Source organism: Herpailurus yagouaroundi, unplaced genomic scaffold, assembly GCF_014898765.1.
Source record: "Herpailurus yagouaroundi ecotype Mexico unplaced genomic scaffold, PumYag 255, whole genome shotgun sequence".
Classification (NCBI taxonomy): domain Eukaryota; kingdom Metazoa; phylum Chordata; class Mammalia; order Carnivora; family Felidae; genus Herpailurus; species Herpailurus yagouaroundi.
Window position 1 is genome coordinate 1,482,365 of NW_024412472.1, and position 72,089 is coordinate 1,554,453.

The 72,089-nt window shown below is 41.3% G+C and overlaps 4 protein-coding genes and 2 pseudogenes across 4 annotated transcripts; 1 reads left to right on the plus strand and 5 right to left on the minus strand.

The window, feature by feature from the left end:
* Nucleotides 1-4,498: 4,498 nt before the first annotated feature.
* LOC121021131 (olfactory receptor 51J1) lies at nt 4,499-5,452 on the minus strand. The gene has a single exon (XM_040461348.1). It carries the CDS (start codon nt 5,450-5,452, stop codon nt 4,499-4,501), a length of 954 nt encoding a protein of 317 aa, XP_040317282.1.
* A 12,906-nt stretch (nt 5,453-18,358) lies between these two features.
* LOC121021167 (olfactory receptor 51I2-like) lies at nt 18,359-19,303 on the minus strand (annotated as a pseudogene).
* A 7,111-nt stretch (nt 19,304-26,414) lies between these two features.
* Nucleotides 26,415-27,296, minus strand: LOC121021196 (olfactory receptor 51G1-like). Its single transcript, XM_040461427.1, has one exon. It carries the CDS (start codon nt 27,294-27,296, stop codon nt 26,415-26,417), a length of 882 nt encoding a protein of 293 aa, XP_040317361.1.
* Nucleotides 27,297-38,340: 11,044 nt separating this feature from the next.
* LOC121021168 (olfactory receptor 51M1-like) lies at nt 38,341-39,306 on the minus strand. The gene has a single exon (XM_040461395.1). The coding sequence runs from the start codon at nt 39,298-39,300 to the stop codon at nt 38,341-38,343; it is 960 nt and encodes a 319-aa protein (XP_040317329.1). The 5' UTR covers nt 39,301-39,306.
* Nucleotides 39,307-60,574: 21,268 nt separating this feature from the next.
* LOC121021153 (olfactory receptor 51Q1-like) lies at nt 60,575-61,522 on the plus strand. The gene has a single exon (XM_040461376.1). It carries the CDS (start codon nt 60,575-60,577, stop codon nt 61,520-61,522), a length of 948 nt encoding a protein of 315 aa, XP_040317310.1.
* A 5,623-nt stretch (nt 61,523-67,145) lies between these two features.
* LOC121021169 (olfactory receptor 51B6-like) lies at nt 67,146-68,119 on the minus strand (annotated as a pseudogene).
* Between the last annotated feature and the right edge of the window lie 3,970 nt (nt 68,120-72,089).

The following is a 72,089-nucleotide window of genomic DNA, read 5'->3' on the forward strand; positions in this document are numbered from 1 at the left end:
AGCCAGGAAAGTCCTGGAAAAATTGGGTTGGTTGGTCACCTTAATTCTTATAGAATAGTAAAATTAAGTGTGAGTTGACTTTAAAAACCTATGTTAGGCTAGTATATTTCTTTTTTAAAAAAAATGTTTATTTATTTTGAGAGAAAGAGAAAGTATGTGTGAACAGGGGAGAAAGCAGAGAAAGAGAAATTAGAGAGAGAGAGAGAGAGAGAGAGAGAGAAGAGAATCTTAAGCAAGCTCCATGATCAGCGTGGACCATAATGTGGGGCTTGATCCCATGACCTGAGCCCAAACCAAGAGTTGGATGCTTAATGAACTGAGCCACCGAGGCTCCCTAGGCTAGGCTATTTCTAATTTTCCCTTACTCCAAGGTATAACATTTTGGAATCAAAGTAAATCCTCAGGTATTTACCAGTCCCTTTCATCCATGGGAATCCTTGTGTTCCAATTTTTGTCCCTCTGCATTCCACCCCTTCGTGATTGCTATAAGCTCATCTGGTTTTATCAGCTATCACTTTTGAATTGGCAAATTTCTTAAGGGAGAGAATGGCATCAAATCAGGCTCACTTCTCTATGCTCCTTTTGTCTTTGGAATCTTGGCTTTTACATATCGTTGCATTGGATACTCTCTGAAGCCACTTACAAAATATTTATCTAACTTTTCTAACTGTTCTTGGCAGAAGGATTAATCTGAAACAAATTAACATGTACTTGATGAATGTGGAAATGCCCATAACATGTCATGCAATTTTCTCAAGGGTTCCGATTCATAATTTAGCTTCATGTCTAGCTTAATATAATGACATGACATTATTTTGTCTGGTTTGCAAAATCAAGAATTAAGGTGGTTTCCTAAGGTCTAAATTTTAAGTTAGAATAGTGAATATAATGTCAGAATAAGATACACCTAAATTTGATGCTTTCCTATTAGACTCTGCTTATTTTTCAACTACATACACACCCAGAGACTTCTTCACTGTGTGATTTTCTAGGATTTTGTCTGATCCTCAGGTTGTCCCTGAGACTGGACCACAGGAAAATGAGTGAAAAAGACTGGAAAGAAAGGAGCTAGAAATGGGGCATTATATATCTAGTCCTTTGTAGGATGGAGCTTTCTGAAAAGTATCCATTAAATTAGCCTTGATCTGAAAAACTCTATCTACATTTAGAATCTTACTGTCTTTGATAGCCTTAAGTATAGGAGTGATCATATTTAAGAAGTCTGAGGGTTCACCATGCCATCCCATAAAGAGAATGAAAGTAACACCTAAGATTCTCATTTTATGTCAAGCCATCTGACAACTTGACCTCATCATTCCTTCTTGTGCCTTTCCAGCTATAGGATGTCTTTCCTCAGACACTCTAAAGATATCCCTTCTCCTCTTCTCTCTCAGGGAACTGCCACTGTCTCACTTCTTTAGTAATCTATGGGATGGCGTTTCCTGTGGGTTTCCTGCTTGGTTTCTCTTGATAGTTCTGTCACAGTTGTCTGCAGAGTTCAATCACCCATCAGTGGGCTATGAATCTAGGGCATAGTTATAAGCAACTTACGACCTTGAGGTCAGAATCTATAGAAACATAGTGTCTGGAAACCTGGAGTTAGAGTCACAGAATTAACTTTTTTTTATTTATTTTTTTTTTTATTTTTTTTTATTTTATTGTGGACATGAACTATCTTAGCCTCAACAGAATTAACTTTTGCAAAAAAATCTTTGGCTGTTTTGGTACCACTGCAATGCAGTGCAAGCAAACCATTTAAATTTATTTATTTATTTATTTATTTATTTATTTATTTATGTATTACCCAATGTAATTAACATACAGTGTTGCATTAGTTCCAGGTGTACAATATAGTGATTCATCAATTATATATATTACTCAGCACTCATCATGACAAATGCATTCCTTAATCCTCTTCACCTATTTTACCCACCCACCCTCATCTCCCTTCTGGTAACCATCAGTTTGTTCTCTATTATTAAGAGGCTGTTTGATGGTTGATCTCCTTTTTTCCCCTTTATTTGTTTGTTTCTTAAATTCCACATATGAATGAAATTATATAGTATTTGCTTTTCTCTGACTGGCTTATTTCACTTAGCGTTATACTGTCTATACTGTCTATCCATGTTTTTGTAAATGGCAAGATACCATTCTTTTTATGGCTGAACAACATGCCATTCTATGTGTGTGTGTGTGTGTGTGTGTAATATCTTCTTTATCCATTCATTTATTGATGAACACTTAGGCCTCTTTCATAACTTGGCGATTGCAAATAATGTTGCAATAAATATAAGGGTGCTTATAGCCCTTCAATTTGGTGTTTTTGTATTCTCTGGATAAATACCCAGTAGTGGAATTCCTGGATCATAGGGAAGTTCTTTTTTAATGTTTATTTATTTATTTTGAGAGAGAGAGAGAGAGAGAGCATATGCATGCATGCGTGAGCTGGGTAGGGACACAGAGAGAAGGAGAGAGAGAATACCAAGCAGACTCCATGCTCAGCGTGGAGTTGGACATGAAGTTTGATCTCACGACTGTGATATCATGACCTGAGCCAAAATCAAGTCAGATGCTTAACTAACTGAGCCATGCAGGTGCCCCATAATTTTTGACAACCTCCATACCGTCTTCCACTGTGGCTGCACCAGTTTGCATTTCCTCCAACAGTGCACAAGGGTTCCTTTTTCTCTACATCTTAGCAATAGTAACCAGACAAGAAAAAGGCATGTAAGCCATCCAGATTGGTAAAGAATCTTACACTATTTGCAGATGACACAATACTATATATAGAAAACCCTAAAGACCCCACCAAAAAACTACTAGAAGTGATAAATGAATTCAGTAAGGCCATAGGATACAAAATCAATGTACAGAAATCTACTGCATTTCTATACACAAATAATAAATCAGCATAAAGAGAAATTAAGAAAGCAATCCCACTTACAATTGCACCAAAAATAATAAAATACCTGGGAATACTTAACCATAGAGGTGAAAGACCTGTACTCTGAAAACTATAAAACACTGACGAAAGAAATTGAAAATGCCACAAAGACATGGAAAGACATTCCATGCTGATGGATTGGAAGAAAAATATTGCTAAAATATCTATACTACCAAAAGCAATCTATGTATTTAATGTGATCCCTATTGAAATACCAACAGAATTTTTCATGGAACTAGTAACAAATAATCTTAACATTTGTATGGAACCACAAAAGACCCCAAATGGCCAAAGAAACCTTGAAAAAGAAAAACAATAGTAGAGCCATCACAATTCCAGACTTCAAGTTATATTAAAAGGCTGTAGTGATCAAGACAGTATGGTACTGGCATAAAATTTTTAAAATTCATATTCAGAAGCTTTATTTGAATGTGGGAGTATTTGAGGTCTATTTTTTAATTGATTCTAAACATAGTTCCAGAAATTACAAAGAAGAGCAGAGACAGAAGTAGAAAAAAAATTATTTCTAAGCACCATGAAGAAAGGGAAATGTCTTTTTTTGTCACCACTTTATCTCTAAGGCTTAGATTTGTGTTTGATCCATTGCATGTGCTCAGTTATTGTTATTTGACTGACTACTAGGAAGGTCTGAGGAGACACAGTTCTTGCTTACTTGATGGTATGATTTATGGGCTTAATAGCTTACACTCTGGAGTTTAACCTAACTGGGTTCCACTGCTAGCTCTTGGATGCATAGGTTTGAGCAAGATGCTCACTGTAACTAAGCAGCAGTTTTTCACGTGAAAAAAAAATTACATTAATAATATCTCATAGGGTTGTTGTGGGAAATGATTAAAATAATAAAGTATACATTTGCATCTCAAAAGTCTTAGTTCCTTTTCCTAAAAATATAGGTGTGAAATTTCTACATTATTTCAAATGTCTGCAAAGAAATAATCAACCAGACAAAAAAATTAATGTACATGAAGGGGATGCTTGCCTTTTTAAAAGATTCTGCATCCTGGGTGCAGATCTTCAGAATTTTACATAATGAACAGGATTCGCAATCTTTGTCACTCTCAACTGGGAGCCTTGGTGAGGTTGATCAAATACCAGTCAGAGCCAGTACTGGAAGCCTCCTTTAAGCTAGTTAATGTAGCCTCCTGCTGTCAAGATCAAGTACGAACAACTCAAGAGAATGCAATCCATTTCATATCCTCATTCCCTAGAACAGAGATCTCAATAGATTTCCCAGGACACCTTCCATCTCCTGATTACCTTTCTCTTGTGGGGAGAGTCATGCTTTCATTAGCAATCCTTCCTGCATGGGCAAGGTAATGGAAAACCTCATGTAACACAACATTTAAAAAATAACATCAATCCTTTGTACTGTTCTGTCACACATAGTCCACCCCCACGGATACTCCAGTTTATTGCTAGATTATGTAGAACTTCCTTTAGATAACGTATTTTAAGATAACACCATTTGCATAACATGCAAGCTAGGACCACCTGGGATTATAGAAAAAAGTTCCTTCCTACTTTGTCCTTTGTCTAAACTCTGGCTCTTTTCTCTGAGAACATTCGGACAATGCCACGATGGATCTCTTTGGTCTTAATGCTGTAGACAATGGGGTTGACAACAGGTGGGAAGAAGAGATAAGCATTGGCTATCATAGCGTGCAGCAAAGGGGACACGTGGTGTCCAAAGCGGTGCACCATAGATAAGCCAATCATAGGCACATAGTAAGCGAGCACAGCACAGATATGTGAGCCACATGTGTTGAGTGCCTTCCTCCGCCCCTCCCCAGTGGTGATACTCAGTACAGTGTGGAGTATGAGCCCATAGGAGATGACAATAAGCAGTGAATCCAGCCCAAAAGTGGAGGTAACAATGAAAAGCCCATAGATATTGTTGATAGAAATGTCCCCGCAAGGTAGATGGATAAGGTTGGGGTGGAGGCAATAGGAATGGGAGAGGACGTTGTGGCCACAGAAGGGCAGGCGCCTTAACAGCATGGGCAATGGGGCCATGAGCATAATGCTTTTCAGCCCCATGACAGCTCCTGTGCCAAAGATACGGGGCAGGGTTAGAATGGCTGTATAGTGCAGTGGGCTATAGATGGCCACAAATCGGTCCACAGACATGGCCAGCAACACAGCTGACTCCATAATGGAGAACGAATGGATGAAAAACATCTGAAAAAGGCATACATCAAAACTAATCTCAGTGATGCCAAAAAGGAAGATGCCTAGCACTGTAGGCAGAGTAGATGCAGAGACGCCAACCTCAGCCAGTGCCAACATGGCAAGAAGGAGGTACATGGGCTGGTGTAGGGCAGTGTCTGTTCTGATGACATGAAGGATGGTGCCATTCCCAAGGAAGATGATAATGTACATCAGGCAGAAGGGGATGGATATCCAGAGGTGCTCTGCCTCCAGCCCTGGGATGCCAATCAGAATGAACGTTGTAGGTAAGAACTCCAAAGAGCTATTAGAGTTCTTCATGTTGAGATCTCATCCTGTGGGATCAGTGATACCTTAAAAATTAGAAAAAAGCTAGTGAGGTCACATTATAATGGAGAAAGACCCCTGGACACTGAGGGAAGGGAAGAAGAAAACAAAGCTCAAAGATTTAGGTTGCCAATGATCTCCTTCCTGAAAATTGACAGATGGCCACCATCAGAAAATTCCCAGTATTAAAGGGGTTACAGTCTCCATCAGAGAAAAACTCGAGGCTGATAGAAAATTATCCCTCTAAATTGTACTTCCTTTTGGGTCTGCTAAAGGAGAAACGACTCTCTTGTCTTGGTGTGGAGATGCCTGACCCTGGCTGCTAGGGAGACAAGCATGTGTGTGGAGGCAATCTCAGTGTAAGGTGTGGACTAATGTCAGGAAGTGGTGAACAAAGATATTTTTGATAAATATGGATATAAGGCAAAAAGCACAGTAAATAAAAACACCCAGAAATGCCTGTTGAATGAATATAGATACATGAATGATTGAGGTTCAAAGCAAGGTAAGAAGTGGCAGTGACCACAGCCTGGAGCAAATGATTGGAAAATTAACTAAAAAAGAATAGAATCTGGATCCACACTGGGTTTAGATGTTCTGTGCTTTAAAATGACTAGGAAGCAACTTAAAGGATGATGTGTAAAGGTCAGAATGAGGCAAGAACAAAGGCTGATGGATTTGTATGCAGACTTTAAAGCTCATGAAAATAGTCTGTCATGATGATATACAGATGGAAATAATTCTGTCATGATGATAGAAATAATCTCTTGACTCACAGTTCTTGAAGATGACCTACCTGATCCGTTGGGCCTTCTTTCTGGCTCAGACACACCCATGATTCCACTGCAACAACAACCCAGGGAACCTAAACAGACTTTCAAGGAAGGTTCCTCTAGGCAGGGAAGGAAGGCAGCAGAGGGAAGGAGAAAACCACTTCCCTAAACTGGGTACATTTTAAGGTCAACATCATCTGGGATGGCACAGGAATCACAGTAGAATCCTGGACTGACAGAGCAGGAAGGACCTCTGGAAGTATTTTAAATTAATTTACCCGCCACTCACCCCTATGCATATACGTGTGCACATGCACACACACACACACACACACACACAACACACACACACTTGCTCACATACTTGCATTTGCACATATTTCCACACTTGCTGAAATCTTGTTTGCATCTTTCCTGATGAGAATTCTCTACTCAGCCATTGATGAACTTAGAGGGACCTCACTCTTACATGCTGGTTATTCTTTAGTCCTTCTCTGCAGGCTGAGGTGATACCCAGTCAAGAAGCAACATGACTAAAAATTAAGATATAAATGAGTGACTTATTAAACTAATTTCATTAGCTTACAAAGGTGGTTAGCTATTACAAACACACCAGTTATACAGTATTCTGTGGGACAAGCACACACAGACATAGCCAACTTCATATAGATCCCATTAGACAACTGGATTTAGAACAAGTTTTTAAAATAAATGGCAGGGGTTCCTGGGTGGCTTAGTCTGTTAAGCATCTGACTTTGGCTGAGGTCATGAGCTCACAGTTCGTGGGTTCGAGCTCCGCATCTGGCTCTGTACTGACAGCTCAGAGGCTGGAGCCTGCTTCAGATTCTGTGTCTCCCTCTCTCTCTGCACGCCCCCCCACTTTCCTTCTCCCTCTCTCTCCCTCAAAAATTAACTAAAAACATTAAAACATTTTTAAATAAGAAATGGCAAAGCAGCTCTTCTGAATCAAAAAACAGAATAAATGGAAGAATTATGGCATTCAGCCTTTATAGGCTTGAGTCTCCACACATAATGCAACTAAGTCTTCCATTTTAAAGAGCCCTTTCTGGACGCACTCTATCGTCTCTATCTTGGTTCCAGGTTTTATCTTCATTCCCAATTGTACCAATTCCATTGTTATTAACAAAGAAAAAGCCTTCCCAATTGTTGTTAGAAACTACTATTTAGCTTACCCCTTCCACTCCTCAGCAGACTGCAGAGAGGATACACACGTATAAGCAACCAGCTCTCCTTCATGCTGAGCGCCACACAGGATCCTGGAGACACAGAGTCCTGGTACTCTGAAAATCTCTGCACCTTTAAACCACGGGTCAAAGAACTCATCCTCTCCCACATATATGCAGGCTCAGTCATCACATACCCAAAGCGCCCTCTCTAATCTAGTTACAATTATGTTAAGTGCTACGAAAAAAGAAAAAGAAAGAAAGATTGGGGGGGGGGAGGAGTTCAGGATACAGTGGGAGGGACCTAAAGGGAAAAATCTAACTTATTATAAAAATCAAGGAAAAGCTTTTCTTAGGAAGTGATGTTTCAGCTGAGACCTGAAGAATTAGAATTTTCCTGCGCTAACTGGAAGGGTTGAGGGGATGTGATGTGGGAAACCATGACTGTGGTGGCAGGTGCACAGGACTGTACTTTAACTAGGACTAAGAGAAAACACAGAGAGAAGGAAACTGTGGATGTGCCTAGGATGTTAAAATCATTGCTTGTTTTCATAAATTGTACTTTCATGAAAATATGAAAGGGAAAAATGAAACAAGAAAAGCCCATAGCCTATCTGCACACAGGATCCCTGTGCACCTGCCGTGGTCTGATGTGGGTGTCTCAGCAAGTATTAGCTTAGGAGAAACTGCAGAATTCTAAGCTGAAACTTCAGATAGGGACATTCAGAGACAAGTCATTGACCTCAAGACATGATCACACTTGGCAGAACTCCCCACGGCTAAGGGACTTGGAGGACACTTCTGTTCCCCACTATCTGTGGGGAACAGATGTTCTCCCTTCTCCTCCCAAAGCCCAACGTGTCTTTCTTACCTTCTCAAAGGACCAAAGTTGGTCTGCCTCAGGGTTGAGCAGCTGTTTATCATGCCTGTGGCCTCACTGTGCCCTTGGTCCCATGGCTCCCTATTTCTAGTTGATGCCACCCTGGTGACCTGATATAAGAAGGCACAAATCTCGAGGAACACCTGCAAACAGGTTCTTTAATCTCCTGTTATCTTCAGTCTTCTCTTTCCATTCTGTCTGTCTGTATGTCTGTCTTTATCCCTTTTGCTTCTTTGCATTCTTTTTGTCCTCGACCTCCAAAGTCTCCCCAGCCAAGCAAGGCTTGGATCTCTTTCAAAATTATCTTAAAAAGGCAATGATACCTCTCAGTTTCAGATTCATGTGACAAGAATATTTCAGGTTTGAGGAGGAAAGAGTTTTTTTTTTTTTACTCCAAATCCATTGTAATAGGACACAATAAGTCAGCAGAGAGAGGAGAATATGGTACAGTAAATACTACATCCTTGGGAGTGGACAGAAATGGAGGTGAATTCTATGCACAGGGCAACTTTACCTACTGAAGCTTCATGAAGCTCTTTTCTTTATTTTTAAAAATAGAAATGTTAATACTCACCTCAGAGTGGCTCTGAGTATTGAATGTGAGCCTTTAGCAACCAATGACTGTCGGCATGCCCATGCTTTCTGCCTCCTCTCTCAGGAATCTTCAGAAGGGATCATTGAAATTCAGATCATCCTCAAGTATCTATTAATAGTTATCTTTCCTGATGGAGAGGGACTTGGTTCCCTGAGGAGCAAGTGCCCAGGTAATTTTGTCACCCTTTCTCAGTGTCCAGGGACCCTTAAGGGAAACAAGCTGTGTCATAGAGTCAGTACCTATTTTAAATGAACATAATAATAATAATAAACATCTACTGCACGAATAAAATAATTGATATATGTAATTTGTGTACAGAAATGTCTGGCTGATAAAAAGTGCACCCTTATAAAAGGGTTAGCTATTTTTATAATAACTGTAACAATTATTTTTATAACACTTTATAGGACAATTGTATCCTGGAGAAATAATATATCAATCTACTATGATCATCAGCTATAACTTTTATAAACATGCAGATAACAAGTAAGGAGCAGGGCACAGAGTTGATGGTAGCCATAAAACATCAGCAGTGTTTAATAAAAGGAGATGACGGAATCCAGGGGGTTAAGCTCTTGTGAGAAAGGTTTCAGGTTGGGTTGGGGGCAGGGCAACAAGAGATTGATCAGAAAAGGGGGGTGAATAAGGCTTACCAGCCTGCGAGGACTGGAGAGAGCTGGCAGAGAGTGGGCATTTCCTGACCCAGTTGTAAAGAGGATTTAAAATTGCTGAAATAATGAGTTTTGGTTATTTATTTGTAGATGGCTGGTTCATTGGCTAATTTTCTGACCAACAAGGAAAAAAAAGATTTGGCTTGAAAATCCACCATGACCCATTTTTATAGGACTTTTTTTTTTAACGTTTTATTTATTTATTTATTTATTTATTTTTTATTTTTGGGACAGAGAGAGACAGAGCATGAATGGGGGAGGGGCAGAGAGAGAGGGAGACACAGAATCGGAAACAGACTCCAGGCTCCGAGCCATTCGCCCAGAGCCTGACGCCGGGCTCGAACTCCCGGACCGCGAGATCGTGACCTGGCTGAAGTCGGACACTTAACCGACTGCGCCACCCAGGCGCCCCTTATAGGACTTTTAAAAGTTGTTCGTAAAATATACTTTTTGTGTTGCTGGTTTAACAAGAGAGAAGAGTTTTGTGTAACTAGTGTGGAAATGCACTGATACGTGGGTAGATTAGATGCAGATATATATGAAGCCGGCAGTGAACTGAGAGACTTGGAGAAGATGGAGGGACTGAGTGAGACATGGCCTTACTAAAGTCAAATAAATCTAGTGTCTAACAAGAAACTGAGGGATTTGGGGAGATCAGAAAACAGGCTATTAGAGATTCAGGAGACGGCCGTGGGGTGACCAGACAAAGCAGAATTGAATTAAACACATTGGAACTGAAGAAGAGAAGTTGAGATAGAAGTTCACTGCATGACACCTGTGGACACTGAGTTGAACTTCGGATGTCGGTATATTTTCCCCCAGATGTTAATGCCTGTTTCAAACATTTAGCAAAAATTATGTATAAAGGAGACTGTCGTTTTCCATTATACATTGAGATTGAGAGTGGCGCCTGGGTGGCTCAGTCGGTTAAGTGCCTGACTCGGTTTCAGCTCAGGTCATGATCTCAGTTCACAGCTCAGCCCCTGAGTAGGGCTCTGTGCTGACGGTGTGGAGACTGCTTGGGATTCTCCCTCTCTCTCTTTCTCTCTCTCTCTCTCTCTCTGCCCTTGCTTGGTTCTCTCTCTCAAAAATGAATAAATAAACAAAAAAATTGATATTGGGTTCTAGGAGAACTTTGGTCAAACTTCCCTTTAGAAATCCAGCACCCTTAACACTCATTATACCTTTAAGGATCCCCTCTCTCTCAGCAATATATGAAAATTAGAGTTTGTATTTATTTACTATTTTTCTCAAGTAAGTTGTACTAAGGACATCTCACACCTTTCTCAGAAAGACACATTTCATATTCTTGCCACTAATGGAATAGGAAATATTTGCAACGTTTCCATGAGAAATATTTGTCCACAAATTTTTTTTTCAGTTTTTGCAGCAATTTTTATATAAAACTCTTGCTGAGGTGAGTATATTTTAGGTGAGGCATTGTGATGGAATTATGTTTTTTTTTTTAAATTAAAAATGTTTTTAATGTTTATTTATTTTTGAGAGAGAGAAAGAGAGACAGAGTGCCGGGAAGGGAGGGAGGGCAGAGAGAGAGGGAGACACAGAATTTGAAGCAGGCTTCAGGATCTGAGCTGTCAGCACAAAGCCAGACACGGGGCTCGAACCCATGAACCTTGAGATCATGACCTGAGCTGAAGTTGGACTGAGCCACCCAGGCATCCCGAAATGGAATTATGTTTTAAAAAATGGAGACTGTTTCGAGAAGAATGCTGGTGCAATTTTGATTGGGATTGCATTGAATGTGTAGATAGCTTTGGGTAGTATTGACATTTTGACAATATTTATTCCGCCAATCCATGAGCAGGGAATGTCTTTCCATTTCTTTAAATCTTCTTCAATTGCCTTCATAAGCTTTCTATAGTTTTCAGCATACAGATCCTTTACATCTTTGGTTAGATTTATTCCTAGGTATTTTATGCTTCTTGGTGCAATTGTGAATGGGATCAGTTTCTTTACTTGTCTTTCTGTTGCTTCATTGTTAGTGTATGAGAATGCAACTGATTTCTGTACATTGATTTTGTATCCTGCAACTTTGCTGAATTCATGTATCAGTTCTAGCAGACTTTTGGTGGAGTCTATCGGATTTTCCATGTATAATATCATGTCATCTGCAAAAAGCGAAAGCTTGACTTCATCTTTGCCAATTTTGATGCCTTTGATTTCCTTTTGTTGTCTGATTGCTGATGCTAGAACTTCCAACACTATGTTAAACAACAGCGGTGAGAGTGGGCACTGGAGAGTGTGATGCTAAGTGAAATAAGCCATACAGAGAAAGACAGATACCATATGGTTTCACTCTTATGTGGATCCTGAGAAACTTAACAGGAACCCATGGGGGAGGGGAAGGAAAAAAAAAAAAAAAGAGGTTAGAGTGGGAGAGAGCCAAAGCATAAGAGACTGTTGAGAACTGAGAACAAACTAAGGGTTGATGGGGGGTGGGAGGGAGGAGAGGGTGGGTGAGGGGTATTGAGGAGGGCAACTTTTGGGATGAGCACTGGGTGTTGTATGGAAACCAATTTGACAATAAATTTCATATATTAATAAAAAAAAATAAATAAATACTTAAAAAAAATAAATAAAAAATAAAAAATGGAGACTGTAATTTTCTGCTATCAAAAAAAACAGGAATTATATAACTTATATTTCAAATAAGGCTAAGAATATTGGAGTATCAGACATCGTATACTTTTGGAACTCCACATTTCCTATAAAGTTTTCCCGTAATAAATTGAAACTAGCAAAATCCTAATACTCCACAGAGGTAAACACACACTACATACATTTTACTCTATTACAAGTGAATTTGTGCTGTGTGTGTAGAATTCAATTTTATACATGTTTTATACATTTTAAGATGATCATTCATGTATTCTCTTTCTGGGTTAGCCAAAATTACCTATCTATCTATCTATCTATCTATCTATCTGTCATCTATCTATAATCCATCTATCTACGTATCTATCATCTATTATCAAATATAAGCTGCTTTTAGGGAAAATGCTTTTCATTTTTCTTGTTTTTTTTTTTTTAATCTTTCTATAGTTTTATTTCTGACGAAAATGAAAATGCCATCAACGGAACAACAGCGAGAGACCTCATTTATCTTAAAAAGGGAAATCCGGCCTTCCATAAGGTTGGACCAGTAGGCTTGATGTGTGATAGATCAAAGCAAGCAGGCAACAAACCTAAACAGAAACAAATTAAAAAAAAAAAAAAAACAGCCCGCAATGTTAATGTCTAGCTGTGTGATATTTGTTTCAGGTTTAGTAGACTCTTTCTGCACATGAAGAACTGAAGTTTTCTTACTATATACTAGAACTCAGTATTAGTATACATTTCCCTCAAGTTCTTAAAACACCTGAAACTTATTTTGACAAGTTGCTGACATTTTCCATGAGTGTTTCTTCTGACCTAAAATATGCCTTAAATGCCCACAAATTTAAGTTTGTTCTCAGAAGCAGAGGAACTTGTCTTTCCAACCTAGGTCAATAAAACAATAAAGTTATCATATAGATGTGAGCACCGTCCACCACCTCTGCATCAGCAGAATTATTCAAGGGATGAGAACAGCTCATTCCCATCTTCTTTAAAGCAGGTGTTTGGGGCACCTGCGTGGTTCAGTTGGCTAAGCATCTAAGTCTTGGTTTTGGCTCAGGTCATGATCTCACTCTGCCTGGGGTCAGGTCTGTGTCAGGCAGAGCCTGCTTGGGGATTCTCTCGCTCCTTCTCTCTCTGCCCCCCCCCTTCTTGCGTGCTCTCTATCTCTCTCTCAAAATAAATAAATTTTAAAAATAAATTTAAAAAAAAAGCAGATGTTCAGGTGTGGGCCAAACTCTCCTGTTTGTTGCTAAAATGTGAAGGGTGTAGGTCTGCTTGTACCTACTGGGGAAAAACACAACATTTATAAGTAGAGGGTTAGAGATAAAACAATTTCACAATTCTGTTTACTGGAAAATTAAGCAGACAATAAAGAAACAGGACAAAAGCAACCATTTAAATGTTTTCTAGGACTCCTGGTAAACACAAATTTCCATTTACTAAAAATTTAAATTATACATTAAGCATAGCTTAAGTGGCAGTCCCCCTCAATTCTCAGCAGACACATAATGCATCCTGATAATTACCTCTTTGTAACAGAGTAAATGCACCTGGTTTCAGTCTGAATAGTTTTATGGATATGTCTTGCAGTGAGAAAAAGAATATGCAATGCTTTTTTGGAACCCTGGCTTCTTGGATGATGAACAGAAAAGCTCAATTCCACATCTTCACCCATGACCACTTCTAAAACCAGTCCTGATTCAAAGACAAAAACAAATCCTAGACTCTTTCTAATAGTTAAATTTGAGCAAATTTTAATAGTGAGTCTGATCAGTGTTACAAGAAGGCATTTCTCTTGTTTTGTGTACCCTTACAAAACACAAAATGTTCTTTCTTTAATAACCTAAATATCTTCGCACGACAGTTTATCTTTTACTTTCCAGGAAGAGAAAATGTGAATAGCATGTAGAAAAAGCTTCCGTCACAGTTAGCAACTAATTTTCCCCAATCCTTAATATCCAATATGAGTGCTAATTTTTAAGTTTATTTTGAGGGAGAGAGAGCACGAGCAGAGGAGGGGCAGAGAGAGGGTGAGAGAGAGAATCCCAAGCAGGCTCCACACCATCAGCTCAGAGCACACTTGGTGCTCAAATCCTCGAACCATGAGATCATGACCTGAGCTGAAACCAAAAGTCAGACACCAACTTGAGCCACTCAGGTGCCCCGAGTATTAATTTTTAAATAAAAGTTGAATACAAACATGTAAAAGGTCTGAAGCAATTTCAGGAATATGGAAAGCTTAAAGTAATATAGTAGGTTGGGAAAATATCTTGATCTCAGTGAGTGGCAAAATGTTCAGGATCATGAACTTGAATTTAAACAGGGCACGTTTGGTGCAAATGAGGTGAAGAGGTTTACAGTGTACAACAAACAGAAGAGTCTCTAGATCTGGAGTGCTCTCTTCCAGTACCTCGACAAATGGCTCAGGTGAGATCTCTGTGCATTCATTGGGGTAAGAATATTTTGCAAGGCAGGTATATGACTGGATACTTGAGACGAATAAGAGGCATACAATTATCATTGAGTTATGAGCCACTAATCAGAACATCTTCAGTGTAGAAGGTGATACAGGAAGATTGTAGGTTGTGGAAAGGAAAGGGATACACAATTTTTACTCCTAGTCTTCTGTGAATCTCCCTATTCTGGGCAGGGAGGAACACATTAACACCATGAAATCCGAACCTGGATTCCAGGGTGTCTGAGACTGAGAAAAAAGCCACAGTGTGAGTGGTCATCAGATTCCGTCCCCCAGGGGGCAACACTATTGCAGGGAGAGATGGAAGAGAGAGAATGATGACTAGGCAGAATGGATATATTTAGAAAGGGGAAAAAAAGTACAATTATGAGCAGCACAGAGATATTCTTATGAGAAGAAGAACCTATATGCATGGAAGCTTGTAAAAATAGTTTTTATAAAACCTATAAGAAAAAAGGAACCCATATTCAAACCTGAATTAGTCTTCATTACATTTTGAGGCAGATTACTAAGGTGTTCAAGGATGAGGAATTTTAGGGGCGCCTGGGTGGCTCAGTCCATTAGGCGTCCAACTTCAGCTCAGGTCATGATCTCACGGCTCATGGGTTTGAACCCCGCGTCAGGCTCTGTGCTGACAGCTTGGAGGCTGGAACCTGCTTTAGATTCTGTGTCTTCCTGTCTCTCTCTGCCCCTCCCCTGCTCACGTTCTGTCTCTCACTCTCTATCAAAAATAAATAAACATAAAAAAATGTAAGGATGAGGAATTTTAAACCATAGATACATATATACTTGAATTCAAATCTCTTTTCATGACCCATCATCCCTTGTATGTTGTGAACAACCTACTTTAGAGAGTTGTGTCGATTTGGGAAATATATTGCAAGATATAACTTTGATAACACCCTCACAATCCCCTTTCTATTTTCAAATTTCCTTTCAAATGTACTCTTATCTCATATACCATATCTGAAATATCACCATAGATTTTCTTTTTATTTATTTATTTTTTAAAAATTTTAGTTAGTTAACATATAGTATATCAATGGTTTCAGGAGTAGAATTCAGTGATTCATCACTTACATATAACACCCAGTGTTCATCCAAACAAGTGCCCTCCTTAATGCCCGTCACCCATTTAGCCCATCCCCACCCACCCACATTCCTCCATCAACCCTCAGTTTAGTCTCCATTGTAAAGAGACTTTTATGGTTTGTTTCCCTCTCTCTTTTATTTCCCCTTCCTAAATGTTCATCTATTTTGTTTCTTCAATTCCACATATGAGTGAAATCTCATGGTGTTTGTCTTTCTCTGCCTGGCTTAGCATAATACACTGTAGCTCCATCCACATCATTGTGAATGGCAAGATTTCATATTTTTGGATCACTGAGTAATATTCCATAGATTCTCTATACATGATAAAGATTAAAACATGTGCATTTCCCCCAAAGTCTCCCAGATGTTACTAGGAATGTTTAACTTAAGTACACATACTGGGACTAAGAGTAAATTTTGCATTAAGACCAGAAAAGTTTTACTGAGAAGTTAAAGGGCTTAATATTTGAGGAGCATATTCTTCTGACTTCAGAAAGAGATTCTGAAAAAGTAAGAGAGGGAGAAAAATTGTAGTCAATACAGAAACAGAGGAGAGAGAAAGACTAATGCGTATACAGTGTCATCAAATGAGGTTTTTGCACATAGAAAAAAAGGGGTGATATTAATATAAAGGTCAAGGAAATGTATGTAGACCTGTATTCATTCATTCATTCATTCATTCATTCATTCATGCAATAATTAATTTGTTCATTTAGCAAACATTTATTGAGGAGCTAGTATGTTCCAGGCACTAGAGGGACCACAGTGCGTAGTGTATGGTGTGAATGAAAAGACACTGTCCTGCCTTACCGAACTTAAAATGTACCAGACATCAAAAAAATTCAATAGTACAAAGATAACTACTTGGTTACAGTTGTGATGTGCTGTATGAGACAAACAACAAGAAGGAAATGTGCAGTTAGAATTCATGATGGGATTCTCATATGGGGGACAAGTCGTCTTGTGAGGGGGAGAGAGACATGCCCACGTACAATAGATTCTTCCAGTGAGGTTTTATCAGAGGGAATTAGTGTTATTCCCCAAAGTCAATTAAGTCAGTATTCCTCAAGAACTGTACAGACTCCTGATTTATGAAACTGTTGCTTCTGGGATTATTCTCAATTGTAGGATTTTGTTCTTAGTACCTAGTTTGTGTCTAATTGCCCCAAGGTTTGAACAGGTTACAATTAAATATATGTATATATACATATACACTTAAATATATACACTTAAATATACACTTAAATATATGTATATATACATAGTTATGTACATTTTTGTAATGAAGTGTTGAACGTATTATTCTTTTTTTTAATGTTTGTTTACTTTTGAGAGAGAGAGAGACAGAGAGAGAGCAGGGGAAGAGCAGAGAGAGAGGGAGTCACAGAATCTGAAATGGGGCCCAGGCTTTCAACTGTCAGCACAGAGCCTGAAGAGTGGCTCAAAACCATGAACCATGAAATCATGACCTGAGTCTAAGTCAGACACTTAACCAATTGAGCCACCTAGGTGTCCCATGAATGTATTATTCTTAATTTTTAAAAACAATATAGATGAAGGAAGAATTCTTTTTGTTCTTCTCTTCACCATCACAGACCCCTCCAAAAGAAGCTATTACTGTTATCAATTTAGCATATATTTAAACACTAAGTGATATTTTTATATGATTAAATTGTTTTATAAAAAGCATTATCAAATGTGTGTGTGTGTGTGTGTGTGTGTGTTAGTATCTCTTGCTTAAGCCTTGTGAGTACCTATCAACCTGGATCTTGTTTTAAATTTTATTTTTACATTTTATTTTATTTTTTTGAGAGACAGAGAGAGACAGAGCATAAGCAGAGGAGAGGGAGACACAAACTCTGACTTGTCAGCACAGAGCCTGATGTATGGCTCGAACCCATGAATATGAGATCATGACCTGAGCCAAAGTCAGATGCTGAATCAAATGAGCCACCCAGGTGTCCCCTGGGTCATTTTTCTAAACCATAGAATACTCCACTCCTAACTCATTTAACTATTTCCCCATTGACAGCCAGTTCATTTTTCTTTTATTATTTTCTCTCAAACATTGCTGAAATGAAAATTCTCATTCACATCTCTGTGTTCATAAAAAAGCATCAGAGCATAAAACTAGGGCCGTGCTAAGAATTGGAATTTCTGGGTTAAGAGTAGGTACATTTAAAAAAAAATGTTTTTTAATGTTTATTTTTGAGAGAGATAGAGCATGAGTGGGGGGAGGGGCAGGGAGATAGAGGGAGACACAGAAACTGAAACAGGCGCCAGGCTCTGAGCTGTCAGCACAGAGCCCAAGGCAGGGCTCAAACCCGTGAACCGTGAGATTATGACCTGAGCCAAAGTCGGTTACTTAACTGACTGAGCCACCCAGGCACCCCAAGAGTAGGTACATTTTATGTTGACACAACCAAAAGAGCTGACAAAATACTATACAATACTGATTTACATTATGATATCTTGTATATGAAACGTGGGTTCTCAAATTCATCAACATGCAGCCTTATCAAGCTTTCTAACTTTGATAAGGTGAGGAGCACTCTGTGCTTCACTGGACCACCTTTGGTGATGAAAGTGACTGGCTGGCAGGTAACCATCTCATCGGCCCCACCTCCTGTATTTCCTTTGAAGAATGAGTTGGATTAGTGCCTGGCGAATCTGCTTTGTCTTAACACTGTAGATGATGGGGTTGAGCACAGGAGGAACCAGGAGATAGACGTTGGCCAAAGTAGATGGACAGCAGGTGCAGCGTGCTTCCTGAAGCGGTGCACCAGAGCCACGCTGATCATGGGCACGTAGTACACAAGCACCGCACACATATGTGAAACACATGTGTTGAGGGCCTTCCGCCTCCCCAGAGGTAATGCCCAGCACAGTGTAGAGGATCAACACATAAGAGAGGATGATGAGCAGTGAGTCCAGCCCAAAAGTGGAAATAATGCAGAGCCCCAGGATGCTGTTGGGACGTGTATCCCCACAGGGCAGCTGGATTAGATCTAAGTGAAGGCAGTAGGAGAGGGAGAGGACGTTGTGGCCACAGAAGGGCACACGCTTCAGGAGGAAGGGCAGTGGGGACATGAGCATCACACTCTTCAATCCAAGTGCAGCACCAGTACCAGCAGTAAGGGGCCCTGTCAGGATGGCGGTGTACCTCAGTGGGTTGTAGATGGCCAGAAAGCGGTCCACCGACACGGCCAGCAGAACTCCTGACTCCGTGATGAAAAATGAATGTATGGAGAACATCTGCAACAGGCAGGCTTCAAAGCAGATCTCATTGGCACCAAAAAGGAAGATGCCCAACAGAGTGGGCTGTGTAGAAGCAGAGACACCAAGCTCTGCAAAGGCCAGCATAGCTAGGAAAAGGTACATCGGCTGGTGCAGAATGGTGTTTTTCCTGATCACTGCCAGGATTGGGCTATTGCCCATAAGGGCCACCAGGTATATGGAGCAGAATAGGAAGAAAAACCAAGGGTGCAGGGCCTCCAGACCAGGGAGGCCAGTCAGCAGGAAATATTTGGGGATGAATTGACTGCTGTTGAACATTTTCCTATGTCTGGAGTCCAGGGACTTTGACCGAGGCAGGTGCCAGAGATACAACCTGGGGTGAGACACATAAAGGTTATTGGAGGTTGGAAACCTGAGATTTCCTCTGCCTTGTAGGATCTGCCAACTCATGTCTCTCCTCCCATTCATGACCAGTACCTTTTGGTCTTCGATGATAAACAAAAATATGGAGTCATGCTTGCAAATAGGTATAGTTCCAGAATAAGGGAATCTGGTAGAGTATTTTAGCATCATATTTAAAACTGATCTATAGTGGGTTCACTGAGTATATCTGATGGGAACTGAATGTTTTCCATGTCTCCATCAAGAGAGGGTATTGTGTAGTTTTAAAAAGACATTATCGGGGCGCCTGGGTGGCGCAGTCCGTTAAGCGTCCGACTTCAGCCAGGTCACGATCTCGCGGTCCGTGAGTTTGAGCCCCGCGTCAGGCTCTGGGCTGATGGCTCAGAGCCTGGAGCCTGTTTCCGATTCTGTGTCTCCCTCTCTCTCTGCCCCTCCCCCGTTCATGCTCTGTTTCTCTCTGTCCCAAAAATAAATAAACGTTGAAAAAAATTAAAAAAAAAAAAAGACATTATCATAAGGACACTAACACAATGAAAGCTGTAATCTACCAGACATTCTATAAATTCCCTATTAGAAGATGTTGGATTTTAAGGAGCCAATGGGGATGGGGGTTAATAAAATTACTTCAATGTTGGCATAAAATCGATCAAGAGATACAGCTACTAAATGCCCATCTCTGCTACTCCAAGTAGCATCGAAGACTGCTCTTCCCTGGAGACACAGACTTATCTAGTTTTACTGGATAAAACATCTCTAAATTGGGCTCAGTTCTCTATGTTCCTTCTTCAACCTCCCGGATGATCCCTTTGGCTCTTATAAACAGTAGGAGAAAGCACAGAAAAAGTCAGTGTTTTTAAGGTTAATGAAAAGAACCCACTGGAATTTCTATTAATGGAAAGAAGCATTCTGCCCATTGGAGAATTCCCCTCCCATTGTCAATCCACACATGACAGCATGGTTAATCAATACTTACTATGTCAATGGAAACGACGGGCAGTAGTCCTGGAGCATGGTCCCTTCAGATCATATTTCTGAAACTGCACATATAAAAACAAAAATATTTATACATGATGGCCTACCTCAATAGTGCTGATATCTTGTGAAACCCTGTCTGGGAAGGCAACATGCATCTCTTTACACTATCCAAAAGATGTATCTGTTGAGAGAGGCAGAGACCTCTACATACCAAGAAGAGGTATCTATGAGAAGACTTCTGACCTCAGGATGAAATATCAGTTTAAAATCTATGTGTTAGAAAGAAAAATGAGAGAGGAAGAAAATGATATCTCTCTCATCAAGTATAGAAACCCAGATCTTATTCCCCACTGGAAGCAAACGCAAAAACATGACATGGGCAGAAATGTATAGGCAATGAGGAAGTTAGAGATACTGAGTGATGGGATATGTTTGAGTCTGTAAGCCATGTTTTTAAATTCCTGATTTCTACTTTCAAGTGAGCTCTATGTTTAAATATGTAAAATGGAAATAGTCATACACTAGATAAAAAAATTAAGGGGACTAAACATAATAATGTATATGAAAGAGTCTTATAGGGGCGCCTGGGTGGCTCAGTCGGTTGAGCGTCCGACTTCGGCTCAGGTCATGATCTCATGGTCCGTGGGTTCGAGCCCCGCGTCGGGCTCTATGCTGATAGCTCAGAGCCTGGAGCCTGGTTCGGATTCTGTGTCTCCCTCTTTCTCTGACCCTCCCCTGTTCATGCTCTCTCTCTGTCTCAAAAATAAATAAAATGTTAAAAAAAATTTTTTTTAAATAAAAAAAAATAAAATAAAAGAGTCTTATAAAGTACCCAGTAATCATCAGCTATAAGAAAGTAATACTGGCCATTGTGGAGGGCATTGGCTCTTTGGTGAAGAGCCATGGCTTCTCTCTGAGGGCTAGACTTCAGTGATGACATAAGGTGTTCCTTGATCAGGAACATTTTATGCTGCTGCTACTCTGAGCCTGACCGCTTTTCTAATTAGTATATTGTCCCTTTCATCTTGACCTTCCATTCCTCAATTCCGCATATTAACAGTCTAAGTCATTTACTTCCTTTTATAGTGCATAAGATTCTGATATGTTTTTAGCAGTCCCTTGGATTACTTAGAGTTCAGTATTCACTTAAAATTGTGTGCCTTATTTATTGCTCCCAGTTTGTTCCTGTTATGTATTTTGGAATTTCGGAGCAGTGTGCATAAAAGATAGGGTTGCAGACTATGGAACCAGATTGCCTTGGTGGGAATCCTGACTCAGTCATGATCCGAGGGGCTCTCCATTCCCTACCTGTAAAGCAGAGAATCACTATAATATGTAGCCACAGGCTTGTTTGAAGCTTAAACAAATGAGCCTGTATGGACCAGTTAGCATAAAATACACTTTCAGTAATTGTTACTATTGCAGGTGAAATGATAATAATCGTGTCAATGAAAGTCAGGCTTTTAATTTTTATATAATCATTTTTCACTCATACCTTTCTCTCTCCATCTTTATGGATAACATTCTTTTTCTTTTCTTTTTATTTGCAATTAAGCAATTTCTTAATTGCCTAAGATTTTCTAGATTGAAGAAATCAACTTTGTATCTTTATGCCTGCCTTTTTACATTGAGTCATTATAGGTGTCTGGAATGCCTCGGAGACATCATTTACTCCTTCTTCCTTATCCATCAGGGACGCTGCATGTCACCCATATTTTAAAAGCCTGCTGCTTGGCCAGAAAGAATTGGCACGAGATTTTCAGTGTGCTAGACAGAAAAAATATGCAGCCGAGAATCCTTTATCCAGCAAGTCTGTCATTTAGAATAGAAGGAGAGATAAAGGTCTTCCCAAACAAACAAAAACTGAAGGAATTTGTCACCACTAAACCAGCCCTACAAGAGATCCTAAGGGGGACCCTGTGAGACAAAGTACCAGAGACATCACTACAAGCATAAAACATACAGACATCACAATGACTCTAAACCCATATCTTTCTATAATAACACTGAATGTAAGTGGATTAAATGTGCCAACCAAAAGACATAGGGTATCAGAATGGATAAAAAAACAAGACCCATCTATTTGCTGTCTACAAGAGACTCATTTTTTTTTCAACGTTTTGTTTATTTTTGGGACAGAGAGAGACAGAGCATGAACAGGGGAGGGGCAGAGAGAGAGGGAGACACAGAATCGGAAACAGGCTCCAGGCTCTGAGCCATCAGCCCAGAGCCTGATGCGGGGCTCGAACTCACGGACCGCGAGATCGTGACCTGGCTGAAGTCGGACGCCTAACCGACTGCGCCACCCAGGCGCCCCAAGAGACTCATTTTAGACATGAGGACACCTTTAGATTGAGAGTGAGGGGATGGAGAACTATTTATCATGCTACTGGAAGTTAAAAGCCTGCTGCTTTCCACAAGTACCTGTGAGCATTAAAAACAAACAAACGGGCGCCTGGGTGGCTCAGTCAGTTAAGCATCTGACTTTGGCTCAGGTCATGATCTTGTGGCTCATGAGTTCAAGCCCCATGTAGACCTCTGTGCTGACAGCTCAGACCCTGGAGCCTGCTTTGGATTCTGTGTCTCATTCCCCCCACTCCGGCTCTGCCCCTCCCCTGCTCATGCTCTGTGTCTCTCTATCTCTCAGTAATAAATAAACGTTAAAAAAATTCAAACAAACAAACAAACAATGTTTGCCTGAGAAGTGAGCCCCTGTGTAGAACTGCCAGTATGGAGTATCACCCACCACCTCAAAGGAAGCCCATGAAGCCTGAGAGAGAATATGCCTGTGTGTGGTACTGGCTGTGGGAAGTGAGAGTGGTCTGAGGTCCAGCCTACACTTTGGGTTTGTCGTCTTCATTGTCTGTTGGCCAGTGTATTAATTTTGGAGACACCAAGAAAAAAAGGGAAAGAACCTGATTCTAAAATGCATGGGATCCCCCTGGCACTTCAAAATGGTCTGGTGGAGAGGGAGTCAGTGGCATCTGAACATCATCCATCGGTGTGAATTAGTAAGAGGAACAGTGATTTTTGCTGCCCAGCTACTGTTGAAGATGAAAGGAAAAGTCTTCGTATCCCGTATGTTCACCCTCTTTGAATGGCATGCTTCTTAGTGCTGATAAAACTCCAGTGAGACCTAGCTTCTTGACTTGACTGGTCTGTAAATCCTGACACACCCTAACATGTCTTTTCCCTCATGGTCATTCCTGTGCTTTTTTTGTTGTTGTTCTGTTTGTTTTTTTTTTTTTTGTTGTTACTGTTTACTTTCCATGCCTGTTTTTCCTTTCTTAAACACTTCAGCATTTAGTACAACTAAAAATCACATTTTAGAACAAATACAACCTGCACCGCTGTTGTATAACATCTGGCTCAGATGTCAGTCCTGGGATGTCTTCCTCATGCCAGGTATGTGGTTAATCACTTTCTGCACTAGCACCTCTCTCTACTCTAGCACTCAGTCCCATATATTGCTGTTTCGTTGTTTGTTAGTCTTCCAAGGAAGACTTAGGGCCTGTATTTTGAGCATGTCCCCAGGGCTTTATAAAAGGGAAGGGATAAAGGGAGGGAGGGAACAGGAAAGAAGGTGCATGTTGATGTATGGTGATATATTCCAGGCTGGGAGCTTAGGGCAGGAAGTAGTGGAAGAACTTTGTCTTCTTCTATCGAATGAGAGTCTCTCTGAAGACAAAAATAATGTAATATCCTTTTGCTTCATTGTAGATGAAGAGCTGTTATTATAGGAGGTCTGAGGTCCATGCTGATGAGTGAGGTGTGTGGGTTGAGTGGGAAATATGAGGACAGGCTAAAGCAGGTCTTATCCTGAGAATACTCAAAGTGACCCACTCTTATACATTTTACAGCTTGAGAGAGTGAGAAGTTGGCATTTCAAGTGACTTGCCAAGTCTTGCTGGCAAAACTGCAGTTAAAGAGGAGAGCGAGGAAGCCTGGACAAAAGCCACACAAGGAAGCCAGTGATAAATGGGTTGGGCATGGGGATGAGTCAGCCAGAAGAGGGTGAAGGACTGTGAAAACCACAGGTCACCAAGGAGCTAGGGTTGAGAGGGACCAGGCCCCACAGGTTATGTGGCTGCCTGCATGGGACGGAGGGGACAAGGACCATTGGTGTGGAAAGTGAAAGAGAGGAGGGTAAATGGCCCTAAGCAACACAGATTTAAAAAGAGAATTAAATATCTAGTTTAAAAAGATTGGATTTGGAGACAAAATGGCGGTTTCCCTGTCCCAGATTTCCTGAATTAACAGAGAGGAGTTGAGTAAAATAGACTCAAGTGTTTCTCTGCCATAGTGAGGGTTTCTGGATAAAAGTCTGCATCCTGCCTGGAGGGCAGGGGTCTATCATGGCAGGAGGAAAGGGGAACAGAAAGCCTGTACTGGAAAGGAGATGCATCTCTGAAAGAAAACCCCGGGTTCAGATCACCTGAACAGATTTCCCGTTCTCCTGATCCCACAGGCTGGACTTCAGGCCAACCCCGCTCCTCTCCTATAAAAACCCACCTGCCCTTCAAGGTGGCAGGTCTCAGGCCAGATCTCTACCTCACTACCTGGAAACAGGGGCTGACTGGCCTTCTTCTTTATCGTGACTTCAGAATTAGCCTTCTCCTTCCCCCAGTTTTGCCAGTCAGTCCCCTGGGGGACACAGGTAAACCAGCTTCAGAATGTGCTGCTTCCAGGCCTACAGAAGTAATTAAGCCAAGAGCAGAGGATCCCAGGGGATGCTGTCTGGGGAACCTTAAGTCAAACTCAGAAAATATAGAACAAGATGGTGCATGCATGTGTGGATGTGTAAACTTACACGTCCATGTGAGCATTCTTTTATGTGCATTTGCGAGTGTGTAAATTTATGTAAATGTGCATATGAACACATGCCTGTGTGTGCATATGTGTGTAGATGTATGCGTAACCATGCTGCTTGTTTGAGAATTTTGTTTGCAAGTTTGCATGAATCTATGAGCATGTGTCCACAAATATAATTGAATGTATATTCACGTAGGTGGTGATATGACATAGGTATGTCTTTAAGTCATTAACCCAAGGAAAGAACCTCCAGATCTGAGAAAAAAGGTGCAATTAATTGAGTGTAGATTCATGTCTGTATATGTGCATGAGTGTATTGCATTTCTCTCTAATCTTATGTATTTGTATGACAGTATATGTTTGCTTAAAGAGTCATCTAAAATACTCTTATAATTGTCTTATATCCTAATCCTTATTAGTCAGTGACATTCCTGTGTCCTGTAGGGACAGGAGAAATTGCCTTATGCTGAAACTGGCAAAGTATGATCTAAGCAGCCCTTGGAATTTGCACCTTGTACTAAGATCTGGCAGTTCTTTTGTTAGGTTAGTGGCTCAAGGACATACTTCTGTCAGTTCGTTATACTACCTACAGGTCTGACACACTCTTGGCCCCAATTTTTCTCATTCTGGTTATAAATTAGGCTTTGATGCCTCTCCTCAACTTAGTTCTGTCCCAGACTATGAAATGGACAAAAAAAGCAACATTGGAAAGTTCCTCTTAGATCTAAAAATAAAGTTATCCCCGGTGAATGTGTATAGCAGAAATATTATATTTTGATGAATTGTGGCCAACTCTGAGGTTAATCCAAAAAATGTGAAGTGATGATTCAACTTCCCGAATCATCAGAGTAACTTATCACCAATGACATCATTGTACAATTAAAGTTCTACCAAATAAGTAGAGGAGAAAACATAAAAATCACTCTGAACATGCAAACATTTGAGTAAAAAATATAATCATTCTTTTTAATGTAAGAAAGTAGTGGATATATATTTGTATGTGTATACATAAGTAGTAATAAGCATCAACTTTTTTTTATTTTAACATTAGAGTTAATTCATGATGTACCATCAAACTAAGATAGGTAAACAGAACTTGTTTTGTGGTATGAAGGCTCTAAAAAGAAGGTTTCACTCATTCCTCATTTGGAGTTGCTCTAATCCATTCCCAACGTCTCACTGTGTCTTCCCCAGTGAAACCACCTTGAGGATGGCCCTGCAGATCTGCTGGGTCTTGATGCTATAGAACAGGGTTCATCAGGGGTGGGAAGAGCACAGAGACAGTGCCCATGAAGATGTGCACCAAGGGTGAGGTGTGGTGCCCAAACCTGTGCACAACAGACAGGCCTAGCACAGGCACATAGAAGCAGAGCACGGCCAGGATGTGTGAGACACAGGTGTTGAGGGCCTTGAGCCTCTCCCCGGCAGAGGCGATGGCCAGCACAGTGTGGACGATGATAGTGTAGGAGAGCAGGATGAAAAGGACATCGGAGCCCATGGCCAGCATGATGATGCACAGCCCATAGAGTCTGTTGAAACATGTGTCAGAGCAGGCCAGGAGGACCATGTCCTGGTGAAGGCAGTAGGCATGGGACAGTGCCCCGGGGCGACAGTAGTCAAACTTCCGTAGGTGCAGTGAGGGTGCCGCAGTGATGGCAGCACTCCGCACGCTCAGCACAGCCTCGGCCAGTGGCACACAAGAACCTGTGAGCACTGATGCATAGCGCGGTGGGAATCGGATGACCACTGGGCAGTCCAGAGCCATGGCGAAGAGCACCACTGACTCCATGAAGGAGAAGGAGTGTAGAAAGTGTTGCTGCAGAACACAGGGCACCAGGCCCACCATCCGGGCATCAAACCACAGCACACCCAGCACTGAGGGCAGCGTGGACATGCACAGGCCCAAGGCTGTCACAGCCAGGATGGCCAAGAAGTAGTACATGGGCTGGTGGAGAGAAGGCTCAGTTCGTACCAGATGCAAGATGGTAGCATTACCTACGAGAGCACATCCTACAAAAATGGGTAGTGAGATCCAGTGGTGAGCCCATTCCAGGCCTGGGAAGCCAGTCAACAGGAACGTGGAGAAGCTCACGTTGGCATTTGGTAGGGTGGATATCCTCATTCTCAAGAAGTCTATTCGCTCTAGGAAAAGAGGGTAGTACTTTGAAGGTTACTAGATCGTTACCATGAGCACCTCTGCTATCACTGGACACCAGTCCCCTGCTGGTGTGGGCTCAATGACCTCTGGCCTCTGCATGCCGTGGACTCAATGACCTCTCAATTCACCAATGCCCACACAAACAGCTTGTCCTTTTCATGCTTCCTCCCTTCTTTCTCTTCTTCCCATTCATCCCTCTACTTACCTCAGTGACAGTAAGCCTCGACAAGGGTTTTCTCTGCTTTTGTTCTTAACCACTAGTGAAAGATAAGGTTGGGTTTTTTTTTTTTTAACTTAGAAAAATCTAGCGCTCCACCTTAATAGAATGCTGAGATACTCTGAAACTCTGTTACTCCTAAGTTGTCTTATGTGTCTGACCTTACCCCTTTGAGATTTTCCTGTAGAAGAAATTATATATAATTTTTCTAAGCAGATTGAGAACGCCTTAGAGAGTTTCCTCATCCAGTCTGCTCTCCAGTTTATCTCCTTATTGTCATTATGAGATCCTCTGCACATATCCCTTTGATCGAGAGAAAAGTTATCCTGCTTCCCTCCACACCCAATCTCTCTCAAAGAACCCAGGACTAGCTCTCTAGTACCTTATGCTTCAAACATCTAATGTCCCTGGGAAGTCACGCTCATTCATCCTATATAGTCTACCTCTTTAAAGCTGCTTCCTTTACTATAATTCCTGGAATTTCTTTATTTTCGAATCTAAATTCAGAGTCCACTGACATTCCTTTTCCTTCCTTCCTTCCTTCCTTCCTTCCTTCCTTCCTTCCTTCCTTCGTTTTAATGTTCATTTTTGAGAGAGACAGTGTGCAGGTATGTGTGAGTGGGTGAGAGACAGAGAGAGAGGGGGACAGAAGATTCAAAGCAGGCTCAATGCTGAGAGTAGAGAGCCCGATGCAGGGCTTGATCCCACAAACCATTAGATCATGACCTCAGCTGAAGTCAGATGCTTAACCGACTGAGCCACCCAGGCACCCTTTTTTCTTTCTTTCTTTCTTTCTTTCTTTCTTTCTTTCTTTCTTTCTTTCTTTCTTTCTTTCTTTCTTCTCTGTGTTTTTAAAGGTACCTGTCCTCAGAAATCAAGCTGGAGACCTGACACAACTTTAATAAATCAGGGCAACTTATTAGAGTGTATTTCCCAAGTAGGTATTGCAAAAAATGCATGTCAGTAAGTGTACCTTGAAACAGAAGCAATAATGACAAAGCTTGTTCTTTGCTTAAATTAGTTTATTAAAAACCAAAAATAGGGATACCTGGAGAGGTGCTCACAAGACAAGCCCTGCTATCCTGGATCTCCGTGTCTGATACAACATTTGCTTCTGCATCCTCATCAGTAAAGTAATGATAATGATATTTCCTAATTAAAGAATGGATGTGTTTTTATTTGCACATGATTTATATAAAATTTAGCACCAAGTCTGGAATATAATAAACAATAAATGTATTTGTTGTTGTCAAAGCACTGATTTTCTTGTATTCTTCCCCTACAGTTTTTACTCTTTATCTCTTCCTGTTATGAAAAAATTAACTCCATCCCCTCTTTAATATGACAGTGCTTTAGACCTTGGCATAAGTGCCATGTGCCTTTGGAAGATTGGGGAACTACTGACAGTCAAACAGACTGAGGGAGTAATTGGGGCAAAGTGATAAAAGGGGATACTGAGGAATAGATCACAACACATACCGAGGGACAGATAGGATGAAGCTGAGGAACGGGGGAAGGTATAATGAGGGTCAACTAGAGGAAGGAAGAGAGACAGTGAAATTGTGGCCTTAATAAGAATATGCTGAGGGAGACCCATAGTTCAGGAAGCAGAGGAGGCTGGAAGAGGAGGAAATGGATGAAGAAGGACAGGGTGTGGTGAACACTGGTGAGGAAGATGTTGAAGGACAGGAAAGGGTCAGCTGGGTGTCAGGGAGAAAGGAGCTTGTGTGACTTTGAGGAAGAACCTGAGAAACACAAGATGAGGGCATGTGAGGCAGACCTGGGAGGACAGATGAGCTGGAAGATGGTGAAGCTGAAGTCAGAGAGAGGTTTCTGGAAGGCTGAAAGGAGGGAAACTGCCAGACAGACACAGACCGAGAACTGGGGAGAGGTCAGGGCCTGAGGGACAGCGAAGGGGAAAACCAAGGGCTAAACTGATAGGAAGCTTAGAGACTGAGGGAGGATTGGAGGGGGGAGGAAGAGAGGGAGAACAGAGAGGGGTAGGGGCAGAGTTGAGCAGAAGAGGGGAATTGAGGAGAAGGAAAAAAATCTCCTGTGAGACAACTTGAGAGAGAGGCTAGGCAACAGAGAGGCTGGAGATGGGGGATGTGATCAGACACTGAGGCACTGACATGGAAAAACGTGAGGAACGGAGGGATGGGAAGGCACCCGGGAATCTCCCACAGTTCTCTGTTCAGTCTTACCCTCTCAAGCCCACTGGGCAGTGAAGAATCTATGGACACCTGTGGCCCTCCAGACACAGTTCATTAGGCAGTACAGTGTGGTGATGAAGGAAGTAGCTCTGGAGTCAGATCTACATCCCAATCATAACTCCCCCATTTATTAACTCTGTAGTTGTGCCAGTTATTTGCTAAATCTCTGTTTCCTCACCTGAAAGAGTAGGCCAGTTACTCTCCCTGCTTTGTAGATTATAGAGCCATTTACAAGAAACTAAATGTGGTGCAGTTAGAACCATACACTCAACGGCTGTAGATTATTATCTGCCATTTCCAGCACTGCCTTCTTATTGGAAGATCTCCACAACAAGTATCTACCGTATGAGACCTATAGCTCTTCCCTTCATTTCTGCAGCAAGCTCTAAGGGAAGGTCAATCAGTGATCCAATAGTAGCGAGGAGTGAGAAGCTCAGGGTTGGGACTTTGAGCTCTTTAAGCAGTTTTTGAACAGCCAGCCACATGACTTGGGTGAAGTGACTGAATCCTTCTCCATGTTTGTCTTTTTCTGTGATGGAGAATTTTCACATGTTCCCTGCCTTCTTTCCAGGGAAACTATGTTGGGAGCCACATACATTGGGATAGAGTAGAGATTACGATCCATCCCTGCCATAATCCTGTATCACTCTAGTCCAAAGCCCAGCCCAGTGCTGGGGGAGGTCACCAAGAGGCCATGACTATAGGTTGACCTACAAGATGGACCCAGGTAATCCAAGGTTTCTGACCCTTCACTTCCAGCCTTGGAATGTGCATTCCACCTGCCTTCCCCACTCTCAGAAGCTGCTCCAAGGACACAGCCTTAAAAGAGTAAGGTGTTTTGAGCCCATCTGGATGGTGTACATGACCGAACCCAGTTAAGATTCTGGTGATGGGTGCAGAGAGCTACTTTTCTTGTGGTTCCCAACATATGCCTTGTATATAAATTCCCTTGCTTATTAAACCTGCCATCTACCAATCTGGAGGGGCCTGCCTCCTTCATTCTCTCCCTGCCCTCCATGTGCCAGGGCCAGTTTTACATTTTACCCAAGAAGCTGCTGTGTTTGCACACCAACCCCCAGTAACAAATTCTTGTCTGTCTTTCTAACCCAAAAGATCAAGGGGGAAATATCATGGAACAGTAGCTCTAACCACAGACTGGCCATAATCCTGGAAGCTGCCCTATCCCATTAACTCTCCTTGTAGACTTGCTAGATAAGAGATACTAGAAAGGTCACTGGGTTGGCTGCCTCTATCCACCTTCAACACCTTACTGGTCCCTTGTTGTCTGTGGCTTCTTTCCCCAACCCTGTAGTTCTTCTCATTTCCTGTCCCAGCCTCTTCTGATTAAATCAGGATGCTCTGCTGCAATGGCACTTATATGCCTCTCTGTCCTCCCTTGGGTCTTAGGCCCTCAGAGGAAACTATTTAGATGGCTGTAGACCTGCAGACACCGAAGAGGGATCAGTATCTTCCCAGAACTTAGTCCTTGGGCACACCATTTTTCTTTCATGGAAACTTAGCAACTCGCAAGTACCACCATGAGATATTTCGGCAGATCAGATGATTCTTCATTCTCTTCTCCCACTAGCTGCTATTGTTACAAGAAAATTTACTGGTTGACCCTTCTGTGGTTTTTTTTCCCAGTCTAGCTTCCCTTTGAGACTCTCTTTCCTGCTAGGTAGTTATTCCTGCTCATTCACTCAGCAAATATATAGACACTGAAATCTTTGGGACATATACTTAGATGCAACAATCAATAATACATAATCTCTGTCTGCTTTTGAGAAAATGATTGTGTTTTGTAGGAGGCGGACTTGAAAAGGACTAACTCTTCATGACAGAGTAACAAACCAAAAAGATTCACAGGAAATATAAGTATTTAACAGATATTCTTTACTCTTTCACTGGATCCAGCATTCCAGATAGGGAAGGAAACATACAAAGGCTCAGAATTGTCACAAAACAAGATATTATAAAATTATGTGAATTTCAGTGACCTGAAAAATGTGTTTCAGTTATATGAAAAATATGTACTTTACAAATAGAATGCTAGCTTTAAAGTCTTAAGAAGGCATTAGGATATTAAATGACATGATTGTAAAGAAATTTTTTGCACATGGGAGCGTAGAATTGGTGCTGGTAAATGGGTTGTGCAATTTATTGTCATTAGCATGAATATAACTTTGATGAGTCTTGTTTTGTTGGTTGGTTCTCATTTTTTATCTAAGAGGAAGGCATGGTAGCTGAAAACATAGACACTACACAGGTATAGAAATTCTATGTATAAACTTAGTACTAAAGAAGTTCATATCTATAGCATAGAAGTTAAGGAAGAACTAAGTAATTTTTTTTTTTTACTTGAACTTCCTTCAGCAAAACAGGCCCTTGTCCCAAATAGACTGACCCAATCTGGAGAGAAGGTCTGGCATAACCATCTAGGAAAATTATACAGAGTTGTAATTGGGTCTTGGTCTAGGATACAGGAGATATTTAACTAAGGAATGTTCCTTTCCTCTGGGAACCTCAAGCTCCTCATTTTAAAATGTCAAACACAAGAACATCTACTTCATAGCTTTGGTGTGAAAATTAAATAAAACACTGAGCATAAAAATTGTTAGCTTTCAGGGCACCTGGGTTTCTCAGTTGGTTAAGCATCTGACTTTGGCTCAGGTCACGATCTCACAGTTCATGGGTTCGAGCCCTGTGTCAGGCTCTGTGCTGAGGGAATCCTGAGGGATTCTGTGTCTCCCTCTCTGTCTGCCCCTCCCCTGCTCACACTCTGTCTCTTTGTCAAAAATAAATAAAATACATTGTTAGCTTTTATCATCATTGCCATCATCAACATAATCACACATACATACTCTTGTACTCTTTGTAAGACATTTTTTTCAGTTATAAAACTCAAATGTGGTGTTTTTTTTTGAAACTTTGGGTAATAAAAAGATGGAGAAATGCATAGAAAAAAGACATATATCATAGCTTTTTTCCTATGGATATAAATAGTTGTTGCACAGCAATTGCTTTTTACAGAAATATTTTAAATTTCTTAAATTTAATATTATGTTGAAAATAGTGCTCTCAGTATTTATGTATACTTTTTAATAGCCAACTAATATTTTATCAAATGAATATACTATAATTTATATAACATCCTCTTCCTAGATACTTGGGATGCTGTGAGGTTTTTTTTTTATCAAAATGAACAATGACACAATTAATGTGTAATATTCATTTATTTATTAATACAACAGATATTTATTGAGCACCAGTATAGGTGCTAAAGATAACTCTGTGACCACACAGAAAAAATAGGTCCTTGTCCTCAGGGAATGCAAATTTTTATTTACAATTATTTCAGTAGGATAGATTTCTAGAAGGGGTGCTTCTGAGACACAGAGTATGAATGCATTTAAGTCTTTCAAGGCATCTTGCTTTCTGTAAAAGACAAATCAATTTATGCTCTCACACCAGTGTATGAAAATCCCTTCTTTCCCATGTGCTTGTCAGCACAGATCTTGATTATGAACTCTTTTAATATTTGCTTATTAACAAGATTAAAATATGTTAATTTGAGTTTTAAGTTCCTATAAGATAGAAGTTTTCAACAATGTCATTATCTATATTTATTTCCTAATTGCAAAAAGAAAGATACTTAGTGGCCTGTTTGTTCATAAGTGGCAAAAATGGGACTCAAAGTCTAGTCCAAATCCAAATCCTATGTTCTTTATACCTCATTCTGCTAACAGGATCCACAGAAAACAAGTTTCCATTCCATATGGGGAAGCCCATTCTGAGTGTCAGAGCCAACATTCAGTAGTGTGGCCTCCCATGGAGACTTCAGTTAAAGCTCAGAATGGAACCTATGTTTAAGGAGCACTTGACTTTAGGACTGGAAAGACTCTAGTGCTCCATAGGGTCTCCCACGCCCAAACCACTGGGATTCCAATGGCCCTCTGCTCACACACACACATGCACACATACAACCCTACACAAACACAAGAGCTTTTACGTCCAGTTTTAGAGTTTGGTTCTTTTTAAAATTTCATTTTGTATTTTTGTTTGTATTTAAATAGGACATATTTTAATTATAAAATATAAAGAATGATATAATAGCGCCTGGGTGGCTCAGTTGGTTAAGCATCTGACTCTTGATTTTTGGCTCAGGTCATATCTCAGGGTTGTGGGTTCTCACCTCACATCAGGCTCTGTGCTGAGTGTGGAGACTGCTTGGAATTTCTCTCTCTCCCTCTCTCTCTGTGCCTTCCCCGCTTGTGCTGTCTCTCTCTCTCTCCCTCAAAATAAATAAGTAAATAATTTTTTTAAAAAAAGAATGATATAATAACCACCTGAGTAAATATACATGTATATGCATACCTGTTTTTTTTTTTTTTAATTTTTTTTTTCAACGTTTATTTATTTTTGGGACAGAGAGAGACAGAGCATGAACAGGGAAGGGGCAGAGAGAGAGGGAGGCACAGAATCGGAAACAGGCTCCAGGCTCTGAGCCATCAGCCCAGAGCCCGACGCGGGGCTCGAACTCACGGACCGCGAGATGGTGACCTGGCTGAAGTCGGACGCTTAACCGACTGCGCCACCCAGGCGCCCCACTGTTTTTTTTTTTTTAATGTTTATTTATTTTTGAGAGAGAGAGACACAGTGTGAGTGGGGGAGGAGCAGAGAGAGAAGGATACACAGAATCTGAAGCAGGCTCCAGGTTCTGAGCTGTCAGCTCAGAGCCCATCGTGGGGCTGGAACTCATGGACCATGAGACCATGACCTGAGCCGAAGTTGGAAGTTTAACCCATTGAGACACTGAGGCTCCTCTATGTGTACCTGGTTTTAACAAATCTTAACATTTTGCTTATTTGCCTCACGTTCTTTTTCTAGATCGAATTAAAACCTTCCATGTAACACAGCTTACTTGATTTACTTCTTTCTTTTCCTGGAGCTGTTTTCTAGCATTTCCTATTTATCAATCTCAGCATAGTTTTTAATGCTTTTCCTGTGTACAGATATATACAGGATATACATTTGGTATTATCAAGTTTTTTTTCCCAATTTTGCTAACTTTATTGATAAAATATGGTGTTTTTTGTTATTTATTTTATTTTTCAAATTTCTTATGAAGATGAACATGTTTTCAGATGTTTATTGGCATATTTGTTTTTTTTAATGTTTATTTATTTTTGAGAGAGAGAAAGCACAAGTGAGGAAGGGGCAGAGAGAGAGGGATTCAGGACCGGAAGCAGGCTCGAGGCTCTGCAATGACAGCAGAAGGCCTGATGTGGGGCTTGAACTCCAGAAGCACGAGATCATGATCTGAGCTGACATCAGACGCTTAATAGACTGAACTACCCAGGCGCCCCTGTCATATTCATTTTTTGTGTATATGCATTGCCGATTCATATCTTTGCTTAATTTCTTGTTGGATTCTCTGTCTTTTAAAATTTTTGCTAATTTATAGAGATTCTTTATATATTCTGAACCTTAAGCATCAGTTGCTCATATAGATATACATTGCAGATGAATCTCCTAGTTTGGTTTGTGTTGTCTCTTTGTTTCTGGTATATTCTGTTTTACTGTATTTTCATTGTCTGTCTATCTATATATGTGTATCTACTTACCTATTGTCTTGTATTTTCTTTTAAAAAGCTTCAAATTTTCCTTTTAACATTTATATCTTTAATTGGATACATTTTTTATGTGTACTATAAGGTAAAGATCAAATTGTATCTTCCACATGGATAACAAATTTGGCTAGCACTGCTTATTAAATAACCCACATTTACCTATTTTTATTTTTTAACATTTTTTCAAGTGTTTGTTTATTTATTTTGGGAGGGGGGCAGAGAGAGAGGGAGCGAATTTCAAGTAGGTTCTGTACTGTTAGCTCAGAGCCTGACATGGGGCTCGATCTCACGAACCGTGAGATCATGACCTGAGCCAAAATCAAGAGTCAGACGGTTAACTGACTCAGTTACCCAGGTTCCCCCCCAACTGTTTTTAATGTTAACTTTTTCTTTTATTATTATTATTTTTTTTTAATTTTTTTTCAACGTTTTTATTTATTTTTGGGACAGAGAGAGACAGAGCATGAACGGGGGAGGGGCAGAGAGAGAGGGAGACACAGAATCGGAAACAGGCTCCAGGCTCCGAGCCATCAGCCCAGAGCCCGACGCGGGGCTCGAACTCACGGACCGCGAGATCGTGACCTGGCTGAAGTCGGACGCTTAACCGACTGCGCCACCCAGGCGCCCCTAATGTTAACTTTTTCAAGTGCCATCGTATCTGAGGTCTTTGTCTGGTCTGCTGCTATCACCATCTCTCCCATTTTGGCCAAGCAAACAGAAAAAAAAAAAAATTAATCAGAAACCAGTCTGACAGATATCAACCATGTGTGTACCATCCAAAGGAATGGTATAAACTAAAGAAAAAAAAAAGTGAAGAGGTGGGGGACACTGTAATATAAGGGCAGGAAAAATTACCTTGTGCGGAGGCAAGAATATGGGAAACTCTAGACTCTTAAGTCCATGGAAAGAAAGAGAAAATTGAGTTTATAATTTTTTTAATATTTATTTTATTTTTTTAATGTTTTTATTTATTTTTGAGAAAGAGAGAGAGACAGAGTGTGAGCTGGGGGGGGGGGCAGAGAGAGATGGGAGAGAGGGAGACGCAGAATCCATAACAAGTGCAGCACAGAATCCACCCGTAGGGCTTGATCTCGTGAACCACAAGATCATGACCTGGCCTGAAGTTGGAAGCTCAACCGACTGAACCACCCAGGCAACCCTTTAATGTTTATTTTTGAGAGGGGGAGAGAGAGAGAGAGAGAGAGAGAGAGAGAGAGAGAGAGAGAAAGTGCTCGCGCAAATGGGGGAGGGGCAGAGAGAGGGAGACACAGAAACTGAAGCAGGCTCCAGGCTCTGAGCTGTCAGTGCAGAGCCCAACACAGGCTCGAACCCACGACCATGAGATCATGACCTGAACCAAAGTCGGACACTTAACCAACTGAGCCACCCAGGCACCCCGAGAGAATTTAGTTTATTAAACAGACTCAGCAAGGTTTCTGTTCAGGCCGTTCAGGAACGAGGGGTGGTGGACTATATACAAGGTTTTCCATGCCTCAGGACTGTGAAGAGTAACTCTCAGTAAGCACTTCCAGGTCATGGTAACCTGTGGCATAGGAGGCTGGAGGCCCAGAGGGCCTGAATTGAGTGAAGCAGAGCTAGGATACTGATGAGGAACACCCTTTGATAAATGCCATCATAAGGGAATCCTCCTGGTCTTCCCGGGTGTGAAGAGAAACAGTTTCCCTAGAAAAGAAGTTCTCTTTCTCAGTTTCGAAACTCTGCTTATGCATTTATGTATCCAAAAATTAATGGCATTTATTCATTGAGCATCTGTTCTCTGCCATTCATTGTATTTATGGAGATGTACTGGTTAACAAGATGCATAATTCCTCCAGGGAGCTTAATTTAGAAATCCATTCTGGAAAAAGACAAAAAAAAAAAAAAAAAAGGAAAAAAAAAAGAAAAAGAGAGACATGGGGGTGGAGAAGGAGGAGGAACTAAGCTGGAGCATGAAGGAGCACATTATTATGTGACAGATGTTATGCTGGGAAATGCAGGGTTCTGAGGGAGCAGACACACGGAGCATCTACTTTGATGTTGGAGAGAGGGCCCTCAGGGAAATATCCATGAGGAAGCAACCCCAATGCTGAGACTCCAACATGAATCTCATTTAGTCAACGGTATGGGCAATCTTCTCTGCCAGTTTTAGGTTCACAATCTCCTGAGCGATGGGATCATGACTTACAAATGTTTGCGGTATTTTCCTTCATTGAAATTTTGCCGCATGTCATGTCATTGTGCAAGATCTCACAACCAAAGTGCCTAGGAACAAACACTGACTTCTGATTCCTGACAGTAAGTCCACAGGAAAGGTAAAATCAGAGATGTGAGGAGTCAGGAGTGGGGTCAAGGGCTTTTACTAGATGAAGAGGATGAGGAGGGAGCACATCCACAGAAAGATTTGGAGGTGTTTTACCTAAATCAGCCATTAGGGAAGAGTGACAGGTTCTGATTCTTCCAATGTGACTAAAGAGTCCAAAGGCCATGGCTTAACCAGTATAGAAAGTGAAGAGAAGGACTTTGACCAGGTAGAGAAGAGGGAAGCAGTCCCAAGGAACCATTAATGAAAGGTACTTTTCTTGAGGTTAATTTATCTCTTCTTTTCCAGGTTCTGTTCCGGATGCTTTTTAATGTACTTTTCCTTTTTAATTTTTGTTCCGTTCATTTTTGTTTTAATATTTGTACATTGTTGATGACCCTCAACAGAATCTTCTTCTGGGCCGTTTTTGGTGCTACCAAAACAGCAAGGTCTCATACGTAGGAGGAATTATAATTTAAGCAAGAGAACATCAGCACTCGTAACCCATAACTCAGGAAAGAAATCCATACGTATTTTAATTAGGGCAGTGGAAAAAAAACTTGGGGAACATGTGGGGTGATGGTAGGTTCTCAATGCTGTAAATCTTTGGCCTGATTTGGGAACTTACCCTGAGCACCCTCTGGAATCTTTAGCTCCAAGACTTAGTACTGACCTTCCTAAGACTGAGGAGTTTGCTGATGACATGGCGGATCTCCTTGGTCTTAATACTGTATATAATTGGATTAAGCATGGGAGGCACAAAGAGATAGACATTGGCCATGAGAAGGTGGACAGCAAGTGGGACATGCTTCCCAAAGCGGTGCACGAGGGACAGCCCCACCATAGGCACAAAGAATATCAGTACAGCACAGAGGTGTGAGGTACATGTTTGGAAGGCTCGGAGCTGCTCCTCTTGGGAGGCCAGTCTTGCCACGGTGTGCAGGATGACCCCATAAGACAGTGCAATGAGCACCAGGTCCAGCATCATAGTGAACACCACCACTGCCAGCCCATACAGGTTGTTGAAGGTGGTATCTGTGCAGGCCAAGTGTATCACTTCCTGGTGTAGGCAGAAAGAATGGGAAAGGACTCGAGGCCCACAGTAGGGAAAAGTCTTCAGGAGGAGGACAAGGGGAACTAGGGCCACAGGTCCCCGGAAGATGACAGCCAGACCTGCCCTGATCACTCGCTGGCTAGTGATAATGACCGAGTACCTAAGGGGGTGGCAGATAGCCAAAAAGCGGTCAAAGGACATAATAAGGAGCACTGAGGACTCCATGAAGGAAAATGAGTGGATACAGAACATCTGGATCTGACAAGCCACAAAGTAGATGCCATGAGATTTGAACCAAAAGATTCCCATAGTGGTGGGCAAGGTAGACACTGACAGCCCCAGGTCAGTGAAGGCCAGAAAAGAGAGTAGATAGTACATGGGTCTGTGCAGACGAGGGTTGGTCTTAATAACTATCAGAATGAAACAATTGCCTGAGATGGCCACAAGGTACATAAGGAAAAAGGGGATGAAAATCCAGTGTTCGATGGTGTCCAATCCAGGAAAGCCAGTGAGGTAGAACATGGGACTAAACTGAGTAATGTTGGATAAGAGCATGAATTGAGGACTGAAGAGAGCTATCATTCCTCAGGGATGGAGCTGAAAATAAATGGATATTTCTGGTTATTAGTTCTTCCAGTCTCACTAACAATCACACAGAAGGAGAATCATGACCATCATCTTCTTTGCTATCATCTAGTTCACTATTATCAATTCTACCATTCTACTACCTTTTGTCTTTGATAGCACCGCCTTCACCAGATTTTCTTCAGTATTTCTGCAATTTCTATTCCTTCTCAGCCTCCTTTGCTGGCTTCTCTTCATTGCTCGTGCTTGAAATATAACCATTCCTATTCTGAGCAATTTTCTGGCCATACTCTATTGTTTCTCCTGGCAATATCATCACTCACATGATTTTATTTACTATCCATACATTGATAAATATCAAATATATAACCTGATATTTTTTTTTCTAGGCTCCTATCTAGCAGCATGTTGAGTGAGCATCTACATCTAGTTGTTTCAAAAGCATGTCAAAAATTCAGCTTATAATCACTTCCCCCAGTAGGGTTTTCATTTGTTATGTTTTCATTAACTCAGTATAGGAAATGTAGACTTCAGAAATAAGTTGAGGAAGAGACATATATTTGAGAGATATTAGTAAATAGGCTGGACAAAACCTAAGAAGTGAGTGTAGAGAGAAGTTTCTAGTATTGAGCCCTGGGCAAATCTGGCATTTAGAAGTAGAAAAGAGAGGCTTGACTAAAATATTCTGAGGGAAAATAAAATCCCAGTTGCATCAGGCAAAAAACAGGAGATGGTGGGTTTGGGTGTAAGTTTCATGAGGGATTAATCAATTAAATATAATATCACTAAGGGGTCAAGGTAATAAGGACTGAGAAGTGACCAGAGGATTTAGGGACGAGGAAGTCATGGTTGATTGTGAGAGAGCATTTCCATGGAATGGTTGGGAATCAAATCTGATTCTAGTGTTCAGATGAAGAAGGCAGTGTAGGATTCCAGGCAGAGATGAGACCCATTGGTTGTTCATAAATTCAAAGTGGAACTGGTCAGCATTCTTGTGTGTTTTTGACCACTGTGTTTATCTGCTCAAATGCAGAAGAGAAGTATGTGGAGAGTTGAAGTTAGGGTAGGCTTGTATGATGACAGTTCAGGGTCTATCAAAGAAGTAATTATGATGATGTGCTGTGGACACTGCACTGCGTAAAATGAAAAGTGAAGACATGAAGGAGTGAGAGATGGTGAAAAAGGACCAGCGATCTGGAGTGTGGGATGGGGTTGAGCTGCCAATTTAAGGTAAAGGACTCAATCCTTGTTAAGAGGAGGTCAGGGCGCTGAAAGTGTGGCTGCTGATTGCATTAGGGGAGGGAATATTGGAATCATAAGAATTTAGTCTGGATCAGTAGTGGAAAGAGCAAAGTGAGTCAATGCTAAAATTTTAGCCAATAAAATGGGACTGGAAAGGGCTGTGGATGCAACCAGGAGGGGGTAGCGATGATGGTGCATGCTGCCAACCACTGGAAAGAGTGCAGAGGAAGGAAACATGTTCTAGAAGACCAATGCCAGCCTTTCATCACTTTGACAAGGGGTGAAAGGATTATCCACGTGTATCCTCTCCATTGCTTCACCCCTAAGTTCACGACTCAACCAACCGTCCAACGGCTTTTTTTTTTTTTTAATTTAGCTAAACCAAAGCTTTTAAAACTCCCAACGACCTCTAGGGGTGGAATTCAATGGCAACTTAGTCACACCTGATCTCTAGAGCTATTTCTTCTTTTAAAGGCTCTCTCTTGGAATTCTTAATGACAGGGTCTGCTGGTTCTCTTCTAATTTTTATGACAGCTCCTGTTCAGTCCCTCCCATCCATTGCACAAATGTTCATTTGTTCATGTTACTCAGGCTCCTGACGTTAAATACTTTCTCATTCGTTATGGAAGCTATTATTATTTTACTTATAGACTGATACCCCTAACTATTTATCTCTAGTCCGGACAGCTCTGCTAGGCATCAGGCTCAAACTTCTGCCTTCCTGCTAGTCTCAAAATGGATGCAGTTAAATCCAATACATCTAATCTTGAGCCCATCCTCTACCCTCTGCACACGTGATTCTCCTCCCATTTGTACATTTTTGACAATATTGTTTAACACTTTCTAATCATCCAAGACAACATTTTGGAATGTATACTTTCCTTGGCCCTTTGCTTCTTCCCAGATCTATTTTTCTTTTTTTTTTTTTTCAACGTTTATTTATTTTGGGGACAGAGAGAGATAGAGCATGAACGGGGGAGGGGCAGAGAGAGAGGGAGACACAGAATCGGAAACAGGCTCCAGGCTCTGAGCCATCAGCCCAGAGCCTGACGCGGGGCTCGAACTCACGGACCGCGAGATCGTGACCTGGCTGAAGTCGGACGCTTAACCGACTGCGCCACCCAGGCGCCCCTACAGATCTATTTTTCTAACTAAGTTAAGTAATTTTTACCTCCTAAATGTCCCAGCAGTCTGTTGCTTTGTCTCCACGCCTGTGCTCACTGACATAGTTCTTAGTTCTCACCTCACCTGCTCATCTGACCTCTCTGTCGCTTAACTTGCATGCCTAACACCGACTCCCCTTGATCCATTCCCTGCTGCGGTCCTGGGGCTTGTTCAGAGAATGCTAACTCTCTGAGCTTCTGCATTGTTCCCAGTTCTTCCCAGCCCCCTTTCACCAGAATGCAGTTCACACTTGTGAAGAGCTATGGCGAGGGCTGCGGTTTGGTGAGTCTGTGCCCCAGCCAGACTCTGGGGAGACTTAGCATCATCACATACATTTCTCATAACCATGAAATGTTCTGTCCCCACTACACAGAGGAAGGAACTAGAGCAAAGGTAAATGACTTCTCCAAGGCTTCCAGGTGAGCTAATGTCTGAGTGAGCATCTGAGCCCCTGTCTGCCGGATTCCAAGATGTGTGCTCTGAATATGTTAGAATATTCTGTAGCCGGGTCCTTCTGGCTTCGGCATCTTTCTCAACCGATCTTTTTTCTCTTGCAGTTGACAAATCCATGCAACTCTTTCTACAATTCTCTACAATTCCTTATATGTATTTTTCTAGTTGCATTGTTTAAAAAATTTTTTTAATGTTTATTTATTTTTGAGAGAGAGACAGAGCGTGTGGAGGGGAGGAGCAGAGAGAGAGAGGGAGACAGAGAATCCAAAGCAGGCACCAGACTCTGAGCTGTCAGCACAGAGCCTGACACGGGGCTTGAACCCACCAACGGTGAGATCAGGACCTAAGCTAGAGTCAGAACTCAACTGACTGAGCCACCCAGGCACCCCTCTTGTTGATATTATTTACATTGCTGTATATCTTGCTTTCCTGAAAAAAAAATCTTGTTTTTATGACCAGTGAACATTGGCTGATTCTTTAAAACAGCACAAATATCATTTTCTCTGACAAATCTCTCTTGACTTTCTTGTGTAGAGTTAGGCAAATCTTTCTCGGTACTGACATAATACCTTTGCTACAGCACTGAAAGTGTAAATCACAGGGGCACCTGGGTGGCCCTATTTTTTTAGGTTTATTTATTTATTTTGAGGGGGGAGGTAGGGGCAGAGAGAGGGGGAGAGAAAATCCCAAGCAGGCTCCTCACATCAGTGCAGAGCCTGATCCAGAGCATGATCTCATGAACTGCTCTTGAACCAGGAGGTCATGACCTGAGCTGAAAGCCAGAGTTTGATGCTCAACTGAGACATCCAGGTGCCCCGAGTGACAGAGTCTTACTAATTTCATCTCAGGTCATAATCTCACGGTTCATGAGATTGAGCCCCTGCCTGGACTCTGTGCTGGCAGAGTGGAGGCTGCTTGGAATTCTCTTTGCCTCTCTCTGTGCCCTTCTCTCTCTCTCCCTCTCTCTCTTAAAAATATATAAATAAACATTTAAAAGAGTGTAAATCACACACATACTTCCTTTATATATATATATACATACATATATATACACACACTTATTTATACTTATCCTTATATATCCTTTATATATACATATATATTAAAGATAAGTATATACATGCTTATAAATACACTTATTTATACTATATGTAATATCTACTTATATGTTATATATAAGTATATACAATTACAAATATGTATACTATAAATAACAGGGGCACCTGAGTGGCTCAGTCAGTTAAGCATTCAACTTCAGCTCATGGTTTCATGGGTTTGAGCCCCACATCGGGCTCTGTGCTGACAGCTCCGAGCCTGGAGCCTGCTTTGGATTCTGTCTCCTCTCTTAGTCCCTTCCCCACCCCCACTCATGCTCTCTCAAAAATAATTAAATGTTAAAGAAATTTTTTAAGTGTAAATTCCACACATACATCCTATATATATATATATATACACACACACACACACACACACACATGTTTATATACAAAAACAGAAACAAGTGTATAGATATACTTATTTATACTTATATATAGTATCTACTTATATGTTACACATAAGTAACAATTACAATTACAAATATGTATACTATAACAAAAATAAGTATATTTACCTATACATACTTCATATAATATGATATATTTTCTTCATAGATATATTCTTCATATATAAGTATACTTACAGATATTTATACTTACACCTACATACACGTATTTCTTATATACCCTATATATGAAATATGTTATTTGTATCTTATATATACTCCTTATATGTGTGTTGTTTGTGTGTGTGTTCAGAATTTATGACTCACTTTTTATACTGATGAGAGTGGAACTCTAAGAAAGACCCCAGGAGTGCAGAACAGTGCCTAACACATAGTAGGCACTGATATATGCTTTTGCGTAAAAAACTAAATGAATAAGCGAATGAATTGAGTGCTCACTGCTTGTCCTGATTAGCTGTGCCTGGAGTTTGGTGTTGAGTGCTATTTTCACTGACTTCAGAATGATAAGGACAGGAAGGAGGCTCTGGGAGAAAGGAGGTCTATAGACAATGATAGGGCTGGGGTTATTTCTCCTGGAAAGGAAGTTCTGAGGAGTTTCTCTGAAAATGAAAGATAATTGTCCATGTTAAGAGAGAAACAGGTGTTTCTCCTTTAAAAAAATCTCCCCAAATTGCCACCTTCCTAAAGTGGCCCCCATTTCCATCTTGGCCTGAAAAGACCCAGGCCAGAGAGCCAACCCCATCCCCATCCCCAGCCTACTCAAAAGAACTGGCAGGACTTCTGTCCTGAGGAAACAGATAAGCCCCTCTTGGCTTCTGTCCCAGCTCCCTGAACCAGATAGAGAGGTGGCCACTTGCTTCCCCTGAGACTCACCCCACCCTCTTCCAGAGTGAGGAGAAACCGGAGCCCAAACTTTGATCCTCCCTTGGAGTGGGCCAAATCTTCCCATCTGAGGTGAGCACTCAGAGGCCCGAGGCTGCCTCCCCACTCTGGCTTTGGCCTCCAGCCTGCATCCCTTCGCTGGGGAAGAGAAATCCTGCTTTGTCCTGCGTGAAAGGGGTAACACCAGAGCCATTCTGGAGATTGAGGCTACCCCCACCCCAAAAGAGAACCATGTGTCTGATAAAGGTTTTGGAGTAACTAAGGTTTTAAAAGACAAAAACAGAAACAACAACAAACAAAAGAACCCAGGAAGCCCATCTGTCAGCATACAGCCGTGGCTACTGACAATGTAACTATAGTATTCACAGCAGAGACCGAAAGAAGAAATTCCTGAAAAGAGATTTTTCACTATGCAATGAACAGGTAGATCTCCACCTTACCTTTGTGTTCGAAATATTCTTTTGTTTCAACCTAATATTTGCTATTTAAAAAAACTGAGTTAGTGGTAGAGGCTACTGTTTCTTATGAGTAGGAGAATACCCAGATGGACTTGGACCTTATTTTTGAAGATACCTCACTTTTGAGCATTCCCACAAGGGTCAAATTCAATGTGTCAACGTGCCTTTTGTGACCAGGGTGGATGAGGACTTTGGAGGGGAGTGGGCGTATTCTGGATACTGGGGAAGCCATAAGGGTGTCTGTGTTAATAGAAAAGACTAGGGGCAAGATCCTTCTTGCCATGTTCACTGGTCCAGCACACAAAATGTACTTCAATCGGCTCACATGTACAAAATGTACAAAATCTGAACTGAAGAAGCTAATGGCTGCTTGGTTGATGAGAAGACAGGGAGGAGTCTGTAGAGACCAGAGGGTTTATGATATCCATGATTTCCAGAAATAATCCAAGAAGGGCCTGGCCTGGGCACATCTGGGGAGCCAGGCAGCCCTTTCTCGTGGCCTCAGTAACATAATATTTATTGTAGATGGGCTTTCCTTTTCTCTAGAGAGGGCAGTCTCTGTTCCTTTCTCTGGCCCTGGTTCTTTGCAAAGGCTTTTGCTAGTGTCAGGAGTGGAAGAGTTTCTGGGAGATCATGGAGTCCGAGACTTCATTTTACAAATGCAAAACACTAAGGCCCAGTGTGCTGAACATACTTGTCTAAGGTCATTCAAGGATTAGGTGCAGGAGCTGGAATTAGAACTTAGGCCACATTTTCCCAGGGTCTCTGCTTTCCTGGACAACTCTACATCCCCCACTCCCTGCATTCTCTCTTTCTTCTCATATGACCCTCACCCCCACTGAAACCCTGGCTCAGGGCAGCAGTGGAGACTAACCTGCAGATGCTCGTTTTAAAAAAGTGAAGCTCAGGTGATCTGTACCAGGAGAGGAAGCGGGTAGGCAGAATGGCACCAGCATCAGTGTGACGCATCAGGCTGTACTGCCAGGGAAGGATTTATCCTCCTTCTTTCTCTGTGCATGTGAAGCACCATGGCACCAGCTGGGAGAAGCCGAGGACAAACAAAGAGTCCCCAGGGCTGGGGAGCCCTGTGGGCAAGAGCCGACGCGACTCCTCTCCCCTCTACATCCCTCTCTCCTTCCATGAGTTCACCTGAGGCTGAAGAGCCCTCACTTTATAGGACTTAATCTCCAGGCTGCTGGATCTCCGCTGGCAGAAAAATGGTACAGCTTCATCCCCTTTTCCTGCTTTATGAAGAAACTGATCCCAGCCACCTGCTACCTCATTTGATCCCTCCCTGTGCTCATCAGAATGGTCCCACAGTTTGCCAGAAAGGCCGGGTATGGTGTATGAAGACCACCCACGCAGCTGCCACATTGGCTCACATTGCTCACCTTCCTGGAAGCACCAGAGCCCCCAGCACTCCCATGTCCTCCCATTCTCGAAGTCATTTTCAGGCCCACTTACCTATTTCCTTTGATGAGATCATTCCTTCACTCTTTGTCTCTGCCAGATACTGCACCTTTGAGCCTAGAGGCTGGCCAGAGGAAAACCTTCCATACACACTCCCATCCCAAATGGATGCTCCAGCCCGTTTCTCAGGCTTTCCTGAGGCTCTCCACTCAAATCTGAATATGCAGACCCTACTTCAACAAGCCCTGATGCAAGGAGTCTTTTCCCCAACGTTCCCTCTCTTCTTGCCTTCTTCCCTCTTCTGGTAACAAATACCATCGTCTCAGGAAAGTCAGTTTGTGTTTCTTCCTCAGTCCAAGCTACAAAACCTGAATTGGTTGATGTTGTCAGGTTGTATGCACACTTCTCTTCCCGTGGAACACACACACACACACACACACACACACACACACACTTGGAGATTGGCATGAACAAGGTATTATAATAATGTAATCATAAGCAGGAGATGGTTGATCAGGTTTGCATGAGTGTGAACCCCCCAAATGGGACATAGAGACCCAAAGTGAGGACAGAGACCCCTGAAGTTTATGACATGCCAGTGTGATCAGAATACACCTAGATAGAAGATGGCATCACCTCAGACGAGGTAAATAGCCAGTAGTTATGGACAGACTGTAGGCAGGCAGAGTTAGGGTGGCAGGACAGGATGCAGAGAGCAGGTCATCTTTTGAAATTGTAGTTGATGAAGAGAGTTCTGGCTCAGGCAACAGAGGGAGAGAGTTGAAAATCCTGTTAGGTTTGTAGGAAAGAAAATTCTTACCAGAAAAATTTGAGAATATTCTGCCTTTATTGAGAACATAATTTTGGTCATGGCCTAGAGGGAGCCAAGTTAGGGAACAATTGCTTCTGTTATTACCATCAGCAGCAACTATTGCTATTATTTGGGGGCCTCTATGACATATGAAATAATACAACAATCATATGGACAACCAAAGACATGGACATAGCAATTATGGGAGTTTGGGTGCATAGCAACTAGCCCAACTGGGAAGCACAGGGAAGGCACTCCAACTGAATTATGAAGACTAAGTAAGAATTAATCATGATACAGGACTTTATAGCAAGGGAATGGCAGGAAGGAGGGGTATATGCTTAAGGCATAGAGGTGAGGAAATTTTTCTGAGAACCATAAAATTCTCCAAAACTCAAATATAAAATCTGAGAGAAGTAATACCTTGGAATGAGACAGTAGATGTAGGCAGAGATAAGAGTCTGGAAGAATGTATGCATATTGATGATTGAGTTTCACAAAGCAAGGAATGACCTTGTATTTTTTTTTATGGAAGATATTGTTAGCAATATGTATAAAGTATTTAAAATCTGCACTGGCAACAGACATTATTTGGTGCACGGTGCTAGGTGAGAATAACTCCTAGCTTTTCACATGGCTAAATGATACTATGGAATGGATGGATAACCTTCCACTTATCTGGAGGCTTGCAATACTATTTGCCTTATATTTCTTGCTAGCATCTATATAATAGCTTTCTACTCTGCTTCTCTGAATTATACAATAAATGAAGGACTAGCGCCCAAGGAATTGTCATTTTAAGAAATACAAAATGTTCTTAGGTCTTTTTGCTTTATGTTGTTATATCACAGAAAAATCCTTTAGAATGAAGATTGAAATGACATTAACCATTCTTATCAATTTTCATTTGCTATGCATCTATTAAGTGTCTGCTCTGAAAAACCCTGAGCAAGGCCTTGCAGATACATAAGTTGACATGACATAGTTTTCTCTTTATGAAGATCGTATTTGGTAAAGAAAACAGATTGTGTTAAACACAGTTTACTGAACAGTTTGAGTATCCCAGGCTGGGAAGGCAGAATTTGTTTCTGAAGGCTGGTGGCACCAAACAACAAAGGAATAGTTCTTGGGCACATCTCTGTCCCCTTGGGTAATGATGGTGTAGGGAGGCAAAATTTGCTGCCCCAAAATGTGTCTCTTTGGCGTGTGGATTATTTTAGGCTGATTATTTTTAAGAAACAGAAGGCTAAGGTTTCTTTTTGCTTCCCATTGACTGCCTAAGAGAATTTAGATAGGACACCTGTTCCAGGAAGAGAGCTATTACCATAGATAACTACAGTATAATATGAACTAGGTGTGGTAGACAGGGAGGAGCCTAGCAAAATCTGCTTGTTAAAATTATTCTGTCTCATTGTTTCTCTGAGGCCCAGCAAACATTTGTTTACCAAATTTTTACTCTTTTCATCTTCTTGTGAATTATCTCTCTCTCCTTTAAAGTCCCAAATCCCTGTCCCCTTCTCCTTAGTTCTTGATGGTATAGGCCTCAATTGCTTGACTGACTCTCTATGGGCCTTTTACGCTTGTGGAGCCCCCGTATATATGTAGTTAAATTTGAATTTCTTCTGTTTCATGATTTATTAATGATTAATCTGTCTCATGTCAGTTTAATTCTTAGACTAGCTAGAAGAATCTTGAAGGGTAGAGTAAAATTTTTCACCTCCCCAACAATGAAATCTTATGAATATAAAGTGAAGTGAATGTAGGTAGGTGATTCTTAGGGACGTGGTATATCAATATGTTGGTGTGAGTCTAATCTTGAATGTATTAGAATCCATTACTAAAGTATTGGGGTACCTGGGTGGCTCAGTAGGTTAAGAGACTGACTCTTGGTTTTGGCTCAGGTCATGTTCTCACAGTTTGTGAGTTTGAGCCCCCCATGTTTGGCTCCACACTGACAACAGAGAGTCTGCTTGAGATTCCTTCTCTCTTCCTCTCTCTCTGCACCTCCCCTGCTCACTCTGTCTGTCTCTCTCTCAAAATAAATAAATAAACTTAAAAAAAAAAAGAATCCCTTACTAGAGTATCTAAATCCATTACTAAAAGTATCAATGTAAGAGTGTACCTATTTGTATGTGTGCTAGTGTGGCTTTCAGTGCATATAATATTATTTTCACATGTGCCTGTGTGTGTGTGTATGTGTGTGCATGTGTGAAAGATACAGACAGAGACAGCTGTGTGTATGTGAGAATATGACTGTCTTAGCTCACTCCCTATCCACAAGGAGAACAAGTGAGCCTACTCTGTACCAGAGACTGAGAAAGCCTGTGGGAGAGACAGGGATATATTGGATCCTAGCATGCTTTTCAGGATCCCCTTACAAGTTATATTTAGGGGAGGTTCTACCGAGTATCAATACCTAGCTAACTGAGTCAGGCTTGGCGGGGTATGAGATTACTGTAGAACAGCCAGGTCAATATGCATCTTGTGGTTTTCCAATACAACCACCAGGGGGAGCCTTCAACCCCAAACAGGCTTAAATTCAAACCTTTCTTTCCCAACAGGTTAAGAAAATACATCTTCCAACTTCATTTTCTCACATCCTGTTGATCTCCCACAAAGTTCTGAGAAATGCCAGCTGGTGCATTCCTCCTCTGTCTCGTGCATACAGACAACAGGCATACCCAAACCGTATAACCCACATAAAATCGTGAAATTAATGGAAAGATATTTTTCTCTACTTTCTCAGATATTAAAGATAACCTCATAGGATGCAGATGTGTCTGAGTGCCTTTAGTCCCAGTTACATTGACCAAGCTTTGAATCCCCAGTCAGACCAGACACAGAACTAAAGGAAATCCTTTCTCAAGGTTTTTGGTTTCTCCAGACTCAGACTCACTTGGGTTGGGGGAGGGGTCTCTGTTGCAGAAAATGGCTGTAGCCTGAAGGGGAGCAGAATTTGTGGCTCTAAAATATTCCTCTTTGGCATAAGGCTTATTTTAGGCTGATCATTTTTAAGAAACAGCAAAGCTCAAAGGGACCTCTGAAAACCAACCAAGTAGAAGTTACCCTTTTGTAAGAGGCATTTACATTTGTAAGGAAATCTCCATTTGTAAGGATGTCTCCCTCTATTACCAGGATGAGGAAAAGGACTAAACCTCTGGAAACTGGTCGGTGGGGAAGGCAAAGACCTAAATCTGCGTAACAAACTTACCCTTGATCACTGTGCTTTTCCACTAGCCTCCCATAACTGGCTTCCCAACTCCCAATATCTTTTGTCTTTAGCTGGATCTGGGATTTTAAATGGTGGCTTGGGACATTTTGGGGAGTTACTCAGTTTTCCTGGGTACTTGCCATGTATACAGGAGGTATGCATGTTATTAAACTTGTTTGTTTTTCTGTAGTTAATCTGCCTTTTATCATGGGGGAAGGAGGTGGTCCCAGCCATGAACCTAGAAGGGTAGAAAGAAAATTATTTTTCTGACCCCACAAAGCACACCTTTTTCTGATCCAAGGTCCAGGCCTGGTGAGCAAGGCCCTCCTTAGATAAACATTTTTGGTATGTGATTGTTAAGGGCTTTCCAGGCTGGAAAGACCTATGCATGTTGGGATTGTCAAAGGGATCCTGCAGTCTGGTCTGAGCCCATGAGAAAGCTTCTTGTTGGAATTTATATTTCCCATTGCCTTGCCTCCCTGGATGTCTGCATCTATGCAAGCATAGAAAGTCTAGAATGTTTTCATAGAGGAAGGCTCCACATCTTCCTGCAGCAATCTTTTTAGTAAGTTCTTCTTTCCTCATATCCTGTCTCTCACCAGTCATTCCAAAGAAGAACCAATTTTCATCTTCACTGTGACAAATTTTTGGTTGGACCCCTTTTGAAAAGCCAAAAATCAGTCCTTCTACCCTCACCCCTAGCTTGGGTTAAGGTCTACCTGGTATTTTTGTTTGTTTGTTTGTTTTGTCTGTCTCTGCTCATAGCCCATCTAGATCAGGTAACTCAAACACTTGTCTCACCAAAACAAGCCTGACATTTCCCAAACTTTTCTCTAGGCCACTCTAATGAGAAAGCATAAGGCAAGCTCAGGGGTTAAGTACAACCTAACACTCCCTTCTCCCTGCCAGGTGGAATGTGTGTTATACTCCTGGGACACTCCTGGCTATCCAACAACAACGGTAAGGGGTTTAAGGACTTGCCATGGTGATGTGGGAAACAAAGGCAAATGAAAATTCCCTTACTGCCTACAGCCCATTGACAAGTCCTTGAAATAGGCAGAGTGACCTCCTTCTAGTAGCTCAGCTGCCTCCATGATGACACTTTGCTAAGGGCAAAAAGGAATCTTGGCCCTGGTTTACTGACTTAGGGCCTTAACCTTGGCGATGCCACTTGGGCCTCTGGTTTTCTTTTTAGCGTGCTAAAGACAGTGAAGCTGGAAAAAATTAAATCACTTTTTGTCACATGGCTGGCATTAAATGAAGTGATGTGACTGAATTTCAAAGTCCTAAGAACTTTCATTTCTTCATGCCAACTTCCAAGAGGATGAGTTCATCTTCATTGGAAAACAGTCCAGTGGCTAGGACTGTTTGGAAAAAACAATATCAATTTCAGTCTCTCCCAGAAATGTAGTCTTGACAGGTCAGCCAGGAATTTTCTAATGGGTACCAAGAAGTCTGTCACAGGGCACTCCCAACTCCCCAAAGGAAGCTGAGGTCAGCTGCGTGAGGAGACCCTCTACTCTTCCTCCTAAGGGAAAATGACCTTGCCTGGAATAATTCTTTCTTTTCTTTTGCTTACGACTTTCTTGCCCCACTCTCCTTCCTATAAAAACCTTCCATTTAATTCACATCCTAGGAGCTCCCCTCTACTTGCTGGAAGGGGTGCTGCTGGATTCATGAATTATTTAATAAAGCTAATTAAATCTTCAAAATCACTCAGGTTTATAATTTTGTTTTTTAGCAAGTAAAATGTTTATAGTATACATCATTTTGGCAGCTGTTGTGACAATAATGTGTAACAACAAAGTAATAATTTCTTTTTCTTTTTAAATGTTTATTTTTTGAGGGAGAGAGAGAGAGCAGGGGAAGGGCAGAGAGAGAGGGGACAGAGGATCTGAAGCAGGCTCTGCACTGACAGCAGAGAGCCCAATATGGGGCTCAGACTCATGAACCATGAGATCATGATCTGAGCCAAAGTCAGATGCTTAACCAACTGAGCCACCCAGGGGCCCATGATAATTTCTGAAAAAAATAAAGTAGCTCTTCGTATCCTGAATTAACGCGAACTGCTCTACATATACTTTCTTATGGAGACTGAGAAAGAGTCAAACTCTTGCTGTCTCTGTGCTTCCTCATTCACAGCAATGAGGAAGGCTAAGGGCTAAATTTTCTTATCTATGTCATGCAGGTTTTATGCTATGTAGTCAGTGGGATGGTTACTAGTAGGCAAATGAGGAAGGAGGTGGACTATCTACTGATGACAAAGGACTGGGCTGTTGCTCTGCTTCTTTGTAAGCACACATTATCACAGTATTGTCTAATAGGCTTTGCATTACCCTCCTCCCACTTTTGAGGCTCAACTTCTTGGCTGATTTCAAAGTAACAACATACTGCTTATTGGGGCCCTGCCTTTATCCAGGACCCCTCTGCTCCGATTTCTTCAGCTGGCCTCTGCCAGCAGCTTCACGTGGACTCTGCTCCCAAGAAACTTTACTCATTGCTTAGTAACAACCATCACCACTGACCTGTGACCTTGAGTACTCACTTCAGGGAGGGTGCCTGATATGCTCCAAGAAGAATACTAGTTGTCAAAGTTGGAGAATAAAAGTATCTCTTTAGTCAAAGTAGGGAAGTTGAACAGAGCACATTCATATATACCCAGAAACATGCAGGCTTCCGTAGAGACATTCACGGAGACCCACAATTATGCATTTTCCTCCAAATATTTATTAAGAACCTACTATGTGCCAGGCATAAGGCTTTAGGACAGAGCAGTGGATAAATGATAAGGTCTCTACTCTCATGAGCCTCAAAGTCTACAGAGGTATTTTTGTTACATCATCCCTGTTTAGACACATTGAGTATAAAGCAAAGCTGTGGAAACAAGAGAGTGGCCTCTTTGAACTACTCCTCAGACTGACAGTTCTTATGAGAGCTTCCTAGCAGTAGATGGTCAGACCAAGCTTTCTCTGGTTTCTGGTCTATCCACATCTCTCTACTTGTAATTCCAGTACATAAAGAATATCCTCTCCTTCCAACAACCAGAATAGGAGAGGAGACACAAGACCTTTCAAAGCCTATTTATTCTGTAGATACCAAAGGACAACAGAGAAAAGAGATGCCACAAGTGGCCTCCAATAGAATCTTGGAATGGTGACTATCTGTTCTTTTCAGTTTTGATGGGCTATATCCAGTTGTGCTCTCTGCCTCTAGCTTCAACCCAGAAGAGAGTCATTTTGAATGGTATTTGAAGAATATTCTTGGGTTTTCTCCTAGCCTAGAAGTGTTCTCTCAAAAAGTTTGACTGAAATTTACCCTTCATCTTCCATTCAGCTAATGCTGTTTGTCTTTTTCCCAATGTACCTCCACTTTGGATAAGACAAGATGAGGAATTTAGATGTGGATGAGATTAGGAATTTCAGGAAATATTTGGAAAGTATGAAAAAATAAATGAGAATCCAACTAGAGAAAAATAAAATACTAAAATCAAAATATTATTGGATGGGATCCAGAGTAGATTGGACAGCATAGGAGAAAGGGTAACTGAACTCAAAGATGCATCAATATTAATCATCCAAACAGAAGCGCTGAATGAAACAAAAAGATTTTTTTTTTTTTAATTAAAAGACTCCCAGAGATGGTAGATCAAGATGTCGACCACATGTGCAATTGGTGTATTAGAAGGGAAGAAGAGAGGAAAAAAGGATCAAAAATTTTTGAAGAATTATTGCCTGAAGTTTTTAAATATTATAACATAAAGGATACCCATGAATTCAGATGCTCAGCAAATATGGAGCAAGGCCAATTAAAGAAAACATACAGGTGAATGAATATTAAAAAACACACATTGCATACAAAGAAACTATGAAAAGAATGTTGTACGACTTTTCTTCAGAAACAACAGGGGTCAAAGGAAAAAATGTGCGATTTCATTTGTGATGTGGTGGAAATAAAATCTCTTCATGTAGATTTTTAGTGAAAATTTACCTCAAAACCTAATGTAAAATAAACATTTTTAGGCTAAATAGCAATTGAGATTAAGACTGTTTTCTCTCTGTTGAATTCCTTAAAACACAATTGATATTAAACCAAAATAATAACAAAATATTGTGTAATTATCATATAAGTAGAGGTAAAGCATATCTGAACAGTGGTACAAAGATTAAATTAGGCTATACATGAAATTACATTATCATAGATAAAAAAGAAACATACCAACACTGGGTCAAAACATTTCTGATTCTAAAACAGTGCAAAGATTTTGCTGAGGAAAGAAAATTACTACCTTATATTTTCCATCCATGAACAGTTTTTGTTTGTTTGTTTTGTTTGTTTGTTTTTGTTTGTTTGTTTTTAAGGTCTTAACAAAATAATAGTAAGTGAATCCAGTAACAATAAAAAAAAGAATAAGACCTTAGCACATTCATTTGGAAGGTAGGGGGAAAAAATTCTTAGCATTTTTTTTTGTAGAATTCCATAGATTTTTCACATTTTTTTATAGAAATGCAAAAGATCTGGATTAGCTAAACACCTTACAAATAAAGAACAGTTTTGTACAGCTCATATACTACCTAATTTCAATACTTACTGTAAATCTTCAGTAAAATAGTGCCAAATAAGCATAATGAGAGACAAGCACATCAATAAAACAGATGAGAGAGTTCACAAAGAGATCTTCACATAACTCAATTATTGATATTTGACAAAGTCACCAACTATTTTTGTAAGAAAAAATAATATTTTCAATAAATGGTGCTGGTCCATCTGTATATTTATACAAAAATAAAATTAGCTTTGACCTTATCTCATACCTTACACAAAAGTTCATTTAACACAGCAAAGACCTAGGTGTACATAATAAAAATATATCCAAACTGTAAAACATCAAGGAGAAAATATAGGAAAAAAATCTTTATGATCTATTTTAAGAAAAAAAATGAATTAATAAATTAAACTTCATTAAAGTTAACAAAGTCTGCCCTTCACAAGACTCTGTTAAGGAAATAAAGTCAATCCAGAGATTGAAAAAAAAATTATGTACATTTGAAAAAGGCTTGGATCCAGATTGAATACAGAATTCTTATACCTCAATAATGAGAAGACAGTCCAATGAAAGCAGGCAAACTTTTAATGTAAGTATTTTCACAGAAGATATGCTAATGTCTAAGAAGCATATGAAAAGATGATCAAACTATTAGTCATTAAGGAAATGTCAATTTAAACCACCATAAAATGACTTCTAGACACCAGGATGACTACAGTTAAGACAATAGATAGTACCATATGTTGTTATGGATATGGAACACTTGGAACTCCCAGATGTTGCTTGTGGAAGAGTAAAATTCTTCAACAGTTTGGGAAATACTTGAGAGTTGGGGTGTGGAAGGACAGTGTGTTTCACTAAATAGCTCAAGATCTCTAGCTGGTGGATGAGAGTCCGAATTTGAATAAAGAGGTTTAGTGTCAGAGCTCACCTCTTTTCTAAAATGCAAGTCAATGGCATAACTAGTCAAAATGTGTAATTTCAGTCTTTCGTAGTATCTGTTGAGAGCTTATTTTGAAATAATACTATGGATTTGAAATATCATTAGAAACATAGATCTCATCTTTCTTTGCTCCCTTTGCTTAAAAGTACTGATAACACATTTCCTTTGGCTTCCTTCTTACGCCTTAGTGTTTTGTCTACTCTTTCTGGGAAAAGTGTGTCATTTTGGTTTATGCTACCAAGATACAACAATGTTCCTGGCATTAAAGAGTTAAGTAAGACAGGTTTTCCAACATTTCTGAGAACAAACATGAGGATCCTCGAACAACGTTTAAGTTGCTAACAAGAACACATTCCTAATAATCTAATTTTCTTATCAAGATCTTGGTGCCATGCCTGCAGATTAGGAAAAAAGACAGATTGAAGAAAATAGTTAAAATAACTGCATCCTTGAAAGTAAGGAGAGTAATAATAATGCTAATGATAATAATATTAGTAATAATAATAATAGTAATAATATAACAATGACTATTAGGGGCGCCTGGGTGGCGCAGTCGGTTAAGCGTCCGACTTCAGCCAGGTCACTATCTCGCGCTCCGTGAGTTCGAGCCCCGTGTCAGGCTCTGGGCTGATGGCTCGGAGCCTAGAACCTGTTTCCGATTCTGTGTCTCTCTCTCTCTCTGCCCCTCCCCCGTTCATGCTCTGTCTCTCTCTGTCCCAAAAATAAATAAAAAATGTTGAAAAAAACAAAAACAAAAACAATGACTATTATAGCAGTCTGCTATTAGTACAATTAGTATTTATAGCTAACGATTATTTAGGCCTTGATAAGTACCAAGAAGTGTCTTCAGCACTTTCCCAAACAGGATTATTATCCTTGACATACTGAAAGTAAAATAAGGCAAAGAAAGTTTAAGTCACCAGACCAGAGTCACACAATTCGTGAGTATTAAAATTAGGGTTTCAATCCAAATTAGCCTAACTTACAACCACTTAGGTAGGAAAATGCAATATTTGTGCTTCTTTTAAAAAAAGGAAGGATTACTGAGCATAATGGGGAAAAGGATATAAAAATTTTGAAAATATTTTGTAAAGAAAAATACTAGTATTGTTCTGGTAGAGAATAAATTAAATTACCTCATCCTTAATTCCATCTTTTATCATTGCACTTTCCTGGCTCTAAGTTTATTTATCTTTATGATCAATGGTAAATAACAACAACAACAACAACAAAAAAACAAAGCAAAACAAATAAAAAAAAAAAACCCACCACAGTGTGCAATGGAGAAGAGTGCTGGAAAGTTCCTGCTCCAGTGTTTCATTTGGTAAATACTTCATAAAAAGAATTTCCTCCCAATAATTTCTGTCAAAAGAATCTCAGAAATTTTCCGTCAGGTATCTCTAGAGAAACTACACAGAGCTTTTTGTTTATTTGATTGGTTTGGTTTGGTCTTGAGTTTGCTCAGGTTGTTCTTGGAAAATCGTCTTGGAATGTGTATGCACCTCGTGTCCCTTAACTAGGTGTGGTCCACAGCATACTATGTCACACAAATCTTTCTTTCTTCTGTACCTTGGACTCTTGTGAGCCCCAAGGGCTACTTCTTTCCCTGAGGACCTATAGAAGTCTATACAAAGCTGAGCTTCTGCTCATCAGCGAAAGCCGTTCTATGGAAAAACCAAGGCATCTGGCTAACAGACACAGGTGATGTACATGGCCATGAATTACCAGAAAGATGGGATAGAAAGTGAGGCTGAGCAGGAAGACTTATGGATATAAAGATACATGTCACTACCAAGCTGGAGGAAGGAAGAGTGAGGCTCCCGGAGCTTGAGGGACATGAGCTAAAACTAGATTATGGTATTGTGCCAGGGCACAGATTGCTGATGGGAACTTTCTATGGGTAATGTTACTTCTGGAGAAAGGGCACCAAAAAAAGAGTCTCTTAATGATGGCTTTCCGAGTGATAGTGGGGTCCAGAGCCGACAGCCAAGAAAGAATTCTTGAGATGTCTTTGGTGCACACAGGGTGATTTTATTAAAGCGTGGGATAGGACCTGTGGGCAGAAAAAAGCTGTACTGGGGTTGTGAAGGGTGCCTGGTTATATACTATGGAGCTGGGGGAGATAAATTCAAGGGGAAGTTTCCAAAGCAATTTTCATATGCTAAAGAAGACTCACAGATTACTGGAGGCCTAGCTTTTGTTAAGCTAAGGTTGTTGTTTCTTTTTCCCTCTAGCAAATCATTATCATTAAGACAGTAGGGAGTTCCTGGAGATTAGGCTATTGATAAGATTGCCTTTTTCTTGTAATTTACTAAGATGTTTGTAAACTGATGGAAACTCTATCAGTTGAACCATTTGTTTTCTGTCCTTTCCTTTGTTCTTGGGCAGCCAGGAGTGCCTGAGGAATGTCACACACATCCCACCTGGGTGTGTGTGGGACTTGTTGTTAGCTTCTACTTTGCCTTCAGCTTGCCTTATGCTCCCTCATCATGAATGTTGAAAAAGCTGCCAGAGCTCTGAAGCCATTATGGAGGCAGGGTAGCGATAGGTCAATAGGAAGAGATTCTGGTTTCCATAGCCCAGGATTTCCTCCATTCCTATTCTCTTCTGCTTCCTCAATCTGTCAGTCTTCCCAGTGGATAACACCTATGATCACCCTCAGTCGCAAGAGGATTCCCAAGTAATGGTTTCCATTTTTTGGTGGTGGACAAAAAGAGCAAGATATTTTGAGTTTATCAAGAGCAAAGTTAGAGAAAGCACAAGGAAGGTTCACCATACAGCAATGTTAAAAACAAACAAAACAAAACAACAACAAAAAGATGAAATAGCTTATCCAAACCACTGTAAGAGAGGAAAAATAATTTTCCTTTACCTTTCTAGGTTTTTGGCTGAGGACTCCTTATAATAAAAGATTAATTGGAGACAAATGATTAAAATTTTAATAACATATATACCTCCAGTCTACCTGGGACATACCCAATAAAAGTGAGTAACTCCTTGAAATGGTCCAAACCATCACCTTGAATGCCTTCTTAGTATAAAGATGAAGAAAAACGTTGGGGGCTGGATGGGTAGGAGGGAGGGCTTCTAGTGGGAAGTTCCCAGGAAAAGCACAGTAAACAAGGGAATGGTTGTCATGCATAACAGTATGTCTTTGCAGCAGGAAGGTGTAACGGTGTGTTATAGCCATTGGAAAGAATAGTTGTGGAGAAGAAATTGGTAAGAATTTCCAAAGATTTACTCCTTCTCCTCTTCCAGATCTCCCCTATAAATGCAAATGTCCCTTACTCGTCAGTGTAGGGATCAGAAAGGTAACATCTACTCAGCTTTTGTTCTAGTGTTATGCCCAGAATTCATGATCCCCAAAGACCACTAGGGAGCCGAATCTGATGCAAAAGCAAAGAGCCTTTATTCGAGCTAGCTCGAGCTCAATCCCCTACCTGCACCGATGCAGCGGTGAGATACCAGGGAAAGAGAGCGAGTTTCAAAAGGACAAAGGTTTTATTGGGGCCTAGGGGCAGTTGGTGAGGTAATGGCTGTGGCCTCAGCCGATTGGCTGGGGAAGGGTCCTGGGGAAGGGTCCGAGTCCTGTTAGGCAGGTGAGGGGGGGTTACTCAAGGGGAGGAGGTGTGGTCAAGGTGAAGGACACAGAACAAGATGGAGTCTGCTGGCGTAGGCCCGCCCTTTCACTAGGTCTGCTGTTTCTTAGAAATAATAACTCAAGATAATCGTTAAGCCAAACAGGCATATTTTGGGGTGGCAGATTCTGTTCCCTTTCACATCCATCAATATGAACTTAAACAGCTTCCCAGAAATCTACTGGCTGATCCAATGGATCCAACTGCTTTATGCACCAAGAGGGTATTTTGCCTTATTCCAATGCTATTAGGCTGTTCCTGTGGAGATGTTCCTACTATTATTGTTGTATTCTTTCCAAGAAAGTGCTTCCTAGGCCTAGTCTTCTAATATAGGTTCTTTTGACAGATATCTGAGCACCCAAGTTTGACCCATTTCGCTCATGGAAGGTCCTTTCCAACAGAGTCCTTGCACCATATGGCCTCTAAAAGTTCTGTCTCAAGAATCCTAGGCTCTGAAGATAGGCATTATCTTTCCCCACTCTGTTACCTCAGTTCAAGTCTCTCTTTATTGTTCACTTGGTTCAAAAGAGTCAATAAGCATATTGGAATCTTTTTTTTTTTTACATTTACTGGTCTCGGCTCTCTCTTTTTTTCTCCTAGCCCCATGCCATCCAAAGGTGTCCTACAGTAATCTCTTCTCCACAGTTATTCTTTCCAATGGCCATAATGTACCCTTATACCTTCTGCTGCAAAGGCATAACTGTCTTCTGGATGTATAAAGAAGTCTTTGGGTTAAAACTAATGAGAACTTCATGCTGTCAACTCAGTGGTTGACAAGAGATGGCAAGGTAAGAGCTAAAACAAGCAAAACTGATAAAACATTTGTAAACTCATTGCCCAGATAGCTCTCTTTCCCCAAGTCTCACTTGATGATCTATCACAGAGTGACTTTGGATAGTCATAGACTATTTATTTCAATCCTTTTGTTGTCCACTTTTCACAGATTTGGGAAAGAGCTCTGGTCTTGAGGCTGCCTCTTCCAGTCATGTTTTGGGTTACTAACTCCACTCAAGTCCCCTTCTTCTTCATCCTCATGGGCATATCTGGCTTTGAGGTTTCCCATGGCTGGATTTCCATCCCCTTCTGTTGTCTCTACACGGTCTCCATTGTGGGCAATATCACCATCCTGGCTGTCATCAGGGTAGAGCCCTCCCTACAAGAGCCCATGTACTTGTTCCTCTCTATTTTGGCTCTAACAGACCTGGGGCTTACCCTCATCACTTTGCCTACAGTCATGGGACTCCTCTGGTTTAATGCCTCAGAGATCAGCTTTGAGGCTTGTTTTGCCCAGTTCTTCTTCCTCCATGGATTCTCTTTTATGGAATCTTCCGTGCTGTTGGCCATGTCCTTTGACTGCTATGTGGCCATCTGCCGCCCCCTCCATTATGTCTCCATCCTTACCAACCGGGTCATCAGAAGAATAGGGATAGCCATCATTTTCCGCTGTGTTCTGACTGTTCTTCCTGCATTATTCCTACTGAAGCGGCTTCCATTTTGTGGCTCCCACCATCTCTCCCACTCCTACTGCCTTCATCAAGACATGATTCGCCTGGTGTGTGCTGATACCACTATCAATAATTGGTATGGATTTGTTATAGCTCTGGTCTTTACTACATTGGACCCCCTGCTCATTGTGGTCTCCTATGCACTCATTCTGAGAAGTGTCTTGAGAATCAGCTCCCAGGGTGAAAGTTTCCAGGCTCTCAATAACTGTCTGTCCCACATTCTGGCTGTTCTGGTCCTCTATGTGCCCTTGGTGGGACTTTCCATGACTCACCGCTTTGTCAAGCATGCCCCTCCAATTGTACATGTCATCCTGGCCAACATCTATCTACTAGCACCTCCTGTGATGAACCCTATTATCTATAGTATTAAAACAAAACAGATCCGTCAAAGAATTTTTCACCTCGTTTCTCATAGACAATTGCACTAGAGCGTTGAGAAGTAGGTTTTGGGTATTATTGCTTATAAAAAAGAACTTGGGTGAGGCACCTGGGTGGCTCAGTCAGTTGAGCGTCTGACTCTTGATTTTGGCTCCAATCATGATGCCAAGGTCATGGGATCGAGCCCTGATATGGGGCTCTGCACTGAGCATGGAGCCTGCTTGAGCTTCTCTCTCTCCCCTCTGCCCTTCTCCCCTGCTCTCTTGCTCTCTCTAAAATAATTATTTTTAAAAATTAAAAAGAAAAAGAACTTGGGAAACTTGGAAAGTTTTTGGTTTGGGTGTCCAGTCATGTATGAATCACAAAGCAGGAATTGAGGTACATATATTATTATGCTCCCTGAATTTGTAACTTAAACTAAGCTGAAACATCTACCCATTATGTAGCTGCCCCATTTACATGAGATTTTTGCCTGCCAAATTCCTCAAAGCTGTAATTCTTAGCTTCTTCTCTTTGCTTGAGTTTACTCATGAAATATTTAAATTCTTAATTCTATTTAACCAATAGTATTTTTATCTATCAGTTAACATGAGTTCATGTCTTCCCTGATTGTAACCATAGAGTCCTCTGTCAGACATGTTTTTCACTGCTTCTGGCTTTATCATCTTCTGCTCTCTCTGGGTAAAAAGATTCTTTACAACTAAATCTCATCTCCCTGGATCACATTGTTTGGGAAGTGATAATATGATCAATGCTCCTGAAAGACTTTCTTAGGCTTTGGTGGAATGAGTCATTTACAATTTCTTCTAGCCTGATTGTTTTCATAAAAGGTTTATATCATTGGTTTTGGTCCCTGATGAAAATAATGTAGCTAAGAACAAATTCTTGCCATTGAACATGTTGAAAAAAGTGAGCAGGATATAACTGGAAAGCCGAGAGCTTTCCCAACATCTGTAGTTTTTATTGTGTTTATTACACACCTGAAATTTACAATAATTGTAATGCTTAGTCCACTATTCTGGACATGCAGATTATGCACCAATGCGATTCCAGACCTCCCTTTGGAGAGCCATGGGAGCTGTGAGTGAGCTGGGGGCTCCCTTGGGAGCAAAGGGCCCAAGTGAAGCTTGGGTTACTTGTGAGGTGTAATTGAAAGAGGGGCAGTTTCTCCTTGGTGAAGTAAAACTTTGGGAAATGTGTGACTTCTTTCTAACTGCTGAGTAAGGACTGGGAAATGCCTTGTCTTTGTCAAGATGGCAGAATGCTTACATATGTTTAAATGCATATAGTGTGTCAGTGTCTCTATTCTGATGTACCAGGATGTCAGAAGAATTTTTTTTCATTATAACTTCAAAAACCTCTGTCAAGGGGCCTCTGGGTGGCTCAGTCGGTTAAGTGTCTGACTTCCACTCAGGTCATGATCTCATGGTTCCTAAGTTTGAGCCCCGTGTCAGGCTCCATGCTGACAGGTCAGAGCCTGGACCCCACTTCTGATTTTGTGTCTCCCTCTCGCTCTGCCCCTTCCTCACTCATGCTCTGTCTCTCTGTTTCTCAAAAATGAATAAACGTTTAAAAAAAATCAGGGCACCTGTATGGTTCAGTTGGTTAAGTGTCCAACTTCAGCTTGGGTCATGATCTTAGGGTTCATGAGTTCAAGCCCCGCATTGGGCTCCATGCTGACAGCTCAGAGCCTGGAGCCTGCTTTGGATTCTGTGTCTCCCTCTCTCTCTGCCCCTCCCTGCTTTCACTCTGTCTCTTTCTCTCTCTCTCTCTCTCTCTCTCTCAAAAATAAATAAACATTAAAAAAATTAAAAAAAAAAAAACACTGTGTGTTGAAAATGGTTTTATTCTACCTAACAGTGAAATAACTAAGACTCAGGGTTACGTGACTTTGCAAGGTGCATGTGACAGAGCTTCTCTTCCATCTGAACTGTAAGGAGCCTTGAGGGATAGCCCTTTGCCCCATTCCTAGAGGCTGTATCCTGGGTCTTTCACTATAGGGGCAGGAGGCAGTATTTGCAAAGCTTGGGAGGGGAATGGTTGGAGAGCAGAAGGCTTGTGCCTGAGAGATAAGACTTCAAGTCCAGGGAGGGGCTGAGCAATTGATTCCTGTTGTCTCATGGCTCAGATAGTACCCCCGCCTCAGACCTCTCAACCCTGCATGCATGGGGACTCCTGCCTGGGGACAGGTAAGGATGAGTCACTGATGAAGAATGATTTCCCTGAACTAGGGTCCCAGGGGAACACCCTGGTTTCCTTTGAGACCTCCCCTTGGGTTTCCTTTCTGACCCTCACCCCTGTCTCCCTGGCCCTCTCTCCTTTGTCTTCTACCTGTCTTTCCCTCATTTTCTTTCCTATCTGTTCCACCGACCTTCTCTTCCTACTGGAGGCTTGTCTCTCCTCATCTTGTCCACTTGGGCTCACCTCTAAGTCACTCGATCCTAAGCATAGAGCTGGACGAGCAACGTGTGTCACTCAGGGGCCCTTGCGTCACCAGCTAGCCCTCACAAATAACTGATTGCCTGGCTCCTCCGTGGCTGGTTGACTGACCCTAAGTCCCTCTCTAACTGGCACTTACTGGTGCTTCACTGTGTGTGATTCCCAGTGCTATTGATGAGCCTGGGCCCCCCTCTCCAGCTTACAGTCATGCCTCTCTGGCCACAGTCAGGCTTTCATATCCCCTGAAAGGCAGGCAGAGACCCTCTAAGAATGGCTAGGGACATAATCTTCATCCTGCCTTCAAGCCAGTAGGTATGACATTATATGACGTTAGATGAATGACATCTATGACACTGTTGAGAATGTCGTTTGAAGTGGAGGTGATATCTGCACCAAACCCTGATACTCAAAGGTTCTATCTAAAGATTTTTAAAAACATTACTGCATAATGTATCAGGTTGTGTTAAATTCACATGAGTGCATTTTATTGCAATGTTCAGCCTCACCAGTGCCTTAATGTACCCAGAATAGTGTAAAGACAGTAGTCCGTCACACCTAGAGCCCTTCAGGCGACAGGGTGACATGTGTATCTCACTATGTTTTAATGTGTGAATATTCTTTATGGGAGAACTTCTTTGGGGTAGTAAAACCATATCCATGGCTGTGTATAAAGGAGAAGAAATTTGCTGACTGGTACCGCAGAATACTGGGTTGTTCTATCTCTATCTAAATGCATCTCTTCACGGTATTTTCTACCACATGCTTGATCTTATTCTTCCTTATTCCCCAAGGCGGGGGGTGGGTGGGTGGGTAAGATAATGCTGACAACTTATTGCTGGGATGGAACCAGCCTGGCATAGTTTTGTCTTTGGCATTACCCTACGCTCTAATTTCATGGTTTCCATAGCTGGTAAACACCAATGATACTCTAATAACACTGCTCTCAAGGTGCAGAACCTGTTACTCAGTGGCCACCAGTCCTTCAGTTAGCTAGATACTTCCATGGACTTCTGATACATAGTAAAGACTTTATTTTCAATTGTGGCTCAGTTCCTGGCACTAATGATCTAAATGTCTATATAACTCCTTCCCAGATAAAAGAAATGTTCTGGGGCACCTGCGTGGCTCAGTTGGTTAAGTGTCTGACTCTTGATTTCGGCTCAGGTCATGATCTCATGGTTTGCGAGTTCAAGCCCCACATTGGGCTCTGCGCTAATAATGCAGACCTGCTTGGGATTTTCCCTGTCTCCCTCCCTCCCTCTCTTGCTTTCCCTCCTCTGCTCACTCTTTCTCTCCTTCAAAGAATAAAAAGAAAAAAAATATTCCTTGTCAGATGCAATCAACTATGGCTGGAATTCAAGGTTATTAAAAATACATTATTTTTGTAATTGGTTTTGAGTAGGCTGCTGTGACAAGGAGGTGAAGAACCAGCCATAGCTTGAGAAACCCCCTTATAGACTCCTCTTCTGTATTTTTTTTCTCTTTTTTCTCTCCTTGGGTATCCTGCAGCTCTTAGGAAAACATGGAGACCCCAATGATTGAAAATTGTTCACTAAAAATCAACATTTCATATATCTACATTCAAAAGAAAATTCATCAATGGAAAGTTAGGGAAGTTGAGAAAGGTGTCTTATGAGGTTGGCCTCAGTGTACTCAGACTATGTGCCCGGGAAGGAACGGGCAGACCTTGTACACAGGAGACTTTGATTATTCACTTTCGGGAGTCTCCTGTCACATAGTGGTGTGCAAACAGCTTAGTGGGATGCCCCAAATACAGAGATTTCTATCTCTACCTCTACCTGTAAACTGTCTATATATAATGATGCAGGATTAAAAAAAAATAGAGAGACACAGAAACATCGTCCACTCCTCGTTTATTATTCAGTTTAATAAAGAACATTTTATTAAGCTCCTACTCTACTCAAAGCATTGTGCTTAAAGCTAGGTTACAGTGGTTTTCATAGTCCAGTAAGGGAGGAGGAAGAAGGAGGAAATTTCATGTGTGGCAGGTGCTCCTAAATACAAAGGTATGCTCATCCATGTGCCTGATACACACACATGGCACATTACATAGCTTGTAAATTGCACCAGAGCATTTGCCAGAGTCCCACATTTGCACATTCGGCTTGCCTCCACATTACCCAAAAATCTAGAGATCTGGGAAGTTCCTCTTTGGCGATCAAGGGCAAGGGAATGTGCAGAAGACAGAAGTTCATTTATATTTGGCCCTGATTTCATCAGTCTTTAGGAAAATAATTTTACTCTATACAGGTTGCCTGTATAAGGCTTGTTGAACTCTGGCAAAGGTATTCCTTCCTCTTCTTATATTGAATCTATAACTACCCTTCCTGCCACCATTAAGAATGAGACCTTATCTGAATCCCTCCTTACCCGATATGTGCGTGAAACATCCCTACAGCCTGCCATGAAACCCTTTTCAACAGCCCAGGCCTTCTCCTGCTCCTAACACATGTGTTTCCTCTTTGTCTTTCTTTCTACGTAATTGCACACATATCACCTACCCTTTGTTACCTTGGTTTTGCACACGTGAGGAATACATACCAAGTACCAATCAAGTCCAGTTCTACTCTGAATTAATTTCCTCTTGAGGCTCTGATTATATATAATTTCTGACTAACACCTTTTCCTTTCGTCGGGATCATCATAATAAAACTTCTTCCCCTAGATCAGGAATTGATTTACTTGCTGATGTGAATTCACTTCACTATGTAAAAATAGAGCATTCCTATTTTACTTGTGCAGTTGCCTTCTTGGCGTACTGTGTTCAATAGCAACCATTTGGAAATTAGCTCAGAAAGACTCTGCTTCACTGATGACAAGTTCTAGAAAAGGCAGGTGGTGCACACATGGGACACAACAGATAAAAGTTAATGGTTGCAAGGTTGTAAGGATGTCCAGTCCATATGAAAAAACAACCAAGAACGGAATCTGTGTTCAATTTGTTGGACCATGCCACTCAGAGTGCATGAACCCAGAGTCACATCAGAGCTGCTGCAAGTTGAATGAGAGTTAAGTACAAAATGAATATCAATTGAGCTATGCTAAGCACCTTGCTCTTTGTTTAGTGTTTTACATGACTTATTTCCTTTCATCCTCATGGGGAAAAAAAAGGGGAGTGGCAGAAAAAAAAAACAGTTGTATCTGAAATACTTTTCTGTGGCATTTGTACATTTATTTTAATGTCTTCCTTAGAAATTTATGACTGTCAAATTATTATGTTTTTAATATCTCAGTCCTTTTCCAGACAGGAGAAAGTAAATACCATGTTCTTGATGGGAACTGGAGAATACTACTGTGAATCTGCTTAGTTTTAATACTACAGATGACAGGGTTCATAAAAGAAGGGAAAGGAAGTAGATGTAGCTATTTGTGATGTGTACTAGATGGGGAACATTTCTTCCCAAATCGGTAGATGAATGTCAAACCAAAACAGTGACATAGAAGACCAAGATACAGCAGATGTGGGAGGCACATTTGTTGAGTGCCTTGGACCCCTCCTCTCCAGATGCAATACTCATGACAGTTTTGAGAATCAAAATATAGAAGCAAAAGATTATCAAGCAGTCCATTAGGACCATAGAAAATACCATCACAATAGGATATAGGCAATTGAAGGTGATGTCAGCACAGGCTAATTTGATGACTTCCTGGTGGAGGCAGAATGCATGAGAGAGGAAATAGGATCTGCAATAGGAAAACCAATCGAGAGGCAATATTGGAGGCAAGATGACTGTAAATCCCTTCATGAAAACCCCCACTCCAATCTTTATCATTTGGGTGTTGGTAAGAATGGAAGTATATCTCAGTGGGTTGTGGATGGCAACAAACTGATCATAGGCCTTGGCAAGCAAAATCCCAGACTCTATGACAGAGAAAGTGTGGATGAAGCAGGCTTGGCAAAAGCAGGAGCCATGGCTGATTTCCCTATGATTTGTCCACATCGCACACAGCACTGTAGGCATTGTAACCAGGGTCATCCCGAGGTCTGTGGTTGCCAGCATGGCTAAGAAATAGTACATGGGCTCGTGGAGGTTATGGTCAACGCTGATGAGAAATAGGAGAATGCCATTGCCATGAAGTATGGAAATCTAGATGACAGATAACGGGATAGAGATCCAGTGGTGAGCCTTTTCCAGGCCTACGAAGCCAGTCAGCAGAAAGGGTGGGGCACTGGTGTTGAGTTCCATAATGGGCATTACAGTAGGATGAATCTTCTGTTTAGGAAAGACCACGTTAGGTCTTCAGACATTCTTCTTTAGCCACTTCTACTTTTTTACTTCCTGTAGCTCTTCCCTAAACTGTAGTGACTCCAGAGAAATAAAACATTCTTTCTTAGGAAAGCCTTAGAGATGGGGGGGGAAAAAGTAATCCGATCAACAACTGCAAATCAGTGTTTAACATATGTGCCAGGCAATGTACTAGGCAGCATGGATATAGTAGTTTATGAGATAGAACTGGTTCTTGTCCTTATAGCTTGAAGTAGATTCAGAGGTCATATGTTTTCACTCATATGTGGATCTTGAGAAACTTAACAGAAGACCATGGGGGAGGGGAAGGGGGAAAATAGCTACAAACAGAGAGGGAGGCAGGCAAACCATTAGAGACTCTTAAATACAAAGAACAAACTGAGGGTAGATAGAGGGGTGGGGGAGAGGTGAAAATGGATGATGGGCATGGAGGAGGGCACTTGTGGGGATGAGCACTGGGTGTTATATATAAGCAAATTTGACAACAAATTATATTAAAAAATAGATTCAGAGAATGAAAGAGGAATAACAGCAATATGAAAATTATAATAGAAGATTTACAGAACTCTGTGGGAGCATGGCTTACTTTATTAAATCTGGCAAGGTTTGGGCATGGTCAAAGAAAGCTTCCCAGAGCATGTAACATCTGACAGGTACATGGGAATCAGGTAAAAAGGAAGGGGATTTTCACCCTGAGGGAAAAGCAGAGGAGAAATTCCTGAGGCAAGAATGGGCTTAAAGAAATAATTTGTGCTCAATGCAGTTAGAGAACTCAAGATGGGAGTAACAAATGATTAGACTGTAGAGGTTTTATTGGTTTCAAAAAGTCATACCAAAGGGCTACCCTGGTGGCCTTCTTGCCACAAAGTAAAGCTCAAAAACATTTAAGCATCTATGCTTTGTAAATACTTCTATCAGTGTTGGGATAAGCTAGGACATGGGTAAATACCAGTATATCACCATGAGCATTAAGAAGAATATTCTAGAGTGAGTTCATCTCATATTTGTGTGAAGCCTCTGAGACCTCCAGACTCACTTTCAGGTAATTCCTTAGCTGACATTCCAGCTCCTCCAATCTTTAGCCATGTAATTTGGGTAGACCCCTTCTACTCCCTCAGCCTGTGATCCTCCTCTGAAAAATAAATGAGAATTAAGTGTCCCTTGACCTGTGAGGACTAAATGCAGTAGCATCCGGGAGTGGACTTTGTAAGTGGGGCGACGCTGTGCCTCTATGATGGGTTTGGGCTACGCTTAATCAGAAGGCCGTTCTGAATTTGTTTGGCAGAGGAAGGCCAGTGTCACTCACACTCAGGTATGCTGAGTCATTCCAATTTGCTCAAAACATTTGGAGAAGAGGTATAAGATAATAGGGATTTAAGAAGCCTTAAGATGACAGTGACTGAGAATAGTTAGAGGCTAGTGAAGGTTCCTGGTGTCTGGGACAGGATGGGGGGTGGGTGGGAAAAGGGGAGGGGCACTTTGGTAAGCACCAACCAGGCTGAGGGAAGCCTGCAACCTTGGGCTTCACATGGGAGTGGGGGTGAGGCGAACTTCGTCCCGGTAGAGCTGGGAGAAGCAGAATGTGAAAACCAAAACACAAAAAAAGAAACTTGGTTTTGGCAGGGATGGGTCTGAGTTGAAGCAGAATGTGAAAACCAAAACACAAAAAAAGAAACTTGGTTTTGGCAGGGATGGGTCTGAGTTGCCTATTGTCACAAGTCTAGCCAGGTCTCTTTCCTCTGACATGCTGAGACCCAGATGGGTGGGGGAGCCAGACAGCGGGGGAAGACCCAGCTGGAGAGCATAACTGCTTCCTACCTATTATACAGCAGACGTGGCCTGGATGTGTGGCCAGTGTGCCTATTTTTTAATAGAATGTCCACAAACATCTTACTTTCCCCATTTTTCAATTAATTGGTAATTAGGATATGTACTCAATGACATAGTTTCGTGCTGTTGAAATAATTTTCCAGGCACAAAATGGAGCTCGCCTGCCCAGTGGTGCCACATCAGTAACACCAAACTTAGACAACTTTCAGTCCCTGTAAACACTGCACTTGACCATACATGCAGTGTATCCAGTCAGGCAGGCCCCAAACTCCAAGCCAACTCTGAGCTTTCTCACCCCACACAAGGCTGCCTAGGTGACTGCAGACAAGATATTTTCTCAAGATATTTGTCTCTTCCTTATTCTTTGTTCTTTATTCTTCATCCTATAAAACACTTCTGCTTTCCCACCTCCCCTCCCATATTGCAGTTCTCCAGGTAGAGACTCCACTTCGTGACGTGTTAAATAAAGTTTGTTTGTGTCCCCTACATGGTCTTCTTTAATCATTTTTAACACTGCAAAGAACTGTAACTCGACAACTCTTGCCTCATGACCTTGAAAAGTTTATACATCAACCCCCCGGGGGTGTCCACTCCTGGGGAGCCCTTAAGATCTTGGATTGATGAAAAACTGTTTCCCCAAACTAATCATTCTAATCCAAAAATGTGGTGGCTTCAAGAAGACACTCTGAGTCTCTCTTCTCTCATGTGACTTCTCACGGAGGAACACCACCCAGACGTTCACCTAACAGACTTCACATTTGCCTTGCCTTTGGATCCTTCTCCCTTTTGTTTCATTTCCCTGATCTCTGTCTGCTTTGTAACCTTTCTTCTTATCATCCGATTTTCTGACATCCTTTCTACTGTCTGGCAACGTTATTTAGACCGAGCGATACCATCTGTTCTCATACATGGTGTGCAGTAGTAGATGCAAATTAATCACCAAATTCTCATTATATGGCTCAGTGCATAATAGTTCTATTTTCCCAAGCCATGAACTGAAATTCTTGACTTTCATACCAGTGAATACTGGCTCTGAATGGCTTTCTACCCAAATCCTCCAGCTTTTTCCCTTTTTACCAGCATCCCTTGCTGATAAAAATGGTGACCACCTTCCCCTACCCACACCACCCCAGCACCAGATCCACTATAGCTCTCTATCTGTGTGGGGTTTGAGATCCTGCAAATCTACAGTGCCTATAGCTCATAAAGAAGGGAATGAACAAAGAAGCTCTACTCTGCCTTTAGTTACAGAATTTGCACACTTAGTTCCTAATGGATAATAGGCCCACTTCTGGGAATACGCAGCAATTTAAAGTAAAGTGTCTAATGTCAGATTCTGTAAAGTCTGCTTCTGCTTTAATCTGAGGCTGGTCTATTTGGCAAGTTTTTTTTTGTTTTGTTTTGGTTTTTTTTGTTCTGTTAGTCTACACCCATGGTCATTAGAGTGCCTCCCCTCCTCAACCTGATTTAGGCTCTGGGTGGCGGGGTGGGGGGGTGGTGGTAAATACCTGGTGGCACTGACAGGAGTCAAGAGGAAGCTCATACGAATAGCTGAAGAGAGCAACAAGGGAAATAGATAATCTATCCCAGGGTCCTGAATTATTCTAGAGCTATCTGCCTCTATTCCCACAGGTCTTTTGCCTTTTTCTTCCAAATTACATCTGCCTAGTAAGAAAGACAGATTTTGGCTTTTCCCTATTCCAAAAATCTGTAAGAAAAGATTATTTGGGAGCCCAGTTTTGAGGGGAGTCTTTGGGATATATTCTTATGCCTCATCACCTCTTGACTGACATATTGCTGCCTTTCTCTGTAAGTTTCATTAAACCAACTCTCTATACCCTACCCATGACCTGTTCCCTATGCTGAGCCTTCCAGGACAAGAAACACTGGAGCTTCTTATTGACCTGTTCACGAGTTTTTTGTTCATCGGTGCCATAGATGTGACCCTAGACCCCTAAGCCTGGCCAAAGTCTTGGCTTCAACACCTCCTCTTTAGATCATACCAAGAAGCCAAACTTCAAGGAGCATTTGTTTCAGAAGGTCCTCTCCAAGGCCCATTTCTGCCTCCTCCCTTCTTTGT

Bases quoted from the DNA above. Each gene is read 5' to 3' on its own strand.
- LOC121021131 (XM_040461348.1), bottom strand. From the start codon at position 5,452: ATGAAGAACTCTAATAGCTCTTTGGAGTTCTTACCTACAACGTTCATT.
- LOC121021168 (XM_040461395.1), bottom strand. From the start codon at position 39,300: ATGCTCTTATCCAACATTACTCAGTTTAGTCCCATGTTCTACCTCACT.
- LOC121021153 (XM_040461376.1), top strand. From the start codon at position 60,575: ATGTTTTGGGTTACTAACTCCACTCAAGTCCCCTTCTTCTTCATCCTC.
- LOC121021196 (XM_040461427.1), bottom strand. From the start codon at position 27,296: ATGAGGATATCCACCCTACCAAATGCCAACGTGAGCTTCTCCACGTTC.